Source organism: Pseudorca crassidens, chromosome 3 (genome assembly GCF_039906515.1).
Source record: "Pseudorca crassidens isolate mPseCra1 chromosome 3, mPseCra1.hap1, whole genome shotgun sequence".
NCBI lineage: Eukaryota > Metazoa > Chordata > Mammalia > Artiodactyla > Delphinidae > Pseudorca > Pseudorca crassidens.
In genome coordinates, this window is record NC_090298.1 from 147,014,317 (window position 1) to 147,085,495 (window position 71,179).

Consider the following 71,179-nt stretch of genomic DNA (forward strand, 5'->3'; position numbering starts at 1 on the left):
TATAGAGCTAACTGCTGGTCTCTGGGGAAGGACGAATGAATCATATATGTTCACTACAGTGAACAATGCCAGCAAGAACCACCATCTATGGTGTGCCAGGGGCTGTAGTCATTGCCTGAAATTTTATTTCATTGAATCCTCACAACCACTTAATGAGGTCGATGCTATTATTTAGCTTTTCCCATCCCCCTCTGGAAATTGTGGCACAGAGAAGTTAAGTAAGTTGGCCAAGGTCACACAGCTGGTGTGTAACAAAGCTGGAATTCAAACATGTTATTCTGACTCCAGAGTCTGAATCTCAATTCCTATAGATTCTGCCTTTAGAGAGAGAGAGAGTTAATGGATTTTTTTGTTGTACTATGGTCTGAATGTTTGTGTCCCCCCAAAGTTGATGTATTCAATTCCTAACCCCCAGTGTTATGGTATTAGGAGGTGGGGCCTTTAGGAGAGGCTTAGATCATGGGATGGAGCCCTTGTGAATGGGATTAGTGCCCTGATAAAGGAGACCTCAGAAATCTCCCTCGCCCCTTCTACCACATGAGGACACAGTGAGAAGGTGCTGGCTATGAGCCGGGAAGGTTCTGTTCACCAGAACACAACCATGCTGACGCCTTGATCTTGGACTTCCAGCCTCCAGAAGTGTGAGAGAAAATTTCTGTTGCTTTAAGCCACTCAGTCTGCAGTGTTTTGTTTTAGCAGCCTGAACTAAGACAGAGTACAAGCAACAGAGCCCAACCTTGTGCTACCTGAGCAACAGAGTACAGGGGAACTTACATTATTCAAAAGGATGGTTTAAGAACAAGACTTGAACACGAAGATGCCAGACAACTCCAGGGGTCTCCACAGCAGAGCGATGCAGACTTCTTCAGGGTCCCAGGATGAAATGAATGAGGGCCGGTCATTTCCCTCCCTTACTTTAATCTTCTCCTTGGCCACCCCCCTCTCCCATCCCCACACAGCCTGAGACAGCCAAGCCTGTCACCCCAAGTAAATGTCTCCTTACCTGCAGGGTACAGTCAGGGGATTCGATGAGCCTGCACCACACATTCACATTCTTAGCATTCACATTGCTAAGCCTGTTTTTTTTTTAATTAGAGAAAAATGTAGGCAAACCAAGAATCGTTATTTTAGAAGAACTCAAAGACAAAATACCCTTTCTTTCATCGCCTAATAAATATGGTTGGTACAAACTGTTCTAGGTAAACATTGGTTATTCACCTAGTAAAGTTTCCATCTATGGAAACGACATCTCTCAGTGGAAACAGTCTTAGCATCAGACAGGTTTGGTTTCAAATCCCTCCAGTTATCTGTGAGGCCTTGGACAAACATTTGTTCTTTCTCTGCAATCTGTAAAATGGGTGTATATGCCCCTATCTCCCTTTCACAAAGATATTATACATATAAGATTCTAGCATTTCTTTTCTCCAAACACTTGAGGTCTCACAGAAGGGCTAGGTAGACACACTACCAGTTTTCTAGATGCATCCTCTTTTCCCCAAACCCCTAACCCCCTCTTTCTAAGGGATCCATCCTCTGTTCCAGGAACATGCTCACAGGAAAGCTCTGACACTCACCCCCAGGAAGGTGTCAAGGACTGAAGAGGCCAAACAAGATGACTCTCCCAGGACAGAGTATTGGAAGATGCACTCTGTCTGCGTCAAAAATCTGGAAGGTCATATATAAACTGGTGGTCAGGGCACTGATATTGTTAAGACAGGTAATGCAGCCAACATCAGGGGCTCCAGAAGTAGTGTGGCAGCCACAAGCACCAGGGCCACAGTTGAGGCAGGAATGTCCAGACTCAAAGTCAACAGCTAAGTGACTTGCCAAGACTGAGGGAAAAGTGGTGAAAGCAGAACAGATGGAAACCCACCTGGCCCTGAGTTGGCATTCCTGCTCCATACTGACTCGCCATGGGAACTTGGGCAAGTGAATTCTGGTCTCTCAGCTTCTATAAAATTGCCATCTACTTACTCATACGTGTCTTGTGAGGGTGAAATGCACTGAGAGCTATAATGGATTTGAGCCATGCTGGGCTGCTGGCCTTGCTGGTCGCAAATTTTCTCTTCCTCTTAGGGACAGGTATGGGCTTCCTGGGCCCACAGCTCTCCCTGGGAGAGTGCAGCCAGAGTAGGCCACGGTCACCTTTGCTGGGCTAAGGGTAAAATTGCTTTTGCCTTTCTGGCACCCACTCTGCCCACTCCTCCACTGCCTTTCTCCAGCTTGCCCAAGGAAGAGGGGGAGGGGGGAGGGGGAGGGGAAGGGGGAGGGGGATGGGAGGGGAGGGGGAGGGGAGGGGGCAAGGTTTTTTCTCCTCTATCAAGCAGAGAAGCTTGTCTTCCCCCCTCTGGTCCCCTGCCCACAACCCACTCACCCTTGCGGGCACCTGGGGAGTGTCTCTTCGCAGCAGAGCTATCTGGGGATAGGCTGCCCGAGTGAAAAATAGGGCAGACAAGGAAGAGAGGCTTGACAGGAAGTCCAAATAAGCAGTTCCTCCCACCCACCTTCAAACTTCTGACGCACCTCAGCCCAAACGGCAGAGAAAGAGAGACACAGAGAGAGGATGAAAAAATTATATATATATTTTTGAATGAAGTTGTCAGGTCTGAGGAAGTGGAAAATATTGCTCTTCGTTGTCTCACATGCAGCAGCTGGTTCATGCTTTCCTCCTGCATATCCCAGGCTGCGTGTGTGTGGGGTTGGGGACCGTGTCCAGACTGGAGTGGCTCTCAGGACACAGAGTGCAGTGAGGTCTGGAGAAGGGTTGCCTGGGGCTTGCCTGAGCCCCTCCCCCTGTCCCTCCCCCCCTCCCCCAGCCTCCAGGAGTGATGGTGAGGACGACCCCTGCACATCTGGGACGGCTGTGTGGCAGACCAGTCCTTCCTGACACACGCACTCCCAGGCAGGGTCCCCAAATTCTGTCTTAGTGTATGGCTGCCAGGTGCATGGAGCTGTCCCCGCTCAGCCCAACGGTCAGGGCCCCTTCCTGGCTCTCCTGGCTGGACCCTCCTGTGTGGGTGGAGCCCTTGGTCACCCAGAAGGATTCCACACAGATGGTGCTTCTACTGCCAGCCTCTGAGAGTGGAGGGGAAAATAGTTCCCTTCCTGCGAAGATGACAGCTGCAGCTCTGGTCCCCACTATAGACAAACCCACAGAGGCCCTACGGGAAGTTCCAGTAGAGATTCATCTCGGCCTCAGGTGATATAAATTTGGTGGAGGTGAGACTGGAGTGAACCCACATGAGGACATTCTCTCCATGGTTCGCGGTGTCCCTAGATGCCACCTTCTCTGAGCCACATGCCGCCACCTTTGTCTCTCTCCCCCAGACAACACCCTCTGTCCAAATCACATCCAAATAAGCACATCCTCCCTTCCACCTTCTAGCTTTGTAGGTACCTCTCCTAAGAAGGTCAACACATTCTCTCCTCCAAAGTACCTACTTGCCATTCTCTCCTGGTCTCTAAGTGACAACTCCTTCCCATTCCCCCAGAGGCTGCAACCCACAAGACTCTTCTAATAAATTGCATATTTTTCTCACCTCTACGATTAGCTGTGAAGAAGAGCAGTTATCTCCTCATCTAATTCTTCTGCGGGTTAGCAGGGAAAAGAGAGAGCTTCAAGGCTGGACGGTATAGGGTGTGGCAGGGGGGATATTGGGGGATCCTCCCCCCAGCTCTGGGGTGCAGTGTGCTGTTCCCATAGCCATTCTTTGTCTCTAAGATCTAAAAATCTGACATGTTACTCCCTGCAAGATTTGCTCTCTTATCCACAGGCTCTGTGGGATCACATTTAAGATTCTCTACGCCATGAACCCCTGTCCCCGCGTACTGATACGACATTGTTCTTACTGTGCACAGACTGCCCCCTTCCTAACCTGCAGACAGAGATTACAAAGCCTGAGAAGACCTCCACTAAACCTTTTAATTTGCTTCTTCATGAGTTCTTGGTTTCCCCACCTGCCTGGGGGAGACAGAGATGGGAGAGGGTATCTGCCCCCGAGGCTATGGCTCTACGTCACTGTGCCTTACCTGCTCCCCACTCTCTGCTCTGCTTCGTGCTTGAGGCCAAGACCGATGCTCTCTGGAGGATCGTTGTGAGTTGGCCCCAGCCTTCCTCGCCATGGCATACCCTCTGCTGTGGGCCGTTCCCCGAGGCTGCTCTCATGACCGCCCATTTTACAGGTGTGGAGACTGAGGCTGGACCAAGTGAGCCAGCCTGTCGAGGGTCACTCTGGTGTCCTGAGCCTCTCTTGGGGGTCAATTAGCCCTGCCCCTGGAATTTCTGGAACCCTCTAGCTGGAGACTGGAGACGTGAAACTCGTGAGTGTTGGGAAATTACCGAGGACTGGGGAAACGTAAAGGTTCCAAGCTGAAGCGAGCCCCTTCCCCTTGTGCCACCTGGTCTCCCGGCTCAGCTGCCCTTTCTGGGGAAGGGGCCCACGACTCTGTGGGGAGGGTGCATGCATCAAAGTCCTGCCCTGCGGAAAGTGCTGCATCCTCTTCTTAACTGCTCCTAGTTGCCAGACTCACCTGCTCTTTGTGGAAGACAGACTGATAGAGAGGAAATTACACAGGCTGGAGACAGAGCTGGTTTTGAACCCCTGCTCCGCCTTGTGCAATTTACATAACATCTCAGAGCCCCAAGGTGGCAGAGAGGTGAAGGACAGGGGCTCTAGACTCAGAGTTCCAGACAAGACCTGGCCGCACGACCTAATTGCTGGGTGCAAGGGGGGCAAGGAGCTTCACCTCTCTGAGCCTCAGTTTTCTCTTCTGAAAAGTAGGAGAGATAATAGTGCCAACAATGAGATGTCAATTAGTGGAGAGTCCTTAGCCCACTCCTTGGCACACGTGAAGGATTCCACACATTGATTCGTGGTGATTCTTAGAGCCATCATCACTGTCATCCAGGTTTCTTAACTGCTGTGTCTGTCTTCCAAATGGGCTCTACAGATTGTCCATCGTGGCCACATTTATTGGATGATTCTTCCAAAAGAGCCTCATGTTTAGCTATACCTTCATTCCAACTTCTGCTTTTCTATAGATTTGCATTCTTTATTTTTATAGCAGTGTTTATTGTGTATGAAATTTGGAGTGAGTTTTATTAATTAATTTATTATTTTTGCTGTGTTAATTTATTATTTTTGCTGTGTTGGGTCTTCGTTTCTGTGCGAGGGCTTTCTCTAGTTGTGGTGAGCAGGGACCACCCTTCATCGCGGTGCACGGGCCTCTCACTATCGTGGCCTCTCTTGTCGCGGAGCACAGGCTCCAGACGCGCAGGCTCAGTAGTGGTGGCTCACGGGCCTAGTTGCTCCGCGGCATGTGGGATCCTGCCAGACCAGGGCTCGAACCCGTGTCCCCTGCATTAGCAGGCAGATTCTCAACCACTGCGCCACCAGGGAAGCCCCTAGATTTGCATTCTTGTGAGTGTGGGTGAACATCATTGAAAGAAATTGCTTCTCCTTCTAAGGATGATCTTGAATGTTCCTTTCCACAGGTGTGGTGTGGTTTTTTGCTCATGAAGTAGAACCCAACACACACACACACACACCCCCCCCACATATCACACACAGGTTCAGAATGCCCTCCCTTGGCTACATCTTCCAAGGTCCTGCTTAAATCCCAGCTAATTCCATGATATTTTCTTTGATTGCCCTACTTGGAGGCGAATCCTCTCTCTTCCTGTCTTTTCAAATGGTTTTTTATCATTTGCTTCTCTTCTGGGAATTTGAAAAGTGAAGTGACCTCTCCCACCAGCGGCGGAGTTTTGAACAGCAGGCCGTGCTTTCTAGAGCACAGTCCGTTGCTGAGAGCTCTTAGGTACCAGCCCTGTGAGGAGTGCTCGGCCTAGGCTGCCTCAGCCGATGCCCCTGGCACCCTCTGAGGTGAGGATGACATCAGCTCAGGTTCATGAACCACTTCCATAAAGGCGCTTGGCCTGGGACAACGTGCAGATCTCATTTACACAACGACCTTGCAAGGCTGGTACATTACAGTGAGGGTCCTTAGACTGTGCGTAAGATGGAAACTGCACGGCCAAAGCTATCCTTGAAGAAGCTTCAGGGAGGCATCACCTCAGGGGCCAACCTAACATCACTCGGTAAGTGCAACAGAGCTCTGTTCTTTCTTTAAGCGTCGGGACAGACGGTCATCTGTGTGTGCCTGTGCCTGCAGCACTAAATGAGTGGTGAACTTGTGTTTGGAGGCTGTGAAGTTGTACAAATAGGTTTGCTTTTGACACTGGACTCACCCCCAGTCAAGGAGATGCTCAGATATAGGAAGCGCACAGGGTCTAAGAAACCAACTGAGAGAACCCAGATTCCCATCTCCTGTCTCCAGGGATATGCTCTTTAGATAGAATATGTGGAGGCATAAATAGTAAGTAGCATATACGGTGGGAACGATAGTGACTAGAATATATGGCAGCATCGATAGCAATCGGTATTTTTTTCTTTTAACTTTTTCCCCTTAAGTTTGTCTAGTTAAATGCATCTAAGTTTTATGTACATATGAAGCAATCCTTCTGTTCCTGTATTTCAGATATGAAACTGAGTTTCCTAGAGTTTCAGCCCTTGCCTGAGGTTGCCCAGCATGGAAAGAGTCATAGCAGAAATTAAGCCCGGCCCTGCCCAGTGGATCCCCTTTCCCAGTCCTGGGTGCCCAGCTCACTGGCTCACAGAGTTTGTAATAACTATAAGCAAGCAGCGAAAGAAGCTCAAGTTTATCCATTTGAGAGAAACTGAGGGGTGGTTGGAAAGCATTAAAAGGTCACGCTCCTTCCCCTTCACTGATGTGGGAGATTGTCTATATTTTAGGTCAACCGTCAAATTAGATTTTCATCTGCAAAGACCCAGTCAAGAAGGAATGTGGTTTAGACATATGGTTGCCAGGGATTTTAATGGAAACATACTTGGACTCCCACTGGAGTCTAAGTTCTCTTCATCGCCCCTCCCACTGGGCTGGGGTAGATGGGGCCAGTGGGGAATTACCAGCCTGTAGCTCTCTCTGCCTCTCAAGCCCCCAGAGCTGGGCTTCCTTGTTTACTTATTTAGAGCCCAGTAGAGGAAGTGGTAAAGGAAACTTGCTGAGTCGTTTTCTGAGAAGAGACCATATATGTTCTCAGAGGAAGCCGTTGCTTTCTGGGATCTGGCTATAGCAGAAAGGACATCGGCTCCAGCAGAGCTTTTCCAGAGGGTACCTGGGAGTTGGAAGAGCCAAAGACGCCTCCACACTCTGGATTTGGGGTTCTCTGTCCATGGGTGCAACACCCATGCTCAGTTTGTGAGCTTCGTCCCAGGAGAGCAACCATGGCACTCAGGAACGTGCCCTTTCGCTCTGAGGTCCTGGCCTGGGACCCTGACACCCTTGCAGACTATTTCAAGAAGGTGAGCCTTGATGTTTTGGGGGTGGTAGGGCTGGGCAGAGGCTTGAAGATGGAGTGTGGGCAGAACATGAGAGGCGTGAAAGATAGCAGTGGAACTTCCAACTCCATGCAACCTCGCCAGTTGAGTGAGCACCACTGAGTACCCCGGCAATGCATTTTGGGGAGATGGGAGGCCCTCAGAGGGACAAATATCTACTGTGTGCCAGGGCTCGAGTTTGTGCTCTTCAGGCACAGTCCCATCTAACCCTCTCCAAGACTGCTGTCCTCCCAGCTCAGCTGCAACATAAGCTCAAGGAGGCTAACTGGCCCAAAGCTCCAGGGACTGCATGTGACAGAGGTGGGATTCTAGTCACACCTGTCTGGTTTCAAAGTCCTTGCTCTGAGACTCAGAACTGCTGTAACAACTAGTGAGATCAAGGCTACTTGTTAGAAAGGGGAGATATGGAGTCCTGGGGTAGGAGAGAAGAAAGGAAAGGTTGGAGGCTGTGATGAATGATGCTGGAGATGGCGTCAGGGCAAGTCATTGCTCATGACCTTGAAAGAGGGCTGTTGAAGCCTTTACCTGGACAGAGTGTCACTGGAGCTTTATGAGGGTCTTATGAGGCAGGCTAGGAAACTGACATGAGCCTCAGACTATAGCTGGGGAAACTGAGGCCCCTGAAGAGGAGAAGGTTGGCCAGGAAGGGTCAGGGGCCAAGCTGTAGCAGAGCTGAGTGTTGCTGTCCTGGCTCCCAGGCTTGGAGGTGCTCAAGGATCCCTGTGTTTGGTCATCTGCTGGTGGGACCACAGGTCACATGTCTGCTTGGGCAGATCCCAAGTCACATGACTCAGGGACCCTCTATCCCTGTCCGAGGGATACGATGTCTCGTGAGGGACAATTGAGCTTCTAACACTCCCACCTCTGGAGGCTGGCATCAGATTCACTTGTTACTCCAGATTATCACAAGCATAAGATTTTAGGTCAAGACCTTAGAGGTTGTCTAAGTCAACTTCTTGTTTTTCCTGGGATGGAGTAGGCTCCCAGGGACACATCGTCTAATTTGGGGTCCATATGGTACCAAGGTATTTCCTGTCACAACTGTTCTTCCCTAAGAAAAATGTGAAAATGTTGAATTGGGTGTGGCACGATAGAGGCACAGCCCACAGATCTTGTTACTTTCTGCTTTTTGTGCATCTCCTTTCTGTTATTTTTCCCTTATGAAAAGGTCATAATAAACTTAGCTTTCAGCACGGTGGGTGCAAAGATCACTGAGGTAACTGACTTTTGAAAGAGTTTTCTAAATACTTTTCTTAAATGTAGACCAAATAAATTAGGGCCACAAGTGAAATTTGCTAAGATGCTATAAAGCGGCATATTACCTCAATAAAGAAAGGAGAAAAGAATTGAGAATTAACAAGGCATACCTGAGGATGGGCTGAGAGGCACAGATAGGCCCCATCTCCAATGTGAGAAGGAGAATTACACAGATAGTACAGCAGCTGCAGAATCCAAAGGTAAAGTTCCCCTTAGTAGAGAGAGCTGGACTATAGGTCGGGGATGATTCGGGACAACTGCCTGAGTTGGAGGAAGGGAGAATGTTCTTCTTGGAGAGTCCAGACTCCAGGTCAAGTCCACAGAATCTGGACAGCTTTCCCCTCCCAGCATGAAGGGACTGAAGGCAGGAACGAGGAGACTGAGGGGCACCTGTGATCCAGGAACCCACAGACCCAGGTAGACATCCGTCAAACGTGAACATCTCAATTCCCCCAGAGGGAAAACGCAGAGGACTGACCGCGGAGTCATTTGGGGACGGATCTTGCAGCAAAAGTCCTGTTAGCAGGTGTAATTTCTAATGAAGCACTGGGGCCAGGTCCTCCTTGGAGACACTTCCCCGGCCAGCTCTGGAGTCAGACACACCTCTGTTTGAATCCTGGCTCTGCCACCTGCTAGCTTGGTGACCCTCCTTTTTTTTACTTCACCTCTGTGCCTTGGCTTCCTCGTCAGTAAACCAGAGATAGTAACAGTGACTAACCTCATGGGATTGTTGGGAGAAATAAAGGAAATACGTGTGTGAGGCCTCCAGCAGAGACAGGGGGCCAATTCATGTTCAGTCTTCCCTTTCTCCTGCTCTATTCGCTGGACCCTAGCTGGGGACTCCATGCAGAGCAGTGGGCCTTTGTGTCTTACTGTCTCAAATATGTGCAGCTCATCCTCTGTCTGGAACGTAAGACCCTGAGGACTGAGGTCATGTTTTCTATTTCTTTAACTCCTCCAATTCCTTTTGACTTGGCAGGAAGGCATCCCTGGGCCATGCAGTGGAGAAGACTCTGGCTCAGAGCCATAAATTCTAATCCTAGCTGTGTCCCCAACTCACTGTGTGACCTTAGGCCAGTCCCTTCCCCTCTCTGGGCCTCAGTGGTCCCATCTGCAACACCAGGTACCTGCTCTAGACCAGCACCAACCAAAGCTGGGCACTCCTAAGAATCGTCTAAGCGTATGCTAAAAGAACAGAGTCTCACCCTCCGGCCTAGACATTACTGGCTCAGAATCAAACTCCCAGGCAGGCCCCAGTCTGCAGGACAGTCTGTCTATCTAGAGTCCAAGTCAGCACTCTGCAAAATCAGAGATTCAGCTGATGATACGGACAGTTAAAATGATGAATTAAAGGCAGTCGAAAATTCCAAGAACCATGTCACCGCACGGCTTATGCATAAAAGGGGTGTTTGGGGCCCTGCAGAGACTGCTTGCTTTCTATATGACTGCTAAATCGCCTTTTCTGAGCTTTCTAATATTCATCCTACCCTGTCAGGCCATGAGGTTACAACAATTGCTCTCACTCTTTAGTTTTGTTGGCCATAAGAAAAGGTCATGATTTGAAGTTTGCCCCAAAAGAAGGCCGCCACAGACTGTGAGACCCATACTTGAGAGGAGAAGCTAGAATTCTCAAGGACAAATATTTTACCTTAAATACTCTATCTAGAAACATCAAATTTAGAGATATTTCAAGTAGAAATGCTTATGTTGTTGAGGGTGAGGTGAAACAGACACCTGCTTCAATTGTCCACTGATGTGACTCTAGGAAAGCAACCAGGCCCTAAAAATGATCATTCCTTTTGATTCTATAATTCTATTTTGAGAATCTAACTTCAACTACATAACATAGAAGAAAAAGCTGTATGTTAAAGAATATCCCTGATGTTTTTTGATCTGGTATGTTAAGCTGCACTTAAATCTGTTCACTTACTGTATGTAAGTTTTACTGTTATTAACTAAAAGGAGAACATTCCTGGCTCTGCAGCCCGGTTGTCACCTCTGTCACCTGCCTACCCATGGAACCTTATACGAGTTACTTGACTCTTTGTGCCTTTGACTCTCCATTTGAAAAACATAAGGCTTAAATGACTTAAAATTGGTTTAAATACTTAGAACAGTGCCTGCCATATAGCAAGTGTTCAGTAATTGCTAGAAGTTTCTATTATCATTATTGGAACAGCAGTTTGGGAAACAACTTAAATGTTCAGCAATAGGGAGCAAACTCAAATAATGTTCAAAATCAGTTTGTAATAACATGAAGCAGTGCCTATATGTTTCAGGAGGAAAAGTCAAGATAACCAGATTGAATACGAATGATAACCTCGATTATGTTTAGAAAGATGCTTAGGAAAAACCACTGAAGGAAAGACATCGCCGTTTTCACCGAGGTTGTCTTTGGGTAGCGAGATGAGAGATGCTATTTATTTTCTTCTTTCAGCTCTTTTCTGCTTGCTAGAGGAGCGTATGGCCATCCCTTTGAAGCTCTGAAGGCGCTCTTTCTGTACCCCAACCCTTAGGGGTTGGCCCCAAGGCCTTAGACAGGCAATTTCTCCATTTCAGGGAGTCCCAAGGGGTTAGTTAGTGAAAGCAGGGCTGAGGTAGGGATGGGGCCCCTCTGTTAGACAGGGGAGGGGAGTGGGGGACCTGGCTAGCCACAAGTACCACAAATTGCTAAGCTTCTAGGGCAGGCAAGGGATGGGAACCAATGGCACGAACTGCCCGCACTGACAGCACCTCCCCTCCTCTTTTTCAGCTGAACTACAGGGACTGTGAAAAGGCTGTGAAGAAATATCACATCGACGGGCTGCGGTTTTTGGTGAGCGCTGGCTAGTCTGACCCATTGAGAGCAAAGCTGTCCTGTACTTTAATCAATGGCTGCAGGGCCAACTGGGCTACCCTGTCCCTGGGGATGCCCAGGGGCAATGCCTGTCTTCAGGATCGCCACACAGCCCGTGGCCTTCTTCAGTTTTGTATGAACGTCTCTCTCATCACCTCTCAGGATCCTTCCTATTTAGGATACCTCCCAGATTTTTCACCCATACCAAGATACATTCTAAAGTCAAGGTATAAGGAGGAATCCAATTATAGTTAACACACACACGCCTCTTGAAAATCTATTCAAATACCACTCATACTTTGAGAAGGCCAAGGGGGAAAATGATCGTATGGGAGAATAGAAGATTCTCTTTCTCTATTTCTCACTCTGGGGTACATACTCACTGACTAGAATAAAGGATAGAATCACCCTCCTTATTTCAATATGTCCCTCTTTCTCTACTAAATTCACATAGTTGGTTTTGTGTCAGTTAAACACACACGGGGTATGGCTTTCTCCACTCCATTATATTGCAAAAAGCTTCAAGCGTAAGACTAAGATGCAGCTGTTATTGAGGACTAAGCCATTACATAGAAAGGGATGCAGCTCTAATTGGTGGAGTTAGAGGCACTGGGTAGTGGCTGGGGCGGTGGTCTGAGCATTTCCCCTAAAATGACACCTTTGCCAATGGGTAAGAGAGACCCTGGCTGCACCAATCTATCCCTTCTGGTCATGTTCCTTCATCATTTAAAAAAGAAGTAGGAAAAAGACTTCAAAGGTCTCATGGGGTAGATGTTCCCAAATTGGATTTGGAGTCTGGGGGCAAGTTAAGCTGTGTTTCCTTGTAAGACCTAGTCAGCAGCAGTGAGGGAACTGAACCATGAGACTTCAGGGTTGGAAGGGGCCAGAGAGGGCGCATGTTCTAGTTTTCCACCCAGCACACCCATCCATTTCCTGTATTGCATCTCTGCCACCACGAGCTTCTTGAATTCCTTCAGTGATAGTGAGCTCACTACCACCCATAGTCATATGTTCCTTTCTGATCAGTTCTTAAGTCTCATGCCAAGACCAAACCTGTGCCCCTTTTGGTCTGAGTTTCGTTTTCATGTGCCACGTAAGACATGTTTATTCACTGTCCCACCTAAACCATTCAGTCATTCACTGGACAAGCATGTTCCTGAACTCCTTTTACATACCAGACCATGCCGTGTGCTGGGAATATAGAGATGATTAAGATGTGTTTTCTGCCTTCCAGAAGCTTGTTTTATAGCAGGAAGTTATCTTCAGGAAGGCTCCAACCACCTCAGGTGCAATTGAAGAAACATGTACAGAGGTGTGATGTGACTTATTCTAAGTCACGCACCTAGTAATTGGACTAAAGCACACATTTAATTTAATCTAACCATGCATAAGTTTTTTAACAATGCTATTTCTTTATACTGAGCTTTGGGCCAATAGAGTTCTGGTAGTTTTATTGTCTTCCTTTTGCAAATTACTGCTCAATCTGAGTATTTCCTTCTGATGCCTTTAGCACTGAGAACAGAGACTTCTCAGGGCTGAGTCGAAAGAGAGTAAGACATCTTTCTTGAGGATGGTCCCAGTTGTGGTCCTGATGCCCTGGGTCACCTTGAATAAGCACTTGCCCTCTTGAGCTTCTCCTTGCTCCCTCCTCTGTTAACAGAGCACATTGGACTGGGTGGTAGTGGGTGACAGTCCCTCCCAGCTCTGGGAGTCCCCCCAGTGCTCCCCTTGTGAGCTTCAGGCCTGTTAGGACAGGAGCTTTGCCTCCTCTGCCCCAATATCTGGGACCTGTCAGGCCCTCAGAGAATATGCTGCATGCTCTAATCACTGTGCAAACAGGAAGAAGTGGAAAGAGGGGCTCGAGGAGCCAGGAGAGTGGGCAGCAGAACCCAGACCTGATCCGGCAGCTTCTGCTGAGACCACTCTCCGCCCCAGGTGCTCTGGGTACAACTTGGGCTCTGATCTGAGCTGTAATATCTCATCTATATGAGATGTTAGACTTCAGGTTGTATCTCACCCTTTCCAGCTTTATAATATCCAGGACCATTCTGCTATTCGAAGCAGAAGTGGAAGACCCCAGTCTGTATCCCTCTATCCCTCCCTTCCTCTTTCTTTCTTTGATTCCCTCCTTCCCTCCCTCCCCTTCCTTCCTTCCTTCCTTTGTTCCTTCCTCCTTTCTTCAGTGTAGGGTCTAGCAGGCCCTTTGAATCTGTTTTGCTGCCATTTCGTTTTCCATTGAGAAGTCTGGTGAGGGAATAGGGGTGCTGCGCTTCCAGAAGCTTGACGAAGAGGAGGCCATGTGCTTGGAAGCTGTGTCAGTTAGAAAGGTGTGCGGCTGCATGAAACAGAAACTGAACCACAGTGGCTTAACCAAATAGGGGCCTATCTTTCTCAAGTGATAAGAAATCTAGAGTTACGCACTCGAGGCTGGTGAGCTGCTAAAGGAAGTCATCAAGAACTCAGGCCCCACCCGGCCAATGGAAACCGTTGGTGGCTTCTGTCCTAATGGTTACAAGATGGCTACTCCATCTCCAGGCATCACATCTGCATTCCAGGCAGGAGGAAGGGGGGAAGGGCAAAGAATAAAAAATGCAGAAGTGCATGGGGAATGCATTCCCCCTTATTTTCAGGGAGACTTTCCCAAAAGCTTTATCCAGTTAGACTTCAGGTTATAGCTCACTGGCTGCAACGGAGTCCCGTGACCTTGGCCATACGCAAGGGAGTCTAGGGTGTTAAATATTTTGAACTGGGCACATTTACTGCCCTGAACAAAATCCGGGTCCCATCAGTAAGGGAGAAAGAGAGTGGATATTGGGTAGGCAAGCAGCAGCCCCTGGCCACATTGCCTCTCCAGGTGGGGTCCAATTCTCAGCTTTCCTTTCTCCCGTGTCTCTCTTGAGGACACACTCAGCGTATAAGTGTATTCCTGTGAAGCCACAAGTCTAACTCCAAGTCATTGTACAAGTAACCCAGAGTTTCCAGACTTTGCTAAAGGCCTTTCTCTTTCCTAATATCCTCTACCTCTATGTCTCCAGCCATGCTCACATGCTCACCTTCTCCTCCACATGCTTCCTGAAATCCCCTCAGCTTATGTCCTTGACTCAGCAGAACAGAAACTGCCCAGTTCTCAGCATTCATCCCTCTGGCAACTCCCAGGAAGCCCTCCACTCATCATGCCACACTCTGAACAAGAGTCTTGGTATCCTCGCTGAGGAGGTGGCTCTGGAGGGAGGGGATGCCATAGCTCAGTGATGCAAAAATAAATAAAAGAAGTTAAGAATTTTGACCAAAAACCTGATTGTCTCAGGACTCTTGGCAAACTCCCTCCCCAGCCCTGCCGCAGGGTCAGACACTGCTCCTAAGAAGTGGAGCAGATGAGGCCATAAGCACATTGCTAAGATGCCCCAGCCCCTGTGCTTAAAAGGAAGCTTGCCCAGCTCATCTCAGAAGGCAGCCAACAACCTGCCAGGCAGCTCCCAGCCCAGAGCGGAAGTAGAAGCAAAGACACTAACATCCAGGAGCCAGCCAGACCCCAGCTGCTCCCTCCCCCGGGACAGAAATTACTCACCTAACCTCCGTTTATCACTCACAAAAGGTATGTCAGGCACTGAGCCAAGCACAGGACATACGTCATCTCATTCAATCCTCACAACCCCTGAAACGGGGCTATTAATATTATTACGCTTCCCATTATACAGATAAGGAAACTGAGGCTTAGAGAGACTAAGCGTCTGTCTCAAGTCAGACAGCTGCTAAGTGAAGGAACCAAGATTCCAAACCAGCCTGTCTGACTCCAGAGCTCCCACTCTAACCACTGGGATTCTGACCTCAATTAGAACGTTAAGGAGGCCCCTTCCTTGCCTCGGCATTGGTTCTATGGAGAGCATGCCCACCCTCTTTTCTTCCTCCTCCCTTTCAGGTGCCTTCTTCTCTCACCACCTGCCCCCAGCACAGGTCACTGGGACCCTCAAAGGGCTTGGACATGATAAAAGTGAAGCTTGCAGGAAGAAAATAGACATTGGATGCCATAGAGCAGGGTCCCAGTGCCACCTCCATCACCTACAACCTGGAATCCCCTTACATCCCCGGGCCACAGTTTTCTCACTAAAATGGGAACGATGCTGGTAGTTTCTACACCACAGGGTTGATGTGAGGATTAATCAAGATGCTGTAAGGAGAGGCCCAAAGTCAGTTCTTCACAAATACGCGTTTCTTTCTCCTTTCCCCTCTTGGTTCCCTCTGGACAGCCTCTTTATTGCATCCTTACATCTAGAGAATTCTACTAATAACCCTGGTGAAAGAGGCAGTTGGGGTGTGATGATGTTATAAGGGCACAGATGCCTTCGCCAGGCTGGCTTCTCATAGCTGCTCCATACGGCTGCTGAGAGGGGCCCTGGAGTCTAAGAAAGATGTCATGACATGGCCAAGTTCAGCCCACAAAACAAGTCCTGTGCGGTCCCACAGATTTGGCTCTCATAGTATTTGCTGTTTGCTTCAGTTAAAATTATTTGTCAATATTTAGAACTCAGGACATTTCATATAAGATCCAGGTTTCGGGATTCCCTTTGAAAAAGATCTGGCAACACTAGGCCCACAGGCTTTTATGCACCATCTAGAAGCTGCCCGCTTTGGATGGGTGAGTGGGGTGTACTCTGCAGTTTGCTGCAGTCCCCACTGTTCCCTATTGTTTCATACCATACTCTACTCACCAGGCCCAGAACCCTTTCCTGTGGGTTGTAACCTACTGCTGTCTTCATTTCAGAACCTGGCAGAGAATGACATCCAGAAATTCCCTAAGCTCCGGGTGCCGTAAGTACACCCCCTCATTCCTTGGGTAGAATGGGGAGTAGTCCAGGGGGAGCTGAGTCAGTTATCTATCACTGTTGGTTTGAAATAAGAAAGTGAGGAGGAAGCATGAAGGCAAGGACAGGGTTTAGTGAAGAGAAGTTACAAGATGACTTGAGAAAAAGAAATAACAGATCTAGCCCAGCTGGTGTATTGGCTGCTCTTGCCAAAGATAAGCCTGACTCTGGACCACGTTTTCATTTCCTCTCTTCCCAGTGGGGTGGGTTGGCCTTTGAAAATAGTACTAGAATCAAAGATCTGAGATTTCCTCATGGTGTCATCACCAACTCTGTCATTGCTTTAGTTTTCTGGACCTCAGTAAAATGAGAGAGTTGGATCCGATGAAGGATGGCAATGAACTACTATATTGGAGAGTACAGATATAGAACATTTCTATAACTACAGAAATGTGATGCTCTAGAAAAAGACCATAGTTCCATGTAAAGGAGAGACCTTAACGTACAGGAGTGAGAATTAGTGGCTGGTGGGCCAGAGTCAGCCTGCAGACACGTTAAGTTTGGTCCACAGAGAGTTTTAAAATCAAGATACGGCATTAGGAAAGACTTTGGGGAAGAAGGGAACTTAACTTGGATCTTGAAATGCATTAGGAGTGATCAGATGAAAAATGGTTAAAGGACATTCTAGAAATGGGGACTGTATTGCGAAGGCATGGCACCAGCGCCTTTACTGGAACTGCAAGTAGGTCAGAGCAGCTGTGGCGTATACATGGGGAAGTAAAAAGTAAAGAGGCCACGGTGACGGGTCACAATTCTGAAGGATGCTTTGAGCCATTCTAAGGAGTCTGAGAGTGTTGGTGAAGTGAGTTCACCAGGGAGAACACTAGGTGAAGCCTGCATCTTGGCTCTTCCGGGGGCAGGTAAAGATGAGTCAGAGGAGGGCTCAGCTGGAGGCATGGAACCCAGTTAGGAGATGACGGCTATGATCCCACTATGAGATGGGAGCTTCTCCTAGGCTGTGGCTATGAAGATGCTGGAAGGAGGGGATTTCATCAGAGCAGTAGAAGAAAAGCGATGAGGCAGGCACTTTTAACTGGGAAGATGCTTTTTAACCTTAAGCCTGAGCTCAGCTGACATCTGTATGTTTGAGAGTCAGGAGAAGGAGGTGGCATGAGAAGCAACTGCTAGTTAATGCAGAAGAACGATTCTAAACCCTCATATGGGTGAGGTAGAGGTGTGGGATATTTCTTCAGTTATTTGAAAACTTAAACAACTTGGCCCGCAGTAAAATCTCACTCTGATGTCCTTGAATGTGTGCCCCAGACAAGCTATGGGGCCTGCCCATGGAACACGAAGGGTGAACGTGGGGAGTGATGGGGAAGGCACCTGGGGAAGGTCTGGGCTGCCCTGATTAGGTGAATCTGATAGTGACCGTCCCTGGCATAAATGTATAATAAATACCAATTCCATCTCTACTTCTGTGAGCTCTGTGCCCGGGATGAGTCCTAGACCACCCTCAGTTTCCAAGTCTATAAAATGAAGGAATGGGTTACATGAACTGCATGGGCTCATTCTTTTAAAGGATATTATTTAAGATCTGAACAGGCAGACAGGAGATCTTAGTGAGTAAAATGCAGGCTCTGAGGTCAGACAACTTGCGACTAATTCTTCCATTCACTAGCTGTGAGTCTGTGGACAAGTTATCTGAGTTCCCTGAGCCTCAGCTTCCTCATCTGTAAAATGGGGACAATAATAGGACATGTCTCCACGGGCCAGTGGGAAAGTTAGAGGAAATAATGGGGAAATAATCAAATGTACTGAAGATGTGTTAGCTATTCTAACCATTTTATGCAAAATCCCAATGAGCACAATTTCAGATGTTTACTCATTATTTTATCCTGCTAACTGGGGAGGATGAAAGAATAGAAAGGCATGGGCTTTGGAGCAAGGGAGATCCGGGTTCTAAGGTGGGCTCTGCTTCCTACCAGCTGTGGGACTCAGGCAAGCTGCTTCAACGCACTGAGCCTCAGTTTCCTCATCGATAGATGAGAAAGAAGGAACTCTCAGGGAACGGTGTATATGAAGGAGACAGCCCACATATAAGCTGCCTGGCGCCATCCTTGATGAGTAGAGGTAGTCAGTACTTATTTGTTCCATTCCCTTGTACACAGGTTCGTTTGCCCTGGATCATTACCCTAAAGGGTTATAGAAAAGAAATTGTGTTTAGGTACAGCAGACCAAAACAAGATGACACTCCTCTGCATACCTCAATTTCCTTCCCTGATGCTTAAAAAGTCAGTACTAAATAGATTTTGTAAGCAGGCAGATTCTGGCCAGGAAGCATTCTCTGTCTGAAGATATAGTCGCTCTCTCAGGACATAGTTTTTCCCACAGACATCAAGGAAAATGTAATGGAGGAGGGTTTTAAAATAAAACAATGTTAACCTCCTTTTAGAGGACCTAGCCTAACACCAATGGTATAGCTGAGCGTGCTCTGGTTAAATCGATAGAACACGTGATAAAATCTGTTGATGACCATTTGGAGTTTTTTGTTTTAATGCTATAAGTTTTATATTTAAAATAATATAGTGTAACTTAAAAAATAAGGAGAGGGCAGCAATGCGGTGGTGGCAGCACATAGGCATCGGATGATTCTGTTTATAACATTAATGCACACTGTACCCATTTACCGATAGTGAAGTTAGGCTGGGAAAAGCTAAGATCCCATCAGAGAGGTAATGCAGGCATGCCTGTTCATTTGTCTGTCTTCTGATAAGGCTGTCGGTCTCCTAACCTCAGAGACAGCCTCCTGTCTCATCTACTCAGTGCCTACCTAAGATAGAAAGAGAGCAGATGATGGGGGAGGAAGGATGGAGGAGGGCCCCAGGGCTGAACATGACATTCTTGTGCCCATGAAAGAACGTGCCCAGCCCCCCGCAGGATGGAGACAGGGACAAGGTCCCTCTCTCACACGCGCCTCCCCGCTCCCATTCACTGGCTAATCCCCGTCCAGCTGCCCTGTCCTCCCCGCATGAAAAGTGCGTCCTCTCCACCGACTGCCCCTCCTCTTCCCCGGTGCGAACCCAGGACACTTGACTTCTGGCTCAGCTCCATGTAAAAACCATCATGGGACCTTTGACAAACACTTCCCCAGCGCCTTGCTTTCCTTGTTGGTAAAAGTGGGGATAATTCTTCTTGGCTACTACCCAGACGACTGTGAAGTACAAGTAAAATAAAACTTGTAAAACTGTCAGGCGGAGGACATGCCTGAGAAGTGGGGAGACCCTGCTGTGCCCTTAAATTCTTGTTTCCCCCTCACGTGCCTGGTTCTACACGGAGGCCTGAGTCCTGAGACCCATGTCCTGGCGTCTCCCTGGCTTCTCAGGTGACAGGACAGAACTTTGGAAGGTTTGGTTCTTGGTTCAAGGAGGCTGACTTTTTTTTTTTAACATCTTTATTGGAGTATAATGCTTTACAATGGTGTGTTAGCTTCTGCTTTATAATAAAGTGAATCAGCTATACGTATACATATATCCCCATATCCCCTCCCTCTAGGGTCTCCCTCCACCCTCCCTATCCCACCCCTCTAGGTGGTCACAAAGCAACGAGCTGATCTCCTGTGCTATGCAGCTGCTTCCCACTAGCTATCTATTTTACGTTTGGTAGTGTATATATTACATGCCACTCTCTCACTTTGGCTGACTTTTAAAGGAGGAGTTTTGTTCCTTTAAAGAAGGGTGACACGCAGAGCAAGCACAAGTTTAGGACAGAGAATGTGGGCTGGGAGGCGGGCCAGGGGTCACAGAGGTGGTGTCAGAGGACAGAGAGGCTTTGAGGAGCCGGAGAGGGCAGCGTGGAGCAAATGCAGACTTCTGCCCAATTCTGGGCGTGGGAGAGACTAGCGTGCCCCTGAAACAGAGTCAGGGGAGCAACTCCCCGCCTCCCCCCCGAGCTCCCAGCCTCGTGGGAGACAGGGGAAGCTCATCTAAAGCTCAGGCTATGCAAGTTTTGGTAAGAAATACATTTAAGTTGTGTGCTGGTACATGTGACAACACAGGCAACAAGAATAGAGTGTTCACGAAATAATATCGACTCTTACTGTGTGCTGTGGGCTCTGATAGCTTCTATCTGCTCTGTTTCCTTCCTCTCTCCCTCCTTCCTCCCTGACTTCCTTTCTGCCTGCCTGTCTTTCTTTCATAGCTTCCTTCTTCTGTGTGATCAGCAAAGTTGACTTCAAGACGCACTTCAAGACCCTCTACCCACAGCTGCTGAAGTATAGGGACCATTGAAAGGGAGCCCCAGGTCTCCTGGGAGAATCCTACAGGGACCACGTCAAGACAGACTCAGATCCCGTATTCTGCTCCTGCTGCCCTACCTCGTTCGCCCTCCTCTTCCTCCATCTCCTTTTCCTTGTCCTCTTCCTCCATTTTTTTGTTTTTAAAAAACAATTTCAGGGGCTTCCCTGGTGGCGCAGTGGTTGAGAGTCCGCCTGCCGATGCAGGGGACACGGGTTCGTGCCCCGGTCCGGGAAGATCCCACATGCCGCGGAGCGGCTGGGCCCGTGAGCCATGGCCGCTGAGCCTGCGCGTTCGGAGCCTCTGCTCCGCAACGAGAGAGGCCACAACAATGAGAGGCCCGTGTACCGCAAAACAAAACAAAACAAACAAAAAAAAACAACAAAAAAAAACAATTCCAAGAATACCAGAATGACAGGAGTGATTTCACAATCTTTGCAGACGGTAGGAATCACCCATGTTACCAGGGTGCTTGTGTTACTGCCACACCCCACCCGCACCCCGAGGCATCTCTCCTGGAGGCTCCGATGGGTTATGTCACCAGTGGGCTCAGTGTCTGTAACATGTAATCTCTATGGTCAGGCCGATCACGGATTCTCTAAGTAGGGCCAACCCTCTTGTTTTGCTGATGAAGAGGAATCCAGGCCAAGGGGTGGGGGGCGGGCAAATGCCTTGCCTGAGGTCACACTGCCCTTGGGCAGGGTGCTGCAGTCAGACTCAACAAGGACCCACGGTCCCACCCTCCGTACCTTCTAACATCACCAGAAGAGGCCTTCAACTGAGAAGTCAAAGACCGGCCCCCATCACACAGCAAGCTAAGGGATGCAACAGGGCTGCAACCCAGGTCATGGCAGGATTCTGTCTCCTGCCATGGCCTGACTTCCTATGGAAAATTTCGCTCCTCTTCTGGGGCTACAACAGATGAAGCAGAGAGAACTGTGTCTACCAGCTGCCCAGCCCCCTCTGCCTTTCCCCCTGGTGCTGAGTATGGCCTGGGGTTTGTGGGGAAGAGGGGGAATGAGTCACCTCTGACCACTCACTGTCACTCGGTCCTCTGGGGAGGTGGGAGTCGGGGACAACCTTGAAGGTTTGAACACAGAGGTGGCAACAACCTGCTGCTCTGTCCACCAGCACCGCTACCCTCTGCACTCACCCCCAGCAGTGGTCCCAGCTGGCTGGGAAGGTTGCCCCGAGGCCCCCCAAAGCAGGAGGCCCTGGGCGCCCATGTTTGCTGCAGGCTGGGCTGCCAGCCCCTCTCTGGCTCTGCTTGCTCTCAGCTCTGTGCTGCTCCTCTGTGTGTTCTGTGGTTTGACATTTCCTTCCTTCACCAGTTAGGAGCCCAGCAGCTTCCAGCCTGGCTGCTGAAGATACCAGTAAGCAGAGGAGCTGCAGAGAGCAGGAGGTCTTTTCAGGATCAAAGCAGCTGTGCAAGCCCTTCAGGGTCTCCCCCTCCCCCCTCCCCCACCCCCTCCACCCCCCCCCCCCCCCGCTACATTCTGCAGGGATGTGCTGCCCAGCATCCCTCAGTTCAGGTCTTGCTGAAAAGTCACCTCCTCCCAGAGGCTTGCTCATTTTCGATTGCAACCGCACCCCACCTATGCACTCCTCCCCCCCTCACCCAGCTCGCACCTCTGCTGCATGCGTGTACATACAGCTCTCATCTAGAATTTCACTTCCTTAAATGTTCGTTGTTTATTTTCTGTCTCTCTCCGCTAGCAAGTAAGCTCCTGGAGGGCAGGGATCTCTGTTCTGTTCACTGAGGCACCCTGAGCCCCAGCAGAGCTCCTGGCACTTAGAAGCCCTTGAGTGCGCGCTGTTGAATGAAGGTGTGACTGAATGGGGATGAGTGCTGCGCCCATCACAGACGCACCTGGCCAGGGTGGGGGACACCGCACGTCAGAGGAGGGAGGAGAGGGACTCCCACCAGCTTCTCAAAACCATCGCTTAAAGGAAACAGAAGAACCAGGAATAAGCATTCTGGAGGTGTGATCAGGAGGCCACTGGGAAGCCCCATCCCCAAGCATCTCCCAGTGAAGTGTGAGATCCCAACAAGGACATTATGATGGAGGATTAAACACTGCCCTCCCTCCTCCTCTGTCCTCTAAAGTTCCCAGTGGATTTATTAACAATTCATTTACCCTGTCACTCTAATGAGTTGGAGGGTTCCGAGCAGCAGGTCCCGGGGAGCAAGGAGAAGTGGGGGGACGGGGGGCCTAGGGGATGATGGGGGAAGCAAGAAGTGGTAGATGCCAAGACTACTTCTGCTAACTGAGCAATTTTGTCTTAGGCCAAGCTTGTTACCTTGAGGTGGTCACTTCAGCAGAAGCAGTGTAGACCCCGGGCCATTTCCAGAAGGGCTGCAGGCTCGTTCACTCCCAGGGGGCTTCTGGCATCAGGGGCATGGACAGGGGATGTGGTGTGTTGAAAGTGTGCTGCTCTGGAAACCAGGGAGCCTGGCTTCCGGGGCTGGTGCGTGTGGTGGGGAGAGGGTGGCCTTCATCACTAACCCGCGGTGCAGGCTGGTCCCTTCCCCCGTCTGGGTCTCTGTGGTGCCGTCTGTAAAATGATGTTGGACTAGATCACCTCTGAGGCTCCTCCAGCTGCCCCAGATCTCTAGGGGACATGAGCCTGTTTACTGATGAGGGCCCTTGGTCACAGCAATGGTGCGAAGGGAGGCTGGAGCTGACTGCTAGGGCGTGCCAGAGGTGCCGTCCCACTCACAAAGGCCCTTCCTGTCCTGGGGTTTGGGGATTTGCTAGTTTACAACATCCAAGGAATAAGAGGGTCCTGGCCAAGGGTGGCCTCCGGGCGTGGGTGATTCAGGGAGTCTCCCACTCTGCAGGCTGGGCCTAGATCGGGAACACTTCACCAAGTGTTTATAAGAATCCATGTCAGGGCTTCCCTGGTGGCGCAGCGGTTGAGGGTCCGCCTGCCAATGCCGGGGACACGGGTTCGTGTCGCGGTCCGGGAGGATCCCGCATGCCGCAGAGCGGCTGGGCTCGTGAGCCGTGGCCGCTGAGTCTGCGCGTCCGGAGCCTGTGCTCCGCAATGGGAGAGGCCACAACGGTGAGAGGCCCGCGTACCACAAAAAAAAAACAAACAAACAAAGAAAAGAATCCATGTCATGAACATTTTTTTCCCCAAAATCTTCAGTTAGTTAAAAACTGACTGAGTTTCATGAGATTCCAATTCTCTCACATCCCTGGATATTTCCTGAATGTTTATAGTAATTTGGTTAATATTAAACTTTTGCCATTCTAAGATTGCTAAAGAAAGATGGAAAGATGTTATTTCTTAGTTCTTGCTTGGGTTTAAGAGAACTTTTTTTAAAAATAACTTTAAATCATTTCACAGAACTTCAATCCCATTTTGAAGGAAAAGAAATTGTTGTTGACAGAGCTTGAGAAATTAGGATTAAGCTGCCAGTAACCTTGCTGTCAGGCAGTGGAGCAAGCAATAAAATAATGACATGTGAGCCTTATCGTGGACAAGGTCAGTCCCAGACCTCCCCACCAGAATCCGTTACAAGAGCATTTCATTTATTGATTTATTTGTGTGCTTGTATAAAAGTAAAAATGGGTCTCTTTCATTCTAAATGTGACTTAGAAATTACATAATTTTGGTCTGTTGACACTGCCCTTGACTTAATTAGTTAAGAAGAGCTATAAAAAAAAAAAAAAAAAAAAGAATGCATGTCACCAAGAAGGAGTCAGGGAGCGGAGAATGGAAGGAGATTTCAGACCCAAGAAGCGCACGGGAGCTCTTGTCAAGAGTTATGCAGCAAGCAGCTGACTCCTCCCGGTCTCAGAGATGGTTTGAAGATTCTTAGAGGTTAGATATCACTACAGGGATGCCAAACCCAGAGTCAGGGGACCTCAGCCCCGGGGAATGCTAACGCAATAAAATACGCAGTGGTCATGTCCAGATCATAAGGCTGCAGGATTTCAGAGGAAGAGGAGCCAGGCGTGAGCTGACCAGTCTCCACAGAGGGGCTCTGAGCTAGACCGAGGCCCCAGCAGAGAGCTTCCTGAGCAGGGACTGGTAGGGGGATGGAGGTGACAAGCTCTTCAGGAAGTGAGGAGCAGAGGCCCCACGGGGAGGGGCCTGGCTGGAGGCCAAAGGAACAGAGGCTGGCCAATACTGGCCCAGGTTCCTGAGGTCACACAGATCAGGGAACTTCAGGGCGCCGTGGGAGGAAGTTTGGGCCAGCGGGGAGATGACTGTTTTGTCACCTCCCCTGTCCCTTTATCTTGCAGGATTCTCAGTAAGTTGAGTCAAGAAATCAACAAGAATGAAGAGAGAAGGAGCATTTTCACACGCAAGTGAGTGGGGCAGCTGAGGTCCTGGTGTCACTTTAATGAAATGCAAGGCATTTGCAAACCCAAGTCTAACTTTAAATGGGACTGGTTTGGCCCCCATTTCTGATCCGCAGTGATCCTTCAGTCCAGGGGTCCCCCCCCGCTCTGCCCTGCATCCTGCCCTGTGTCTGGGACATCAGGGGAACTTCCCCTAGAGAGTCAGACAGTCACAAGCTCCCAGTTGTGCCACCAGCATGGCTTTGGTGGTTTCCAGAATTTTCGGGTAGTCTGGCCCTGGTTTCAGAGCAACAGGGACCGCGGTCCTGGGTGGTGAGACATACCCTCCCCCGGGGGCTCCCCTTGCAGGGCTGGACTGAGGAAAGAGGGAGATCTCCCTAAGTCAGTAGGGCCATTAATGCAATGTGTTTGTCTTTACAGACCCCAAGTCCAGCGGTTTCCTGAGGAAACAGGTAAAGGTCTCAGGGGTGAGAGCAATGGCTTTAGGAGGTGACAGGTGCTTTGGTTCTTCTGTCTGCTGGTCCAGATTGAGGGGAGGAGAGATGTCACTATGCCGGGACACCTGGCTATGGCCCCTTCTCAGCTGGGACCCTCTGCAGAGACACAGTGAGGGACTCTGTGGGGTGCATGGAATGACCCGGGCCAGGCTTTGAACTGAGCACCTAAGCAGAGCCAGCCCTCCTGCTTCTGAGTCTTTAAGGCAATTATTCAGTTGTTAAATTGCACATCCTGTTAAAATGCAGATTCCTGGGTCCCACTCAGTCCTGCTGAATCAGAAGCTCTAGGGATAGGGCCCAGGGTATCTGCATATTTTAAAGCACTCTCAAGTGACTTTTATGCATGTGAAAGGTTAAGAACCACTGCCTCTGTCTGGCAGAATGAGCCCCTCAAGTAGAAATTCTAGAGCTGATACAGAATTGTTAACCCCCAGGTATGTAGCATGAAGGCCTGGCATGGGGCAGTGGTGGGGAAGGATCCCGGAGTGGGGAGCGGCTCTGACGTTCCTTCTTGCGGCTTCTTTTGGTACCGATGCTGGTGTTATCCTCTTCCACAGAAAGCCATGAAGAAGACAACGGAGGCTGGTCATCCTTTGTGAGTATGGGGTGGGCCGTTCTTCCACCTTACAGCTGTTTCCAGAGCGCCTTTGTCATAAGGAACCAGCATGATGCTGAAAGGAGCAAGGGCCTGATAGAGCCACCCAGGGCTCTGTGAAAGCCAGAGCCTTCTAGTAACTTTCTGGCTTTGCGATCCACGGGGTCTCTGGCCTCATCTACTCCCCTCTGCCCTTGTAGCACGAGAGCAGCTGTAGACGACACCTGAATCAATGGGCTTGGTTTTGTGCCACCAGCCCTTCACTTGACAAACAACAGACAGCGGGCTGGACTCGGCCATGGGCTGTGGGGTGCTGACCACGCCGTTATCCACCGTGCACACCTCCATAGCAGGGCCCTCCCCCAAACCCCTCCTCCACACGGTCTACGCTAAAGTAGATTTAAAATAGCCTTTCTCATAGGCTTACGTGCCCACCGGTGACCCAGAGGGAAAGGGAGCTCAGAATTAACTCTCAGCCCTGGAAAGACCTCAGGGATGGGCTGATCCAACTGGGTTTTATATTTGAGGGGTCATGATGACGCCTTTGAGAGTCAGATGAATTCTGCACACCTTGTCCCCAGGAAACTGCATATGTAGTCACCACGCTTGAAACCAGAGACTCAGGCTAAGAACTCCATTACGGCTCGTAGTCCAGTCTGCTCATTTTACAGATGAAGCAGCTGAGCCCGCTGGAGAACGTGACTTATGTCACACGTCTAGTTAGAGGCAGGCTGAGGACCCGGGTCGCCCACCCTCCGTCCAGGGGTCTTTCTGGTAAGCGGCTGCCTCTAGTGCCTTTAGGAAGCAGGCACTAAACCTCCCTTGTCCTGATGGGATTCTGGTAAAAGAAAGCATTGAATTTGGAAAAAAAAAAAAAAAAAATAGTGCTAGCTAAGTCTGTGCTTTCTACGTGAGAACAAAGGAATATGACAGATTAATTTTGTTCCAAAGGGAAAATAGGCCAGTTTCCCCCCAAATGTTTACATTTTTAGGCAGAAGCTGCATCTTTGCTGCTGCTTGCCATGCAGTCCCTCCCATGAGCTCAGCCTGAGGCTAGCCACCTCCATCTTCTCTGTAAACAGGGAGTCTCCACTAGCCACTGGCTACAACATTTGGGGTTCCATGAAGTGCCCAGCATTGCACAGGGCACTGGGGGGTGGGTGGAGATGAAGAACCCAATTCTATGAGCATTTTCTAGCTTAGATAACACAAACACAGGGCAGAATATGATTAGGAACAAAAACACACATAGAAATATTCAAGTCAAATCACTGGGAGAAAATAATTTTTCTAGAAGCAGAGAGGAAAAGTCTATTGTTGAGAAGGGCTTATGGGGTAAAGGCCTAGTGGAAAGTCAGGAGCCACAGGGCTGGGATGTGCAGGCTGAGAGATTGCAGGGAGCCCCTGTAGGTCTAGGGGGCAGTCGGCATGGGCTGCAGAGGCGCTGAGGCCGTGGTTCTGAAGTCCCTCCCATTCATCAGGGGTTCCATCCTCTGTTCTCAAGTTATAGGAACACTGATGGCAGGACGAAGTCTGTTTTGGAGTTCGGGAAGGTACTCAACCTCGTCTTCCAATATTAGAAATATACATATTCTGCAAGTCAAAACATCAACACATGCATCTTTCACTTGAGCACCTTAGACAGGCTTCCTTAAGCCACCTAGTAAGGTTGTCAGGATTTCTAGGCTCTCAGTGTGCACCTTTCCTCGTCAAGTTGCAACCTCCTGTCGCTTCTTTCCACGCTGCCCTCGACTTTAGAGAAATGCCCTGGGCTCATTTACGACCCACTTGATCTTGACCTGAGAGTGATAAGCTAGTCATTGCTTGGCAGTTGATGGTGCCACTCCTGCCTGGGAAATCATTACTGTAACTGTCCACTTTCATGGGTTGCTTCAAAGGCAATCACCCAGCCCCTAGGGCTTAACTTCCCTGAGACCCACAGAGAAGCCTATGTAAAACACGACAAGTCATTTAAAATTTAGGAAGAGTCTCTTCCAAGACAGCAGCTTCACACTCAGTGCCAGATGTCACGAATAATAAGCTGTCGTTTTTATACGCTCAGCTCTCAGCAAAGGGACTAGCCCAGCCCTGACTATCCCCTCTCAGGCACAACTTAACCTGCCTTCTAGTTAACAGGCTTTGGTTATCTGGTTTCCCCATTAGGGAAGAAAGTTTCAAGCACAGTCACCCTAAGAACAGAACTGACAATTAACTAGGGGCATCACAAACACTCCTGATGTTTAGTCTTCCTCTTGGCAATGTCTAGAGTAAAAAACGTGTTTACTCAAAACAGCGGGCTCTCCCATCCCTCTGTTCCTGTATTCTCCAAAAGCAGTTTGTTCTGCTTTTCTCTGTTATGCAAAAAAAAAAATGTAGAGAACAATGCACTTGCCTAGCGGTCTGAAGACCTTGACGGGGGTCCCACGTCTGCATCTTGCTGGTCCTGGGATTTTGTACTCCCTGAGCTCAGTATTCCTCATGTGTAGTGGGAGGGCCATGCTAGTGCTGACTGCCCCCAAGTGAGGACCCCTGTGAGGCTTGGCAGAGAGAGAGTAGATGCGGGCACGCCTACTGCCAAGGGACCTCTACACACCGCGTTGTCCCCATCACCGTGTTGGCAGGATGAAGATGACTATGAAAGTCCCGATGATGATCAGTATGGGGAGGATGACGGTGACTATGAGTCCCCCAATGAAGAGGAAGAGGCCCTCGTGGAAGATGACGCCGATTATGAGCCGCCACCCTCCAACAACGAGGAGGCTCTGCAGAACTCCATCCTGCCTGCCAAGCCTTTCTCCAACCCCGGCTCCATATACATAGGTAACGGCCCTGGCAGCCCAGCCCCCAGCCCCCACTGATGTATGGGAGGCCAACGCCCATGGAGCAGAAAGCTTGGCATGCTGATGCCTGCTAACCTGCTGTGTGGCTTTGGGCGAGTGACTCCACCTCTCTGGGCCTCAGTTTCCTCATCTTTGAAATAGGACAATAACAATACAGACCACATAGGTTCGCTGTGAGGATCAATAATATTTATGATTTGCGGACAAATATTTATGATTGCAGACAAATCATTGCTGATGGTGGATGATACTGATCTGCCAGTGAAGGGTATATGGAAGTAATAGCTTATTTTGAGTGTTACTTTGGTACTCAAGAGGACTTTCCTGTTCCTCCCCACCTTTGACCAATTCATGATTAGGGGGCACCACTACACACAGACTGTCAGAATAAATACAACAATATTGAATGTGGTTTGGCCATAACTTTAAAATCTTTAAACAGTATTCAAGATTTTCATTGTCTATCTGCTCCTGTCAGCCCTTTTCTCCCTCATTCATTTATTCATTCATCCATTCAACAAAAATTATTGGTCTTCTATTATGAGCCAGGCATCATTCTAAATGCTGAAATTTAAAATCATCCGGAAAGAAGACACAGCCCTTGCCTCACAGGGCTTACACTCTAGCAGTGGTGGTAACAGCAAGTAGGCACATACACACTCGCATATCAAGGAGTGAGCTAGAAAGTTGATGATCCGTATCACAAAAATTAATACCACTAATCCTTTAGGCTGTATAACACGTGGCAATTTTAAAGCCCTTTCACGCTTTGTCGGCATTTCATTTTGTGTTTTGAAGCACCCTGCGTGATACAGGCAACAATTATCAAGCCTGTTTCATATGTAGACCCTGAGAAGAAACAGGTAACTAAGTCGTTGAGTGCCTCATACATGCCAGTTATGAGCATACAGAATGAACGAGACGGTAGACAGGCCTCACCCTAAAGAATTCATAGTCCAGGCAACATCAAACAAATGAGTCGCAAAATGACTTAATTAAACCATGATACATACTCAGGAAGACAAGCGCAGGAGATGAGGCTGGGACATATGCCTGATCTGGACTTGCTTCCCTGAGGATATGATATTTAATCTGAAACTTAAAGGGTGAACAGGAGTTGGCTAAGTGAGCATAGATGTGGGAAGGAAAGAGCATTGTAAGCAGTAGAAATGGCCGTGCAAAAGCCCTGAGGCTGAAAGGAGCATGACAGGTCAGAGGAGCTGACAGATGGCCAGAGGGGGTGCATTGGTATGAGATTAGACCAGGCTTGCTGGGTTCTGAGCCCCATCCTCTGTGGAACAGTGTTGCTTCCCCAGGACTGGGGCTAGGGTGAGGCAAAACAGGCACCCAGGGCAAAACATGTAAGAATGCTGTCACTTCCTCACAGTCCTGGCCTGCTCTTTCCCTGGCAAAGGGATGGAACACTGCCAGCCTATCTATCTGGCCCGGGGATACTTCTGTGATGACCAGAAGAATGTGAGGTTTTGTTAAGAGTCTGTGGTTTGGTTACAGGAGTCGGTGACTGGCTCCTCCCTTTAAGAAAGGAGGAAGTGGGAGGGGGGAGGACAACCCAGAGCATTTGTGAGGGGAGGGAAGGAAGGGGACCTAGAACAGGATCTTCAAGAGCCATGACGGTGGATTTCACCTTGCCCAGGCAGCTGGGTGTGCCTGAGTGTATGTGTGTCTGCGTGTGCATGTGTGTACATATGCATGTGTGCATTTGTGTGTCTGTACACGTTTACTTCTTTACAATTTTGTCTGAAAACACTCCCTCATGGTACTGGCTGAGTTAATGACTAAGAGGCCTTTTTTCATGCTTTCATCGACAAAACCTCTGATGAATACCTGTTCCCCAGAGGTAAGGCGAGTGTTGCTCCGAAGTATAAGAGTAAGACAAACTGGACAGGTACAGAGAAGGCAAAGGGCCAAGGACTCCCCACCCTGTACGACCCAGGTGTGGACACATCCCTGCCATGCTGGCTGGGGCTGGCCTTGGTGCTGGGGGGAGTCCGTGGGATCCAGCGATATGGAGATGCCCCCAGCCGGCGCTGGATGGGTTCCCGGAGAGCCCTGGGTGTGGCCCACACTTGCCTAGATGTAGCATTTCTCCTTTCATTTTAATGTCTTTGCATTTCCACAGACCGGCCCCATTCCGGGAAAGTGCAGCAGCCGCCCGTGCCCCCGCAGAGGCCGATGGCCGCCATCCTTCCTTTGCCCTCCGGCAGCCGGGCTCACTCGGTAGGCTCCATACTTTCTGTTATGCCACTTTGTGTCCACTCGATGATTTCCTCTGCAGAGAGAAAAAACTATAGACATCGTTATCCAATTCTAGCCAGTAAGAAAAAGTTATATGTAGGTCGGGAAAATGCATTCCCAAGTACTCACAGTGGGCTTTTTGGAGGATGAAATACTAGTGATTTTTATACACATCATAATGCTTTTATCATCGGTATTTTCTCTTTACCATAAACAATATAAGCTATTTGTATAATAAAAAGTCGCCTTCTGGTATTCATTGTGCTATTTTTTCTGACTTTTGAAATAAGTGAAAAATAAACTAATGGCACCTACTAGTATTTGGGTCCCCAGCCTTCCCTTCTGCAAGAAGACTTGCGCCACCTGCTGGCCAACATTTGAAATTCCACGGACAAAAGGTTTGAGACCCAAACGTGCAATGCCATGAACCCAGGGAGAGAGAGGCAGCAAACTCCCTTTCCTCTTTCTTCAAGCTTACAGTCTCAGATCCCGTGGTTCTACTTAACTAACAGGCACACCTCGTTTTATTGCATTTTGCTTTATTGCGTTTCACAGATATTGCATTTATTTTTTACAAATTGAAGATTTGCGGCAACTCTGCCGTGTCAGATGATGGTTAGCATTTTTTAGCAATATTTTAAAAGTAAGATATGCACATTGTTTTATTAGACATAATGCTATCGCACACTTAATAGACTTCAGGATAGTGTAGATGTAACTTTTATATTCAGTGGGCAATAAAAAAATTTGTGTGACTAGTGTTAACGAAAATTCAATTAACAATCGAACTAAGAAGAAAAAAAGAATTTTATTTGAGCCAAACTGAGGATTATAACCTGGGAGACAGACTCTCAGAAGCTCTGAGAACTGCTCCACCGGTCAGGAGCTAGAGATTCCGTTTCATATATTTTTGAGACAAAGAATCATATATCATATTGACAGGTTAGTATTAAACACAAAGTTCATCAGGGATGTTTTGGTCAGGGGTGTACCTACAGAGTGAGCCTTTAGGTCAGTGTGACTCCCTGACAGGATGAGAAAGAAATACTAACCTTCAAAGTCACAATGGTGGTTTCAGAAGAAAGGTACCATTTTTCTCAAAGTTTCTTTATATCCTCCTGCCTTGAGGAGGTCTGGTTAATGTATAATACAAATGCACATTGCACATTAGGAAAGGCCCATCACCAACGGAGGCATATTATATGTGTTTCAGTTCTGACTTAGTTTGATTGTCCTGTCGTAGAGAAATTTATGATTTTTCCTCATCACTAGGCTTCTTTTGATTTTTGCTTTATGGCGGTGGTCTGGAACCGAACCCGCGATATCTCCGAGGTAGGCTTGTATCCAGAGAGGCCCGGAGAAGTTCGGGATCAGAAGTCAATAGTTGCAAATGTGCTCTCTTCACAAAGGACCAGAGCGCTTTGACAGCTGTGATGAATGCCGAGTGTCAGGGCTAGGAGGAGGGAGAGGACATATTTTCCCCAAAGTTCACAATCCAGATCACACCACAGTCGGGACACTTCATCTAAGAACAGATGGCTTCCTCCTGCTTTTGCAGTTTTATTACAGAGGGGGCTCATGGAGCTGAATTTATCTACACATGCATTTTGCCCTTGAAATCTGTAGCGCTTCACCTCACTCTTGGGGTGCAGAATTCATTCATTCAATCTACAGACATTTATTGAGCCGCAGTGCCCAGCAGTGTTCTAGCTGCTGGGAATAGAGTGTGAACAAGACAAATAAGATCCTTGCTTTCATAAAATTTTTATTTGGGTTAGGGGTAGATGGATGATAAACAAGTATAGAGATGTATAAACAAGGTAATTTGAGTAGTAACGTGTGGTTAGGGAGACAGAAGACCAGGGAACATGGTGGTAGGTGGAGAGGTGACATTGACCTGGACAGGATGAGCCAGTTGTGGCGAGAGCTGGAAAAACAACATCCCAGGCAGAGGAAAACACAAGTACAGAGATGCCAAAGAGTGCATAAGCCTGAGATTTTGCAGGAACCGCAGGAAGATACTTATGGTGAGAGTCCGGTGGGCACTGGAGAGAGGAGCGTACAAAGATGTTGGACGGGTGGAGAGGGGGCAGCTCAGGCAGAGCTTTGCAGGCCGTGGTGAGTTTTAGTTTTGTTCCTAATGTGATAGGAGCAACTAAAAAGCTTGACAGGGGAGTGACATGCAGAAAACACTCTCACAGTGTGTGGAACAGGAAGCTCAGTTCAGGTGAGAAATGGGCAGGTATACGTGTGAGTGGAACATGGGGATGGAGGAAAGTGAACAGCTTCACACCTATTTAGGGCAATAAAGCCCTCAGGGCTTGCTGATGGGTTGGAAATGCTTCCTAATACATGGATTTCTTTTAAAGCAGCCACTACCGCCACCCCAGCCCAACCACGAAGAGCCTAGCAGAAGTAGAAACCACAAAACAGCAAAGCGTAAGTATAGGGGCTGCCCTCTCTTGCCCACCAGTCCACCCACACCCCTGCCCCAGCCGACTGCTCTCTTCTTTGAACTGACTTCAGTGTTTCCCTTTCAGTCCCTGCCCCTTCCATAGACAGAAGCACGAAACCACCCCTAGATCGTTCCTTAGCTCCGTTTGACAGAGAGCCCTTCGCAATAGGTTGGTATCTTTTATATTTGCTGCATAGTAACAGTGGCCAACATTTATAGAGTGCTTACTGCATGCTTTTCACAGGGACCATCTCGTTTAACTATCCCCACAATCCTATGAAGTGGGGGCTATTAGAATCATCCTCATTGTACAGATGAGGAAACTGAGGCATGAAGAGGTAACTTACCAAGTTTACTCAGCTACCAAGTGATGCGGGGGGGAAACCCAGAGTCAGAGAAGCCTGATGCGGAGCTCCTGTCCTTAGCCCTGTGCTGGGCCTGCTTCTCCATGGGTGCCATCTGTGTACACACAACCATCCCATGTCCTCCTGAAGGAGGATGGGGAGGCACCTGGGCTAAGAGGCAAGAGGCCTGGGACAGCTGTTGTCGGCTGCCTTGGCTGCTAACTTAGCAGCTCACTGACCACAGGGATGTTGCTTTTTCAGAGCTGTCTCCTTATTTGTAAGGTGGGTGCTCTGTAATGAGAAAATAGTTTATAAAACTCTAAGGTGCTATTCAAATGTCAGAGTTGTCTTTTGTTGTATGGGTGGTTGACCAAACTGTAGGTATACTACAGTTCTTTCCTGCAGAATTGGCCCCGAGTATTCTTGGATTGCAGTTCCCTCTACATAAAGCTATCTTAATCCAATTCTAAACCTTAGCTACAATTTATTGAGCACCTACTATGGGTCAAGTGCTTTACTTACCACAAATAAGTTACAGTTGTCTCTCAGTATTCATAGGGGGGATCCCTGGATCCAGGATCCCTGTGGATATCAAAATCCAGGGATACTCAAGTCTCTTATATAAAATGGTGTAGTATTTGCATATAACTTATGTACATCCTCCCGTGGACTTTAGATCATCTCTAGAGTACTTATAATACCTAATACAATATAAATGCTAAGTAAATAGCTGTAAATGCAACATAAATACATGTACATAGTTGCCAGTGCATGGCACATTCAAGTGTTGCTTTTTTAGAACTTTCTGGAATTATTTTTCCAAATATTGTTGATCTGAGGTTGGTTGATTCATGGGTGTGGAACCCATGGATATGGAGAGTTACCTCTACATTATCTCTAGTCCTCACCCAAGCCCAACAAAGAGGGAGTATTCTCATCCTCACTTTGCAGATGATAAAGCTGAGATTCAGAGAGGTTGAGTAAATTTCTCAAACTTGCATAATTAGGGAATTGCAGGATTTGAACCCAAGTGTTTCTGACTTCACAGTGGGTGCCCTTTTCCACCACATAATGCTGAGTTGGATTAAAGACACCTTTTCCTGACAGTACCAGCTCTACCCTTGAATTACTCCCTTATCCGTGATGTTTTGGGAGAATTAACCTCTTACAATGCTGAGACTCTTATCGGGAGACTCCTAACATGCCCAGGGAATATGCATAAATCAGCAGATGTTTTTAAAAGAAAACCTATTCATTATAATGATACAATTTATATCATGATATCTAATGATATAAATTTAAGTTTTCTGGGTACCCCTCTGAAGTAGGGTTTCCACCTCAAACCAAAATTTTATAAATAAGGAACATTTTTTATACCACCCAACTATCTTCCACTAGTCAGTGAGCTCTTCAACAGTGGAACAAGAGTCTTAGGGCCTATCATGGACCAGGGATGTATTCAGTCTTTAAGGAATAAATCATGTTGCGAAAATGCAACTCCAGAAGGATGTATCACCATTCACCCTAGGGTGTTAACTGAGCTGGGGTTGGAGGGAGTGGAAGAAAGAGAAGCTGTCTAACAATTGTCAGCACCCATGGGTCATTGCCTGGCCCTGCATATAAATTGTCACCTGATCCTTAGAGCAAATCTATGCAGTTTTAAACTATAATTCTTATAGCAAACCTATAATTCCCATTTTACAGGTGAGGAAATTGAAACTCAAAGACTTTAACTTGCTCAACATCATACAGGATTTGCTTCTAAACCTGGTTGAATCCAATTAATTAATGCCTTTATTACATTGAAGGCATAGGGCATATCTACTCAAGGGAACTTCAGACAGAATAAAAAAAAATACATTGATTTGAATAACTTTGCAACGCAGAGTTCTCAGGTATGTCTAGTATTTCTTCAGGGAGCCTGCATGTCATCTGTTCCAAGAGAAAAGTAAAAGGAAAAAAGGAAGGAAGGGGAGAGGGGGAGAGAGAGAGAAAGAGAGAGAGGGGAAGAGAGAGGGAGAGGGAGAGAGGGGGAGACAAAGAGAGAGAGAGAGAGGAAAAGAAAAGAAAAGGAAGGGAAAGGAAGGAAGAAAGAAAGAAAAACAAAAACCAAAACAAAATGATTTGCAGCCCACCAGGAGAATCTCCTGAAACCCTGTACCCCAAGTTAAAAAATTTTCCAGAAACTAAGTGTAATACCTTACATAATGGCAAATGTACCAGAGGACTGAAGGCAAATTAACCCCTCCATGGCAAATGGGTTTATTTCAGATATGAAAATAAACTTCGGCTGTATAAAGAAGTTCTGGACAAATGAAAGAGACATAAAATCTCAAGAGGGCATTAATCCTTTTCATCATCAGTTATATTAAAAAAAAAATGGAAAGCAGCACAGAACCCACAATACTGTTCGTATGTACACAACACTGTGTGACCCTTGGGCAAAGTCATTTAATTTGTCTGAGCCTCTAAAATTAGGTGCTCTGTAAGGGACACCTCCAGGTCTAAAGTCTATGATTCCTCAATGCTAAAACCCAAGCAGCCCTCCAAGGGGCTTGGATTCAGGTTCATCAAACAATGTTTTAATGCTTAGTTTTTAAACTCAAGGCTTACCTGCTGTTTGTCACTTACAGGAAAGAAACCAGCGATTTCTGACAAGGTAAGCTTTCTCCTTGTTTTGTTTCGTTTGTTTTCGTTTTTGTTCTGTTTTGTACCTTGTCTTTATCCTGTGGAAAGTGCTGAGGACACTCACACATCTTCTTTCCTGCCTTGTAGCTCTCTGCCCCAGCGGGAAGGTGAGTGGTTCTGGGCACCTGCGTGAGGGTACGTGGCACGTGTTGTAAGACTCTTGTTTGTTTCCCACACATCCTTTCTCTCAACTCTGCAGGCCTCTCGGGGAGCATTTACCCAAGATACAAAAGCCCCCGTTGCCACCAGCCATGGAAAGGCATGACAGAAGCAGCCCCCTGCCAGGGAAGAAGCCACCTGTGCCAAAGTAATTGTCTTCTGTTGCTTGAGCTTGTCGTGCAGAGGGGGTGATGTGAACTCCTGCCTCGTAGAAATAGCTCTGCGTAGGGACCCAAGACTGTGGTGCTCCCGGGTGGGAGTGGGCTCATTTTGCTGCTGGGGCTTGAGGAGTGTTCAGGCTTCTCAGGTTGGATGTAGAGTGCCTGGGTCACTTGGAAGGACGTGGCAATCTAGCACAGAGAGACGTAGAGAGATGCTTCCTTAGGAGCACAAGAATGACTGCCATTTGTGGAGAACTTCTCCTCAACCAGTCAGATTTTTGGTTGCATTTTCCTTCCATCACAAGGTGTAGGAACTATACCTACCATTCTGTATTTCCATATAGGCAGTGGAGAGGAAATCACTGTGGGAAGTGTTAGGTCACTGTTAGTGTCTTCCTCACTGCTCAACCACGTTTTATGGTGACAGAATACCAAAGTCAGTTCTAATATTTCTAACTTTACAGTCTTTTGGGGCCTATTTAGCCAATGGCACAAACATATCTGGGGTCGGGCCCAACTCTGCTCCTTACTAAAGACAAAAGCAAAGCTTCCGTTGACCTCACCTGTGCAATCAGGATTCATAACTATGGCCCTTGCTTGGCCAGTGTGAGGACTAAATCAGGGCCAGGCTCAGGGTGCATCAATAAAACCTCAGTAACTGAGTTAATATTTTAATGGACTCTTCTAAAAACTCAAAATGAATGTCAAAAATATCATAATGAACAAAATATCAAAGTTTCAAAGAAACACAGGATGCGATGACGTGAGGCATCCGACAGGAGGCGTCCAACAAATCGTCCTCCTCGTGTCCCTCTCTCTAAGGAGAACATGAAGCGGGCCCAGGCAGCTGTGCCCACCACAGCTCTCAGGCCGCTGTCATCAAATCTGTTTGACCAGCTGGTGCATCGGGAAAAATCCCGAAGCAGCAGCATTTCCCAATTATCTTCACTTCACACGAAGGGTGAGCCCCACGATGGCTGTTTTAAAATATTGGCAAAGGAGAATGTTTCCTAAAATGTTTTTATTTGCTTGGAGAAACATCTACTCAGTGAAATTTAATAGCTACTAAGAGTTAGTTTGTTGATTAAACATTTTTTTCTTTAATGTAATGATTGACAGCAGTAGCTACACAGAATAAAGGTTGTCTAGCTCCGCTCACAGTGATGACAGAACATTGAGTCACCGAACCTCCCTCTCCCTTGCTTCCCTGCCGGGGATTTTGCTTCCCATTTTACCACGGCTCATGGCTTTGATTTCTCGTTATTAGATTAAGTGAAACTATCTATATTCTTTGAAAGTCTTTATACTCAGTTCTTTTCCTTTGCCCTGATTCATTTCAGGCATGGATGGGGATCAGACAGAAGAGAGAATGTAAGTACTCAATGTCACGTGGTGAATGCTTGGCACAGGGAAACCGCTCTAGGCTCTGAGGAGGTCAAGGCTACCTCTGCTCTGCCTTCATTGAAATCCAGCACTGGGAGCCAGGCCTGCACACAGTAGGCTCCTGAATACCGCTGCCCGGTGGGGCCTCCATCTTCCCCTCCTGCCCACCGTGCTGCATTGCTTAACTCCTATCCCTCTGAAGGTTCCTAGGGAGGATGCGTTAGTCTCAGCCCTATTACCAGGTGGTAATTAGCAAGATGAAGGGGCAGTAGGTAGAAGGGAGAGTCTGGGCCTCACAGCAAAGTTTCCTAGGCCTCTGTTTTCCCCTTTAATACCTCCATGGCCTAAGAAAGAGGGGAAGCAGCACTTATTGAGTGCCTACTATGTACATGTTACCAACCTAGCTACTTTTGACAAGCCGTTTGCCTGGGACTTGCCCAGTTTTAGCAATGAAAGTCTCACGTCCCAGGAACCCCATCACTTTCAGGCAAACAAGGACCAGGACAGTTGGTCATCCCAGCTTTACATATGCTTTGCATTTAATGTCCCTGTGAGGAGTCACTGTTTCTCTTTCACTAAGAGGAAATGGAAGCTTAGAGGAGTAAGATACTCACTGTAAGTTGCACAGCTAGTCAATAGCCAGGATCGAAATCCAGGTCTGTCTGATTTCCTCGATACTGTAAGCTGTCTGAAGGCCATCACACCCCTGCCATGTTCAAGGGCTCAGCCCACAGGTGCCTGGTGTTTCATAGCTCTGTGCTGGATGCTGTGCTAAGATATGATGGAGACAGGCAAACCCACGGACCACATGCTAAGGAGCATATGATCACAGAACGAGCTACAGAGGCGAAGGGAAGAAAGTGATATATGGGGGTTGAGGAGACAAGGGTGACGTTTAGAGATGTGGCCATTGAATGATGGGAAGGACACAGGATAGACACCCCAAGAGAAAGCTCAGTGCGTTCCAGCCTCAGGAATATCCTCAGCAAAGGCAGGTGAGTGGCAATGCCCGTGGAGCCTGTGGGGACGGTGAGGACAGCAGTCTGGCTGCAGAGCCATAGGGACAAAGAGGAGATAAGGTTGAAAATGAGGGTAACGTCACATTCCTGAGGTTCCCTGTCTCTGGAAGGACTGACACCTGTTGTCATGAGAATCCAGAAGTCTTATGTTTTGGACCAGAGGAAACATGGTTGCAGAAGTGTCAAAGACCAATTTCATTCTGGGGATTCCCTGAGTCCATGTGTATTTATCTACGCAGCCCTTTGCTGGGACTCCTTCCCAGTTGGCCAACTGGGATGAGTGATTCTGGCTCTGATCCTTCTTGCCTCATCTCAGTGGTAGGACTAGGGACAGCAAACTTTACTGAGCACTCCACATATACCAGGCACAAGTAGTAACTAATTTGATCCTCGCAACAACCCTTGAGGAAGGTGCTCTTTCACCACCACTGTGCTAGCCTAACAAAACAAGTCCAAGTTGGCAATTTTGGTCTACTAGTCAACGGCAAAATCATTCTTGCCTCTCTGAACATCATTTCCTATCTGAGGAGTAGAGCAAAGAGCCCCTCCCTTATCTATATCAGAAGGTTGTCCTAAAGATAAATGTGCTGAACCGAGCGTACACACCTTGGAAGCTATTTACGAATCAGTAAGGTTGCATTGCTTTTAAGAGGAGCGGCCATTGCAGAAGAAGGTTAAGCTTTGGGTCAGGCAGATTAGGTTTGAATCAATTTCTGTAACTCTTGGCGAGTTAGGAATCCCTCTTGGGTAGCATGTTTCCATTTGTAAAGTGAGAATGTTAAATTCTCGAAGGGTTGCTTGAAGAACGGGATGAAATATTGTATATGAGTCTTTGGGGCACATAGTAGATATCATCATTATTAGTGTATCTTTGGGTCCTTTTAGACACCTCAGAAGCTATTTTATGTTAACTATATAAAGAGTGTCTCAGATTGGAGTGTCTTTAAATGATCGTTTGTATTAAGAAATCATAAATTATTTAGCAAGTTTTACTGTTCTCCACAGTATCTTTATTATGGAGACACACAACTGCTAAAGAAAGAAAACAGAGACATTTCTATGATTGAGAAATACAGAAATATAGTTACTCTTTGAGAAATTGTGTTTTGATGATAGATTAATGTCTTTTTTTTTCTTCCCCTTACCAGGATGAAGATGATGGTATGTTCAGAAAGGCTTTCTTACAACTTATAACCCGTTCCTTCATTTTTCTGCTCAGGCATTCAGATGGAATTATTTAGTACAGAAACTCTATAGTATCCAGTATAATTGTAAAATTAGTATTAAGTAGATGTATGTCAGTTGGTATACTGCATAGTTATAATAAAATGGAGTTATTCAGCTGGGTTACCAAAGAGAACTGTTAAGTTCATGCATAACAGGGCAGATTACTAGTACAGCAAAATTGAAAATTGCATGTACAGTTTGATAGAAAACATTCTAGTATTTATGCTCTCTAACACATGTGGCTAAAGGATCACTAACTGCAGATGAATGACATAGCATAAAATTTGGCTTTCATAAAACAAAACTTGTGAATCTTTTCTGAAATTCATATGGTTTCCAACTGACAATTTTCTGCCAAGTTAACATTTCAAAAATGAAAAAAAACATAAAATAAATGTGTGTTATGGAGAATGATATAGAATGGCAGCATTTGAAACTGCATTCTAAGGCGATAAATCATCTAGAAAAACCTTGGGGGGTGGGCTTCCGACCTACCACTTCCTAATGACATTTGATCTTTTGGATTTTTGTATCTCCCTTTAGACTAGCTATTTCTAACTGGGGAGCAGTGCTGGGATGTTCCTGTGACACTTGGATCCTGACAATCTGCTTTCTTTTTTCTTTTCCCCCGAAGTACATCAGAGATCTCTGCCCCAGCCAGCACTGCTCCCCATGAGTTCCAACACCTTCCCTTCAAGATCTACTAAGCCATCGCCCAAGCACTCCGTCCCATCAGCTCACCTGCCCGGAGCCTTCTCAGAAAGGTTTGTGCTGACGTCATTCAGTTCTAACCTAGCATTACGTCTGGGGCCACTGATACTGAGCGAATGTCGGGTGGGTTGAGAAAGAAAGAAATGAGCCGCTGGTCATAGGGTCAGAACATCTTGGGTCTTAAGAAACAAAACCAAGCTGAGCATAAAGAATTGCATATGTTAACTCACTGCTGTCCTCTGAGTCTCTGTGCTTGGGAGTCAGAGGGATACAGAATTGACCGCCCTGTCATGGCCCCAGACAGAATGGACTCTTTGGTGGGAAATAGGGAATGTTTTCACTCTGTGAGCTAAAACAAAGAAACAAACACTCAAGAAACCCAATTGATTTAATTAGTTGGATTCACCCTGCACCTTGGATGGGAAGACTGAGAAAACGCACCTTGTACCTAGCAGGTGGGGAGAATTCACTGCACAGGCTCTGTCCCCAGCAGGTCTGTTTTCTCAGTTGCAAGAGTGTTTCTCAGGGTCCATGATTAGGCAGGCTGTCAGAGGCAGAGGCACGGACAGGAGGAAGACTCAGGTCGTGTCTCATAAATAAGCCGTCGGGCTGCCTTGTAGTGCCCTCGAGGGTTCATCCACCAGCACTTTGGGCTCATCTTCTCCTTCACTACCCAAAGGGAGAGGCTCAGTCCCCACCCTAATGATGGGAGAAAACTCACCCACCAGCAAGACCCCTCCACCCCTGCCAGATATCTGGAAGGATTCTCAATTTTTTTCGTTTTCCCTGGGTGCCTCTTGCTCTGATTTTCTGCTGCTTCCTCTCATTCTTCCAGCTGTTTTCCTTCTTCTGCCATGTCTCCCATTTTCTCATGCCACCTCATCCCACCTGGGGCCCCAGCCCTACCCTTCATTCTTACAAGATAACACTCACACGAGATTTCTGAGCAGAGCAGACTTTTACAGAAGGTTTGGGCTAAAGGCTAGGGAAATTGCCGCTCAGCGTGGAGCAGACAGCATTTCGGGGCCTCCCTCAGGCCCTCGTCAGCACCACCCCAGCCCCCAGAGATGCTGCTTCTGTCAGCTGCAGCACCACCGAGCCCTCTCTGTGTTTCTCACCTCCCTACCCTCTCCTTATAAACCCCTAGGCCCTGGGGATGCACCACTCCCAAACAACACGCCCATTTAATATATTTTCCTAACTGAAAGAGAAGTCCTCTCCCCAGAGGACTTCTGTCATGCTGCAAACTCAAAGTCCTCAAACTGCAGCTGACTTTTTAAAGTAGCTTTTAAAGCCCTTTACACAGTTCTTTGGTTGCTTTTGCTCTTTGGCTTGAGAAGCTTGTTAGACTTTGAGATGGTCCATCTTGGGACAGCAGTGAAGTATGTCCAACAAGTTCCTTCTCTTTGCCCTGCTTCCGTGGTTTCAGGGAGGGAGTGGGAAGTAATAGCAAAAGAAGCAGCATTTCCCCAGTCCAGGCTCCCCCTCTGGCCCCTTAAACCTAACCCAACATAAAATCCGTTCTTTTTCTGTCTCCACAGCAACAGTGGTTTTTCGCAGAGTGCCTCCCTGCCGCCATACTTCTCTCAAGGTTTGTACTCCGGGCTCTAGTGGTCTACTCCCGCCAATATGCCATCATGACTGGACGGCCAACCTGTCCCAAAGCCTTTTGGCAACGGTTTTGTTGTTTCCTAAAAGTATCTGACTTCCTCATTCAGCCCTTAACTCAGTTTCTGCAGTGTGCCAGAGGCTGTTGGAGTGATAGGATACTACACAGAACACCACAGACACACGTACACACACACACACACACACACACACACACACACACACACACACACACACTTCCTCAGGAAGGCAGCCTTGGCATTCATCTTCCCACACAGAGCTTTTCCTCCCTGCTGTTTTTATATGGTGCTTAGGACAGTGCTGGCTTTCTCTGTAGTTTTGGTTTCTATAATGAATCTAACCTGGAGTTGCTAGCTGAGGAACAACTTTAAAATACAGTTTAAGAGACCCCAGGCCCCAAGATTCTGATACAGTAAGTCTGGGTGAGGACCTGCATTTTCAGTAATACCTCCTCTGGGTGTCCATGATAAGTATTTGCTGAGAGTGTCCTCAGACTTTAAAATACATACAGATCACCTGGGAGTTGTGTTAAAATGCAGATTCTAGTTCAGTGGGTCTTGGATGGGACCCGAGGTTCTGCATTTCTAGCGAGTTCCTGTGCGATGCTGGTATTGCTGGTCCATGGACCGCTCTGAGTAGAAGCAAAGACCTAAAAGGTAGGACTAGACTGTGTTTATTTTTTATCCTTAAAGACTTGCAAGTAACTAGCACATGGTAGGCACTTTAAAAATATTTGTTGAATGACTGACAAATGACTATGGAAAGTCACCCAACTCTAGTAAACAGATTTTTTTCTCATGCTAGGAAACTCACCTCGTGTTACCAGGTTTTCTGATTTTTTTTCAAGAAAAACTGGAAATATGGCTTTTAATGTGAAATTACCCAATTTTTAAAGGTTGACTTAAGACTTTTAAAAGTCCTGTGAGGAAAAAACAAAACACTCTTCTTTTTTTTGGCACTCATGGCACACATACAGGAACACCAGTACCGTATGTGTTATAAATAGAAAACTACTTTAGTAAGTTTAAATGATAACTCAAGGGTAGAACTTTTTTCAGGAGCACATCTATTACGTTCAGTTGGGTACATCATCCCATGTATGTGTGAGACCCTACTGCTGACACCAATGAAATCCACTACGTTTTCAATGTTTCCTAAGCATTTGAGGATATAGTGTCCATATTCACTATATGGCTTCCACAGTTCCTCCACACACACCCCTCAATTTTCCAGTGTCCACAACTCATTATTTTGTGAACCTACGTTGTGTTCCTTGCCTGGCCCCTGCAGGCATCTGAGACACTTCACTTATAGCAGTATCTCACAAAGTGAATTCCACAGACTTCTATGAGTTGGTGATGGGCATTATTAATATAAACAGTTGGTTAATTTTTTTGGAATAGAGTCATCCCTCTAATATGGGAGGGGGATTGGTTTCAGGACCCCACAGATAACGAAATCCAAGGATGTTCAAGTCCTTTTGTAAAATGGTGTAGCACCATCAGACCTTCACATCCACAGGCTCCACATCCACAGATTCAACCAACCCACTGGCTGAAACAATCTGCAGTTGGTTGAATTCACAGATGTGGAACCTGTGGATGCAGAGGGCTTACTTTACTACCTTAATCAAAATTGAACCCTTTTCTCCTAAGAGTACCAGGACACCTGGTCCTCAGTCTAATCCTCCACTGGCTGTCCCAAGGTCAGGAAGATAAAGGATGTGCTGTATATTGGCCAAAACCCTTGAGGATCTAGATGTGAAGGGTGGTGGGTGACTGCAATGAAAAGCAGTATATTGTCTGTCATGAATAATGGCTTTGTAGTGCTAGCCTGCAGCTGCAGAAGCAGAGAGAGAAGAATTCCTCAACTCTAAAACAGCCATGCACTGTAAGCCTTGATTACACTGCTCTCCCATATAGCTAGATTTCATTCATTCAACAAACCTTATAAAAGTGCCTGCCGTGTTGGACTGCAAAGGTGGGCATGGGGAAAGTCTGGAGCCTTTAGAAGGAAGATCAGCAGCTCAGGCTAGCCTGATCTGCTTCTTTAGAAACAGGGAACCTCATCTCAAGTAATCCAGGTGACATGGCTGGGAAGACTCTGGTTCTTCCCAAGTAACTCTCCTCTCTCAGTGGCCCAGGGGCAGGCAGTTTGCCCCCCGTGGTGTATTGTAGATGGAGTAACAGCCCTGGTGCAGAACCACCTGGAGTGCTCGTTAAATGCATATTCCTGAGCCTGGGTGATACTGGGTCCCCCTGGACTTCTCATTTATGCACAGTAAAGTTCAAGTCCTGGCGCTGCCACTAAGAGCACATGCTTTATTTAGACTCGCTGAGCCTTTGTTTCCTGATATTCAAAAAAGAAGATAATACCCACCTTGTGGGGTTGCTGTGAGAATGAAAGGTAGCATACACAGGTGCCTTACTCAGGGCCTGGACAGAGTAGTGCTGACTAAATGTCTGTTGAATGAACAAATGAATGACGCATGAATTATTAAGAGAACACTCAACTCACAGAATTTCCCAGGCTTTAACAGCTGTTCTGGCACACAGGAGACAACCTTGGCGATTATAAATCAACAAAATCAAACCTTTCCTGAAACACATCCTCTTGGAAAGTTTCAGGGAACTGTCAACAAGAAAAAAAGGTGTTAGAAAAGGCAAAGCACAAGTGCTGGGTAATTTATAGAACCCAATACAGACTTCCTGATTGATCAGATAGTTGGCGGGGCTTTCTATGGAAGTTGAACCTTTCTACCTCTGTAGAAAATTGGGTAAAGAACAGCAGATAGTAAACTCTGGTTCTAAAAGCTAAAACTATTCTGAAGGTAACTTCACCTCCTCTTGGGTAACAAATTTCTTTTTGTGAAAACAATGAGAACATAATTATTTTATCACCGCATTGTCATCCCATGGGTGGTGTATATGTAACGTGCACAATGAAGCAATCACTCAAATGTGTGGTAGTGTCTCAGAATTTCACTGGCCTGGCTACAGAACAGCCCTGTGGTTTCGAACAAGTGACATTTTTTTTTTTTTTTTGCATTATGCAGGATCCCAACCAGGGATTGAACCCGTGCCCCCTGCATTGGGAGCACGGAGTCTTAACCACTGGACTGCCAGGGAAGTCCTGAAAATTATATTTGAAGCTGTGGTTTCTTGAAACGTTAACTGCTGGGAATAACTGCAAGGGCATTTTGGGGGGGGGGGGGAAATGTGCTATGACAAGTGAAAAATTGCTTAAAGTAAATGAACTTTCAGAATGCTCTACTTTTGAAGGCCCTAGCAACAGGCCACCTCCCAGAGGTGAAGGCAGGAGCTTTCCCTCGCCAGCCCCGACCAAACCTCAGCTGCCATCGCCTTCGGAAGGAGAGGTAAGATAAAGCATATGTTCCTACTTTCTTTCCACCCCAGGAAATGAATCATCAGAAACTCCCATTGAATACTCTCTTGTTCTTTTATCTCCTATTAGTCTTAATTTTTTTAGCGAAAAAAATCAAGAGGAGGACTCAGATGAAAAATAATATGTTCTTTTTCCCTTGGTGTTCCTCTTCCAATGGCAAATGCATGTTTTGCATTAAACAGTGAGAAAAATAATCCTGTTTTTCATCTGTTTCTTGGTTTATGACATTGCATAAGTCACTTAACTGCTCGTTAACCTAGTTTTTTTCATTAAATATATTATTATACTACACTGAAGAAATTATTACATTTATATCGTTCCTGATTAGAGGCTTCATTATATATGAAATGCTTATTCACTGCTACCTTTGCAACTAGTGTCATGAAAAAAAGCAGTTCACACAAAATATCTTCTGTTTATCCTCACCTGAATGATTCTATATTCAAATTAAAATAAATGCTTCAAACTTCATGGAACTGAGGTGGTGATTTACGGTAATGATTACTTGGAGGCCTTTCTTTTCACTTACATATGTAACTGCAAAATTTATACCATTTTTAAAAATTTACATTTTCAGAATTCATTAAATGAAGACTGGTATGTTTCGTATATTACCCGAATAGAGGCAGAAGCGGCTCTTAGAAAGATAAACCAGGTACTGTGCTAAAGTTTATTTTTTAAGTAGTTATAAATATTAATGGAAGAAAAGAAATGGAACTGACTTTTACCGAGTACCAATTATGGGCTAGGAATTCTGCTGGGTGCCATTCATGCTGTTATACCAAGGGGGCCAATTAGTGCCAGCTTTCCACCTACCCGTGTCCTACCAGACTCTTAGGACCCTGGGAAAAAAATCTAAATTAAGGTAGTCATTTGGCTGGCAGAATCTTAGGAGATTTTATTAACTAAAATGGTCCATCTTTTCACAGGAATCACACAGCATCAAAAGGAGACTCTCTTTCCCCCAAATTTCCAATGTCTTATCGGTTCCATCTTCCTCTTGATACACAGTTGCCATCCACATCAATGTGAAGGGACCCGTATTGAGAGAGACAACAGCAATTTTTTGTCCTTTCCCCTAGAAATTTCTAGCTGTCATTTAATATGAAAGATCTTAAACCAGATTTCCTGTCTTCCAGTGCTGAACATTAACCTTAAATCTATATATCAGAGACAGGAAAGCAAAGATCCTTCCTCTTTCACACCTTTCACATCTCAAGACTGCAACAGTAGTTCTCAAGCTTGGCTGCACATTGAAATCACCTGGGGAGCCTTAAAAAATTCTGATTCTGGTCTCACTTGGAGAGATTCTGATTTAATTAGTCAGGGGTGCTGTGTGGGCTCTGGAAGTCTCCAAAACTTGAAATTCTAAAGTGAAGCCAGGGCTATGAATCGCTGGTCCACACGTATATTTGTTCAACAGAGATGTTCCCACTAGAATTTACTCAATCAACCTGGAATAAAAAGAACAAAGGAAAGCCATTATTGCAGATGGATGGCTATTTAGAACCATCCTGATTCAATATACAGAGGAGGGAGTAATTTAAATGAGTCCTTCCTAATTCATTGTATTTTAATATTAGGTCTTTATAGTGTTAATATTATGTAGATAATTTATGGAATGAAATTTTAAAGTACAGGACAAATCACAATACTATTTTGGTAAATATCAGAAGAAAAAGGGAGATAAGAACACAGATGGTCCACACTGGATTTTGTTCAGGTGTTTGATGATGAAACACTGTTCCTGGATACCATGAGGTTTTAAAATGGGTAAATTTCTTAGGAATTTGGGTGTTTTCTGACTTTGACTGTGGAAAGAAAGAGTTAGGGAAATAGCTCTCAGCAGTAGGAAGATACATCTTTAGTTAACCAATAAAGTCCTTATTTTGCTGGCCCTTTATCCACTCAACCATCTGTCATTTGTTTTATTACTGAAAAAGAGATTCCTTTTTCATCAAGAGACTTCAAAGAGGTCTCTTTGAAATTTGGAAATTTCTCTAACATAATCTCTGCTGCCTCTTTCTTGACAACCAAGAAATCCATGCCACATGGGACTGCAGTTTGGGGAACTAAATGTTCACTGAATTGTCAACTGGTAGGTTCCCAGATCCCTAGAGGCTTGTCTACTGCTCTCACGGGCAACAGGAGTATTGACTTTTGCTGCTCCCATAATAACAAGAATTTATCCTTTTAGGATGGCACTTTCCTGGTTAGAGACAGCTCTAGAAAAACAATAACCAATCCATACGTCCTCATGGTGTTGTACAAAGAGAAAGTTTACAACATTCAGATCCGTTATCAGGAGGAAAGCCAAGTTTACTTGTTGGGAACTGGACTCCGAGGGAAAGAGGTAAGGACTTCTAGTTGTAAAATTTCCCCCAGTTCTCTATTTATGCCTCTCTGCATACCTACCTACATGGAACCTTGCTGTAGCATTCTTTTGGGGTCCATACTGCCTGGCAACTTTAGAGTTAAGTCACATTGGTGAAGCCCTTCATTTACTGGAAGGAAATAAAATGGTAACAGTATCTACCTCTGCTACTTATATCTTTTATTCCAAATAGTCTAAAATCACATGTGTAACTTAAAAAATATATGTATGTTAGCATTTAAATTTTTAAAAATCCAGTTAGATGGTGCCAAAGGCAAGTCCCTTCTGTGACACAGAGGTGAATTAAGTCACCCCTGTGACTTAATAATTTTAATGTAAGATTACAGTGTATTTATAGGGCTGTGTCTTAAATGGACATCTGGAAAAATGACTTGGGTCACTGCTTACGAAAAATGGAAGTAAGGCCAATGAAGGTGGCCAGATTGCCAAAGACATTTTCCTCTATTTTTCCAAGGTTTATGCTAGTCGCTTTTGGGGTAGTTATCACAACTGGTGTGAAGGAAACCTTTCCCGGCTGCTTTTTGCAAAGGAAACTATAGCTAAACTTAATGTCCCAAACATGTTCTTTAAGTTCAAATTTCCAGGAGGAGGATCAGCTGAATCAAACATTTCCAGAATGAGAAACAACATACCCATAACTTCCACTTCACTCCAAATATTTTTAAGTTATGGTAATGTAAACCAGTAGAAAAAAAACCCCACATGATTTTGGTCACATGTTTGAATCACTGGTTCAGCATGGGTAGAGCTGCATAGGTCCTATAGAAGCACAGATGTCTGCCTTCCAGGACTTCTATTGGTCTAGTGTGGAAACATACAAATACAAACCACTCATTGCAGTTGCCCTGGAGGGAGGCACCTAGCAGAGTAGTCTAGGAGGAAGTGCATAACTCTGTCTGGGGTACCAAGTGACCTCTGACCCATATCTAGATGGATGGATGGGGCTTTCCCAGTCTGACCATCAGGGATAGGGTGATCCAGGTAATGAATGCAAAGACTTGCTACAGAGCAAGTGAGTGTGGAGGTGGCAGTGGGGACACGGCAGAGATCACGAAGGAACTATTATGCATCTTCAGACACCGGCAATGCTGTCTGACTTCCTGATTCCTTATACCTCCTAACGTTGTTCGTGATTTAGAGTAAAGTAGGGATACAAAAACCAAAACCAAACCACAGATAGAATGATCCTAAGGTAAGGCTATCGTAATTAGACTCTCCCTGTCTCCCTCTCTCTATCTCTATAATATATATAATTTCCTATATGAGGTTAAAAATATATATACCTAAATACATATTTGTCTTTTATCCAAGGTTTGCTAGATACTGGTGAGGAATTATTTTTTTCAATGTTCTATAGCAGAAATCATTAAAATATTTGCCAAATTTTACATGTTTTTTTCCCATAATCCTCATACTTCAAGAGGTAGGATATTATGCAGATAAAAAAAACTGAGAGTGAAATTCACACTACCTATTCCAATGTTGATTTATCTCCCTATTTTGAATCTTTCAGGACTTTCTGTCTGTGTCAGATATTATCGACTACTTCAGGAAAATGCCACTTCTGCTCATTGATGGGAAGAACCGAGGTTCCAGATACCAGTGCACATTAACGTATTCTGCAGGTTATCCCTAGCAAGTTAGCCAAGCAAATGAACCTTCCTCCTGCCTCTGTCCCAGCCTGGGAAGATCAATCAATCTTGGTGAACCGTCAAACACTCAGGGATGATTTGAACCCCTCAACACGAACACAAAGTTTTTGTCCTTTCCCTTAAGAAAGTGTTTGAAATGAAGACTGTCAAAGATCCCATAATTTATTTATTCTTCTTCAATATTTGCAAAGTGCATGAGTAATAATGTTCACACTTGAAGTCTAGTAGTGCACTGTAATAATTCATTTTAAAAAGATGTGTATTTGAACACCCATTTCCACGTACAGTGGTTTACATACCTACAGAAACAATTTGGGGTAAGTTTCGAAACACTGAAATGGTAATAGTTTTTGGTAACACGTAAAACTGATTTTTTAAATAGCCAATCCTTTACCATTCAAAGCAATCATCAGTTTTATATGTATAATTTGAAAATTACTAAAATTTAATTTCTCAAGAGCAATAATTTAAGAGGCTTCAAAAGTGTTTCATACTTATTTGGTGTTTTTGCTGGGGGGATTTTTGTATACTTTTTTAATGAAAAAGATAAATGCAGTTGGGATAATTTCCTGGAATTAAAATTAATTTGCCTTTTGCTTCACTTTTCGGTTCCTAAAACAACTTTGTTGACTTTATTTCATTCACACTATCATTTTTCTGTTTTAAAGCGACAAATACCAAAAGAAAACATTTTAAATTTAGAGATGAGGCTTTGGTGTCATATACACCCGGATTTAATTTCATCACAACCGACACCCACACCCTACCTCCTCCACCCCTACCCAACTCCAAAAGCATCATCAAGTGATGTAGATTTTTACCAAAGTCTTCCTGGGAAGATGAAAAAGCCATGTATATATACATGGAAAAATTTGATCAGACTTTCCAATTAGATACTTTTTTTCTATTTTTATCCCCCTGACAACTGTCATAAAGCCCTCTCTTCACCCTTCCCCAAAAGGCTTTATAAATTCTTCAAAGCAATTCACTTCTTTCCTACAACCTACATATCTCATTTAACAAAAAGTAGTAGGCATTTCACAAAATGAAAACCTCGCATTTAGTTAAGTTTTCCCCTTTGAGGCCTTCGTTGTTATTCCAAAATTTTTTTAAAAATAATTAATTTATTTACTTATTTTTGGCTGCGTTGGGTCTTAGTTGCTGCGCGCGGGCTTCCTCTAGTTGCGGTGAGTGGAGGCTTCTCTTTGTTGCGGTATGCGGGCTTCTCATTGCAGTGGCTTCACTTGTTGTGAAGCATGGGCTCTAGGCATGCGGGCTTCAGTAGTTGTGTCACACAGGCTTCAGTAGTTGTGGCACGCGGGCTCAGTAGTTGTGGCCCGCAGGCTCTAGAGCACAGGCTCAGTAGTTATGGTGCACTGGCTTAGTTGCTCCGCGGCATGTGGGATCTTCCCGGACCAGGGCTTGAACCCGTGTCCTCTGCGTTGGCAGGTGGATTCTTAACCACTGCGCCACCAGGGAAGTCCCCAAAACTTTTATTAACAAAAATATTTGGCTTCTCTGTTTAACCTAGGAGTTTTCTGAGTCACAAAGAATATCTTGCATCTTCACTTTCATGAGCTAATAGAAAGACCACTGGCACGATTTGCTAAGATAATGAGCATATGGAGACTTTTAATCAATGATGATAAAAAGAATGCTTCACAAAACTTCATCCTTAGAAACTGGAAATTCTCAAATTAGGGTCCAGAACTCAGGAATTCTAGAGCTGAAAATCTTGCATTCATTTACCTGTTTATTCAATAGGATATTCAACAAGCGTTTATGTCATGCCTATTCTGTGCACTGAGCTAGGTGCTAGGTAACGAGGATAGAAAACGCTACAAGTTCTGCTGACCTTGTGTCTTGCTTCATGGTATTTTATACTTTATGTTCAAAATTATCTAAAATGAAGGACATGGTAGAATTCAAAGCAACTATATAGTAGTGAATTATGTTTACAAGGTAAACGCTTATTATTTTAAGTTTTCGTTGGTGGAAAGGGACAGAAATTAGGAAGTTTTAGAATAAAGGTATCCTAAAACTAAAGCCTATTCCACTTCAGTGACTGAAATGAGTGGTATCTGATGTTTTTATGACTAGCATTCTTTCTCCCCTTCTTCAGGCCATGGCAACTCTGTTCTTTTGGTGGGGTCTCTCCTTTGCTACAGACCCTGGCATATGATACGAGCCTCACCAAACACAGTTGCTCAGGACCCATCTTAATCAAAGCTGGGCCAATCAGGATCTTTCTCTGGAATGTTAAACACTGAGACAGAGAAGATCTCTTTCCTCTGGGATCCCCAAAAGATACTGCTGTACACCTGGAGTTGTCTACCATACCTCTACCCCCTTCTACCTGGCATATGGAGGAAATCAGCTTTTAATAGGAGAGGATGAGGCCAAGTACACAAACAGAACCAGGATAGAGACATCTGATGAATTAGTGGAGGCCCTGAAATCTATCCCAACCATGGACTTCCAAGTCACATGACCCAATAAATGCTTCAGCTAGCTTGAGTTGCTTTTGGCACTTGCTACCAGGAGAGATCTGATTAATATAAAGTCATACCATACATTTAGAATTTAGTAACTCTCTTTCAACCTAAGCCAAATTCAGGCATAGGGTAAAGGATAAGCAGTGCCTCATAGCCAATTTCCTATGTCATACTCTTGCCATTAATGAAATAAATTAGCCATTCCTTGAAACATTAAAACAAGAAAATAACAGCCTTCAAGAGCATGAAATGATTCTTTACAACTCAACATATTTTTATTTTGTTTTTTATTATATTAAATATATTAGTAAACTCAATTCTCCTAGGTATGTGTTAATTCAACAATAAAAAGTTATAAATTCACAACAAATAAATAAAATATCAGATTAAAAAACTGTTAGAAGCAAGAGATACATCTGACATTTTAGACTCTTCAAAGAGGGGGTTGTTTCTTTCTGTTTCCTTTAAATCATCCGTCTTCACAGGATGACTAAAACATAGGGTAAGGTCACAAAGCAGTAACTGGGAGAGCTCTGTGTAAAACAAAATAATAGAAGACATTATATTGTAGCACATATGTCATGGGCAACTATTATTACTTTAAGGAGCTTTTTCCTAATTCTTAATTTAGCTTTCTTTTAAGTGATTATTGCTCAAACCGCAATTTAGATGTGCCCAATTTTGACTTAGAGTCAAATTTATATACTACAAAATAAGCATGATATAGAAACTTACTAGAAGGGCTCTTTAGCTCAAATTGTCAGTTATCTTAACTAAATTGCAATTTGATTTATGCAAATTTATGTATTTTTAAAATTACTATTTTTATCTGTTATACATGCACATAGTATAAAGAATCAAATAAGGCATGTTGCAAAAAATAGCAGCTCCTATTCTCCCAGAGGCAACCACTTTTAACTTTTTTGGAGCCCATTTTGTTTTTGTCGCTTTTGTGGTTCTCTTCTGTGTTTGTTTGTTTGTTTGTTTTGGGAGGGGTGGTATTTAACCTCCATATCTCTAAATGGCATGCATATTTCTTTTTCAATTTTAGGTATTATCTATTTGCTTCTGATCACAGAAGATTAAGATATAGCTCTTTTCACTTATACCCATTCCCCCACTGTACTTGAGGGACAATTTTTCTTAGCTCAATATTTAATGTTTAAATTTTTCTTGATTATATAATCTTTACAGCTGAGTCTTACATGTTTCCCTTCCTGCAAGCTACCACTTAACCACAGTTAATAACTGTTTCCTTTTTTCATTGCTTAATTATCAAATTTCTGCAGTTGGGTAAATCTCCTCTCAGTATAGTCAAGTGCCTTGACTATTCTATTGTTGAAAGCCTCTCCTCTCCTAGAGCTGTCTGATCAGCTCTAGTCTGGACTGACAGCTCTCTAGGACTGCTGTACAGCTCACATCTTGGGAACTCCCTTCACCATTATCCTAGGGTCTCCTTTCACCCCTCCCTTATGTGGAATATCTTTTTTCCAGAATCTCAGGTCTCTCTTTTTTTGGTCTACTCCTTTGTTTGGTGGAATGCAACCTAGGTAACTTCCTGAGGTGGGGAAATTTATGTCTGAAAATTTCTCTCTCTACACCAGTGCTTACTTGACTGGCTACAGAAATCTAGGTTGGACATCATGTTTCTTCAGATTTCCAAAGGCAATGCTGCATTTTCTTTTAGCTTCCAGTGTTTCTATGGAGAAATTTCATACAATTCCAATTCTTAATCATTGTTTCTCTTTAGAAGATTTAAGAATCTTTTTTTCTTCCAGTGTTCTGAAATTTTGTACTATTGTTTTTTTAGTATGGGTCTATTTTCAATCTACTGTGATGGGCTCTTTCACTGTAAAAAATCATATCCTTCAGCTCTGGAAATTTTTCTCGGATTATTTCTTTAATGACTTCCTCTCCATCCATTGTCTATGTTCTTTCTTTCTAGAAATCCTATTTATTGGATGTTGGACTTCCTTGTCTGTGTTTTTGCTCTACACTCGAATTTTCTTCATTTTATCTTTAAACCCTTCTCCAGAGTTTATTTCTATGCCACACTTTTAACTTTGTTCTCTAAATATTTTTTATAGTACCCTGTTCCTTTTTCATGAACATAGCATCTTCTCCTACTTCTCTGTGGATATTAATGTAGTTTCTTGGAGTTTAATCTGTTTCTTCCCCGTTGATTGAATCTATTTATTGGTTTTGTCTCTGCTTTTCCTTCCATTAGATGCTTTCCTCAAATATCTGTTTTCCATACTTGTCTGCTCGTATTTAAGACTATGGTACTAAAAAGACAATTGGAAGTTCTTTGCCCATGGTGGTCTATATTGTGGGGTGATCTGGTTGGGTGTTTTGTTGGAGGAACCTCTGCTATCAGTATCTTTAGGTCTTTTCTCTTAGGCTGGTCTGATTCCTGAAAGAAAAATCTGCTTGAGGGTATAAATCTGGCTGCCAATGTCTTGTAGCCAAGTGGGTTTCCCCACTGTGGGTCTTGTAACTCAATATGTAAACTTTGTCTTAAGACCCTTGTTTTTAGTACTACTCTTTCCCTCAACTTGTAGGACTTTAAATTTAAATCTCAGGTCTACCAGTGACTAGTTGTGTAACTCTGGGAAAGTTAGTTAAACTCTCTATATCTGTTTCTGTATCTGTAAATGCCAATGGTATTATTTCCTACCTCATAAGGTTATGACAATTGAGTCCATTTATGTAGAGCTCTTGGAAGAGTATCTGGATTATGGTAAATGCTATAAGTGTTAGCTATTGATATTATTACTTTTGGGAGAAAGTGGGGATAACAGTGTTCGTTTAATCTTCCCTGTTTACCAGAAGTCTACCTTCCTAGTCTAGCTCTACAAGTCTTGTATCTTCACTGCCTGCCCTACCCCACAACTTTTCAAAAACATATTGATCATATTTATTTTATTTTACTTCATGAAAGAATAATTCCCAAACCAGAACAGTTAGATAATAAAGTCTGAGAAGAATCTAAAGCTTCTGTAATTGTTTTACATGAGTGCAAGCATCTGGAACCAATTATTCATTTAATCAATGTTTTTCAAGAGCCTATTATATAAAGGCACTGTGTTAAGTGCTAGGAATACCCTTAAGGAGCTTACAGATGAGCAGGGATAAGAAAAGTAAGTAGACATTCAATTATAATACAGTGTGATAGGTAATATGAAAATGTAGAAGAGATGATATACTGGCTTAAAAAAAAGTTTTCCACTGTAAGCAACCTTGACTAATAAGTAGTTAACCTGGTGCGGTAGAGGTAGGGGTGCAACAGTAGGCATTGCAGGAGGAGGTGTTAAGGCACAGGCACAAAAGAGAGCAAACGTGTAGATATGCAGATAGTTCAATGTGACTGGAACACAGAACGTGCAGGGAATAAAGAATGAGGTAACAGACTGGAGAGGTAGGCAGGGCCTGATCTCAAGGTCTTACAGTCCATTCTAGGAGGTCTGGACTTTATCCTGAGGACAATGGTGAGCCAACGAGCATTTTCAGCAGATTTACATTTTAGAAACATGATCCTTGCCGTAGTGTTTAGATTGGTTTTGAGAGATGATGAATTAAGCAGAGCTAACCCGATTCCTTTATATCAGACTCCTCACAGCCTCTCTTAATACGTACTGTGATACATATGAATTTGTGAGAGAATTATATAGCATAAAGCCCTTCCCAAACTTATCTGATCATCAGTTGATGGACTCCGTTTTTATTGCACAGCATCTACTAACATCTTCTGAGACAGCAGTGTTCCCAGATCAAAGTCTGGGAAATGCTTGGGAGAACACATAGGAAAAGCATAACAGGCACTCACTATTCGGTGCCTAAGTAACAGCCACTCCCCTCTTCTTCCTGGGGGCACAACTTGATTGCACTCGAGGTGATTCTTTCCCCAGCACCAGCAGTAAGTGCTGACTGGTCCAAATTGGTCTGTTCCCCTTGGTGGTGGCTGCTGTAGGATACACATGTGGCACAAATCTGGCCAATGAAAGGAAAGGGGAAATGCGCCGGAGGGATCTGGAGAAAGGCTTATATAAGAGACACAGGCAGGGCTTCCCTGGTGGCGCAGAGGTTGAGAGTCCGCCTGCCGATGCAGGGGACACGGGTTCGTGTCCCGGTCCAGGAGGATCCCACATGCCGCGGAGCGGCTGGGCCCGTGAGCCATGGCCGCTGAGCCTGCGCGTCCGGAGCCTGTGCTCCGCAACGGGAGAGGCCACAGCAGTGAGAGGCCCGCGTACCGCAAAAAAAAAAAAGAGACACAGGCAGAGACAGTGTCTGTATATGGTCATGTCTGCAGGTAATGACCATGAGAAGTGACAAACAGAGTGAACATAACAGAGCAGAAATATGGAAAGAACCTAGTACCTGATGAAGTCTTTAAAAATCTGAGTTAGCTTTAGGGCTGCCCAACCTTGGAATCTTCTTATTATCTTCCATATTGTATAAGCCATGTTAAATTGGTATTTTGTTACTTGTAGGAAGGTCTCATAACTGACACAGAGACTGTCTTCAAATACCAAAGGTTTTCATAAGAATAACCACTACATATTCAGTGGTTTTCATGGTTAGAAATAGGACCAATGGATGAAAGAAATAGGGAAAAAGATTTCAACTAGTCCATGAAGAGGAATTGTCTAAGATGGAATAGATTGACTGGTGATATAGAGAGTTTCCCAACATAGGAAATGTTTGGTCAAGAATAGGTGAAATATTCACTCACGGAAATTTTACATGCCTGGGATAAAATTACAGAATATGTCTCTAAGGTGAGTGACTAAACATCATAACCTATAAGATCTAATCCTACTAGAACCATTAATTCACACAATCAAGCAAACTTACAAGTTTTGACTTGGAGGGAACTTTAGGGGCTTAGTAATGATTAAGGGATTCAGGGATGACAATTCAAGTCTGCTAACGTCCAGGTCAATGCTCAAACATAATGCATCTTCAGAGATCTAGTTCATATTACAGTGTAAGCATTTCTTAAGAAATAGAAAAATCCTACTTAGTTGGCAAAATTCAGTTTTGCCCCAGCAGAAGCACAAATTGACTCTACTATTTATTTTATAACAATGACATGCAAACATTTTAATTCATGTTTAATTTAATCCATACTTACCTTTCATTTTCTTCAACTCCAAAGAAATTGTGTTAATATTTTTAATTATGGCTTCCACATTTAGCTTATGGTTGGTAACATTATTGTCAGACATCTGATTTTAAAAGAGAAACGAAAACAATGTATAAATCAGGAGTATTTGTGTATACTTTAAAAATACTTAAATTTTCAGCATTTCTGAAAGGAAAAATCTGTTACTTCAGAACTAAAATATTTGTGAAATTATAGTCTCTTTAGAGAGACTATAATGGCTAGAATTCTAACATACGAAGGAATCAACTTGATATTTTTCCAACTGAAAACACCTGTAACTGGAATTCTTAGGATGAGGTGTCTTCTTTAATCAAACCATATCCACAAGATGGGGCCCTTACAATGGAAATGCAGATGTCCCCGTTTCAGAAAGCCTCAGCACTTATAAACTACCTTACAATTTAGCAATCTCATATAAGATCTTCTCTAATTTTGTTTATGTAAGTCAGCATCTTTTTCTAGCTTATGCTTGAATGACAGGGTCCGTACATGGTTTCTTTAAGTACATAGTAAAGCTTAAAATAAGATTTGATTATAATTCCTTGACTACAAAGATGGCAACATGGCCACTTCTATTTTAGCTTTGGGATTTAGGGCAACACACATTTTAATTTAGCTGAAATGTGTAAATCAACGTGTTACTATGTTATATATAAAGTACATATATTTAGCCAATTGTGTCAGATATAAATATAGAGAGATGTTTCTAGGTGATTCACTAGAAACTAACCTTAGCCATTCAAATATCTCGAAATAACTTGAATAAACCACAATTAGTGCACACAGCTCCAGAAGGTGGGCAGTTACGCGTGAGGCTGCTTGTCCAAAAACTGAAAACAAACTAACCTTGAAATCAATTCCTTGCCTCTGCCTTTTCCTGAGTCAGGGGTATTTACCCTATTTCACTCACTTCAGAGCCACTGTAAAGGAAATACATTTTTTTCATCTCCAGACAATGAAAAAACTACACTTTGCATCCACCTACAAGCCCCTAGGCACTGAAAATGGAATGGCAGCTATCTTATTTGGGTAAAGACCCAGGTTTGAGGAGAAAGGAAAGATGATAAAAAAAATAAAGGAGGTAGGGTGGGGATTAAAGAACCTTAAAGATATGAAGGTAAAAATAAAACACAAGTAAAAACCAAGAGGTAAGTAGAAACTAAATGGATGGAGAAATGCCCAAGAAAGTTGACCCTCTCCACTCTGGGGTCAGGTTATCCAGGGCCCTCAGGTGCCCGTAGGTGGGGTGGGGTCAGAGGCCAGAGTGGCAAGGCGACCCTAGTGGACCAGAGCGAGGCGAGAGCTGGTCAAGCCTTCCCCAGGGAGCTCGGTCAGGATATCACTCAGAGAAAGGAGAGGCTGGTCAAGCAGTGCTTCCCCAGGAGGTGGGAAGTGGAGACCAGGCTCGGGGGGCCAAGGGAATAGGGGGTCGGAGGCCACAATACCACACTGAAGGCAGGAACGCAGCTTAGGCACTAACCCGGGGCCAGAGGCCAGGAGGCCAGGCCCTCCCCGTGAGGAGCGATTATTATCCCTTAAGTTTTCCTTCTAAAGGCCAAGTCCTCCTCCTCGGCGTGACACGCGTGAGGAGCCCCACGCCTTAGGGGGCCACAGGCTGGGGCCTGAAGATGGAGCCAGAGGCAACCTCGAAGTTTCCGCAGTCCTCGGGCTCCCAAACCTGTTCAGGACAACGCGAAACGTGCTCAGCAGCCTTGACCACCGGCCCTCCCTGGAGCCGCCCAGACAACCGCTCCTTCTCGACCCAACAGATGACGATGCCTTTGAGGAAACCGGGCTCTTAGCCACGGGCTAGGAGACCTGGCGACCCGCCCCGCTTGGCGGCTGAAGATGGAACCTGAGGCAGCCTGGACATGTCAACGGTCTTCACCTCCAGCCCACACGCCAAAACTGGATTAAGATTATTTAAAATCTCGTAACCCTGGGCAGCCCACAACACTGACCCCGTCGGTACCCACCGCGCCAGCCGTCACCAAAGTTCTAGCTGCTAAGTGGGGAGACCCGGCAGTGGAAATGAGACCGGGCTTCCTGATTGGCCAGTTTCTCCGCCTGGTGCATCCTGGGAGTTGTAGTCCCTGGCTAGGCCCCTGCAGAGAAGGTTCTGGATGCCAAGCAGGATGTGACTAGCACTACTGCATGGGCAGAGAGGGAGGGTTGAAAGGCATTTTGCCGTCTATGTGCCAGGCACCTGGTTAGGTGCTTTGCAGCCCTTGTTTATGTTTAATTTTCACAGAATAGGATTGTGGTTAAGGTCAGACTCTGGACTGAAACTGCTTGGGCTTGAATTCTACTCCGTTGCTGGTTTAGCTGTAGATGTCCTCAGCTATCTTACGAGGGTAATGATAGCTGCTTTCTGTCTTCTTTTGAAGGTTAAGGGAGATAATGCATCACGTTGGGCTTGGTAGATGATGTGCCCCATAAATGTTAGCTATTATCATTCCTATAAATCTGTACAGATGAGCTGAGAGGTGTATACTGGTCTCTTGCCAAGTAGAGAAGTTGGGATTCAAGCCATCTCTGCTGGATTCCGAGAGGAATCGCTGTCACGACACCCTCGGGAATTGCCTTAGACTTGATGCACTCCAGCATCAGGTTCTATACAAGTCTGCCTTCACTAAGTCTCCCTTATAACACTCATCAGCCTCTTCAAGCAGTCCCTTCCCAACAACCTTCAACACATAGTCTGTTTTTATTTTATATCCAATTATCTTCAGTTTAACACTAGAGTTTGTCTGATGCAGAGTTAGATAAATGAACAGTGGCACAGAAGGACTGAACCTCAGTCCTAAGGATAGCTAGCTATGTGATCTTGGAAAAGAGTAACTTCTTTTCTCTGAATCTCATTTTACTCATCCGTTTCCTTATGAGAGAGACGGGCCTGATCAGTGTTTTCTAAAGTTTGCTCATTATGGGGCCACTGTTATGATTGGTTGCCCTTGCTGTGTACCACCTACATTATTACCTTAATGCTTGAAATTTACTTCCCTTTAACATTTAAATCTACTTAAAATTTTTTATATCATCAATGTGAATGAAATAAAATTTAAGCAGAAGGGAATGGGAAAAATAAAGACAATGAAAATAAAACATTTTTAATCATTTAGATATTTCTTGCTTCTCAATGGCTGCAATACTGAAGCCTGAAATTCTTTGTTAAAATGGGTTATTAAGTATTAGAGAAATGTTAAAGATAGTCTAGTACAAACTGAGACTTTCTTCTTGATGTAGTCAGAAGAATTGAAAGAGTTGGATGGGGAATAACTCTAACAGTGTGACTAAACATTGTTTAATGCCTCTGTACCATATAAAACATCACTCATATCCTTAGTGAGATATATCCCACACGTTGGTGAACGTAGGATTAGCTGCTGTCCAATACACCATCCCTGTGTAAGATTTCTTTATGTTTGTGGAATCTAAAAAAAGAAAGCAAACAAATGTATAAAACAAAACAGAAAGAGACTCACAGAAACAGAGAACAAATTAGTGGTTACCAGGGGGGAAAGGGGAGGAGGGGTGGTGTAAGATAGGGGTAGGGGATTAAGAGATACAAACTACTATGCATAAAGTAAATAAGCAACAAGAATACGGCACAGAGAAATATAGCCATTACTTTGTAATAACTTAAGTTATTAATTGGAGTACAATCTATAACAAATCTGAATCACTACGTTGTATACCTGAAACTAATATAATATTGTAAATCAACTATACTTCAATTAAAAAAAAAGACTTCTTCATACTCAACGGGCTTCAAAACTCACCTCAATCCTGGAAAGAGTCTTCCAGAATTAACCCTACCCAACTCTGCAATTTCCAACTAGTCTCTCTGCCAATGCTTCCTTCACTCACTATTTTAACTGTAGACACTTGCTAGCGTCAGAGTCTTGCATTTTCTTTTTTTCTGATTTGTGTACTGAGCGTTTTTTAATCTATTTCTCCAAGTGCTGAGTAGGGGGGGACAAAAGGAGGCACAGAAGTCCAGGGAATCAACATTCTTTCAGCATTCACTATATTATACATTAAGTTAGAAGTGTTCATCTTCTGACAACTCTCTGAGGTAGCTGTTATCACCCTCGTTGTATGGAAAGTGAAGCTTGAGCTCAGAGAGCTTAGTGCCTGCTCAGGGGCCACAAGAACCAGATTCAGTTCCAAGCACAGACCCTGTCTGTGAGACTCCAGAACCTTCTGTGCTTTTCATTGTACCAAGTTGTCTGCCAGTCCAGGACACCATCTTTTGAAACATGATGGAAACAAGTACACCGTGGCTTTGAAATGATTTGAGCTTCACAGACTATTGAATTGGAACACACACACACTAATATACAAAGGAGCATATAAATATGTGACCAACATAGGGTGAGCAACATTTATTCTCTGAATTAAGGATATCATTAACAAAACAAAAATAACTGCCACTACTGTTTTATATGAGCAGAGATAATTTAACATCAAAAAGGAAGGAAGAAAGAAAAGGAAGGAAGACAGAAAAAGAAGGAAGATCATAATAATTTTGGAATAGGACTACCTTAACAAAAATCTTACTGGATGTGTCTCTTTGCCTCTCCTTCACTGATGCAGACTAGTGAAAACTTCACCTCAGATCTGCATGATTCTGGATGTGTGTTTGGAAACTCCCCATAGATAACAGCAGGAGAAAAGAAGGTGTTTAAGAGAAGTAGGGTGAAAAAGGTAGGTGGGCTAAGATAGCATTGAGGCTGAGAATTCTGAAAATCAAGTGACGATGGGGGCTGGGGCTGAGTAGGATGTGGTGTCTCTGGGGCCCCATTGTCCCCAAAACACTGAATCCATTCATCCGCAGGGTCCAGCAAGTGTTTGCAGGACCTGCTTCAGCTCAAATACTTGTGGACTAAGATTCTGTTCACAGGATTTTGTATTAAATCTGAAGACCTTCTACCCATCCATAGTTCCGATCACTTCTTATGAGTATGTTCAAACTACTGTACTTGGGAAAAAGTCATTAATGAGCCTTTAAAAATAAAGAATTAACTTTGTGTTTCTTCTAAATTAATGTTATAAGAAGGAAAAAGAGATCTGAAGTCAGAAAAAGATAGATTGTAATAATGTATTTTCCTCCATAAAAATGTCTTAGAACAATGATGACTACTTATTGTAGTGCTTTCCCTCTTCAAGTTACTATAGATTCCGTCTTTTTTCCCCTAAGAACATAAAACTTTAAAAGCATGATTTGCTAATTAAGGCTTGAGACTGTTATAGATGAGGCCCTAAAAAAATCTATCTTCTTACCAAATGTAAAATAGACAGCTAGTGGGAAGCAGCCACATAGCACAGGGAGATCAGCTCTGTGCTTTGTGACTGCCTAGACGGGTGGGATAGGGAGGGTGGGAGGGAGACACAAGGGGGAAGAGATATGGGAACATATGTATATGTATAGCTGATTCACTTTGTCATAAAGCAGAAACTAACACACGATTGTAAAGCAATTATACTCCAATAAAGATGTTTTAAAAAAATCTATCTTCCTTAATAAGTTTGCAAATACAACACTTTACTGAAACCCAACACTGGTTGCTATTGTTGATTCTAATGTTAATCAAATAAAGGAGATTAAAAAGCTGGTAAATTCTCCCATAAAGAAAAACGCTGTTAGAGAACAACAAGGTGATTAAGCATTTTATGGAGCTGAGTGTGAGTGCCTCAGTTAGTTTTATTACAAATTCTTGACATAAAGTCTTCATTTCCAGGAAAACAAATTGAGTAAATTATCTCACATCTTCCCCTTGTTCTCAGAGTTCCCATTCCCATCCTCCCACAGCTCATGGTAAATTACAAGAGCTGGTCTCTGTGCCTAGGGCTGGCTTCCTGCTGGAGCATCAACTCCCTTCTGAATATTGCTTTGTGCAACTCCTGTGTACACAGATTTGGGAGGTAATGAGCATGTGCTTGGATCATTCCCTGAGGAACATGACCTGTGTCCTCGCTCATTAGAACAGCCAATGGATTGGGAGATTGGGATTGACATATATACACTAATATTATAAAATAGATAACTAATAAGAACCTGCGGTATAAAAAATAAATAAAATAAAATTCAAAAATTAAAAAAAAAAAGAAAAGAACAGCCAGTGCTTTCGCCATAGCCAATCACATAAAGGAAGGAAGGAAGACAGTGCATGGCTTCTGCCTCTGGTCTGAAGTGGAAGTTGGATTAGCTGCCTTCTGTCTTCCATAGCAGCTGAGATTACATTTTGGACCGAGTCATTTTCTTTTTCTCTGAAACACTTCTGAACTTTAGAAAGAGGTTATTAACAGAAATCCACATGGATCACTGCATTAACTAAAATATTTTGATTTCTAATTAAGAACTTACTTTATGTAAAAATCCTGCCATTTGTGACAGCAGGAATGGACCTTGAGGATATTATGCTAAGTGAAATCAGCATAATTCACCTTTCAGACAGAGAAAGATGAATACCGTATGTTATCACTTATATGTGGAACCTAAAAACACTGAACTCACAGAAACAGAATGTAGAATGGTGGTACCAGAGGCTGAGTGGTGGGGAAAATGGGAAAATTTGGTCAGGCGGTACAAATTTTAAGTTATAAGATGAATAAGTTCCAGGGATGTAATGTATAGCATGGCACTCCAGTTAACAACACTGTATTGTATACTTGAAAGTTGCTAAGAGAGTAGAGCTTTACTGTTCTCCCCATCACAGCAACAACATGGTAATTGTGTGAACTGAAGGGTGGGTGAACTAACCTTATTGTGGTAAACATTTCACAATATATCCATGTATCAAATCATCACACTGTACACTTTAAACTTATGTTATATGTCAGTTACATCTCAATAAAACTGGGCAAAAGATAAAGTTCTGTGTCAACATTTCCCTCTGAAATAGGAAGCTACCCAAATAGAGTTGCCAATAAAATATGGGACATCCAGTTAAATCTGAATTGCAAGTAAGTGACAGATAATTTTGTTACTATAAATATGTCCTTACCATAAATGTCCTGTTACTATAAATATTGTACAGCACATAATTATATTAAAAATTTGTTTGTCTAAGAATCAAATTTAACTGGGAATTCTGTACTTTTATTTGCTAAATCTGGCAATCCTATGCCCCAAACACTACAACCATGAAAAGAAAAGCAGTCTGAGGCTTGTAGATTCAGTAGGTATGGAAGCCAAGAAAATATTGAGGTTTTCCAACTTGATGTCTAAAATAATAAAATGCAGACACTTACTGTGCCAGAATTTGTCTCCCTCCTTCCTTCAACATTCTTGTAACCCAAGAAAGAAGATGCGTCTTTGAGAAAGCAGATGGACAAAAGCCGACAGTATTCGACATGGTGCTGTTTTTGACAGTTGCTTGCTATGCCTGTTTGCCTGAAAACTCTTTGCACTTGGCTTTTCAGAAAATGCCTTCATCCAGCAAGGCATATTCATGACACAAGTTGGATTTATTTTCAGAGATCCATCAATCAGGGAAAATCTTCTCTGTCCCTAAATAAAATGTGTTTCTAATTCTATCATGTCAGCCCTCCATCTCCCAACAATACTTCCCAGGTTTATTAAAGACATAGATCCTGATCAGGTGTTTCTCCCTCTGGGCGTTGCCCCCAATGCCCACACCTCACTCTCATCAGCCAGCCATGTAATGAAAAATGAGTGCCTTTATGAAAAAAAAAAAGTATTATGTTCATGAGGTCAATTACAATAGACTCTAAGTGTGCACTCACTTTTTTTAAATGAAAAAAATGTATATGTGCATGAAAACAAGTTTGGAAGAATAAACACCAAAATGTTAATGATTATCCCTGCGTAGTGAGATTTATGGGTGATTTCACTTTTTTGCATTTATTTATTTAGCCTAGCTGTAACTTTAGTCCCAACCCATCTTCTCTATGGTTTAAACTCTCCAGGGCATTTCTCACCATGTTAAAATATCAGTCACTTTGAGGCAGAGCTTCTCAGACTTTACAGTGTAGAAAAACTACTTAGGGAGCTAGTGAAAATGCAGATTCCAAGGCTCTCCCCAATGACTCTGATTTAGTAAATCTAAGCTGGGGCTCCCTAAATCTGCATTTTAAATCCCTCCTCTTCCATTCTAACCTAGGGGAACTATGGACCATATTTTGAGGAACATTGACTTATGGCTTCATTGAGTATTTTCTACATAAATTAAATGTGTGACCATAGTTGAAATTTATTTTGGCTACTGATGCCAGAATTCAGTCATTTTTGAAAATTTTATGCGTATATATGTATATAAAATATATATAAATGTATATAAAATTATACACACACACACACACACACGCACACGCACACGCACACGCACACACACACACATTGGGCTGGCCAAAAAGTTCGTTCGAGTTTTTCCGTAAGATCTTATATGTATACATGTATGTATATAATTTTCAGGCATATATCAGGTCCACTTCATTTCTAATTAAGTGTTTGGGGCAGAAGCTCCCCCCCTCCCCGGGAAACAGAGACTCACAAGGTCTGCTTGATTCTGGGAGGGGGGAGGAAGGAGATGGATATTCCAGCTTCAGGTGCTTTCTAATTCAGGTCTTTATTTCTTCTATTTCCTAGCCTTTTTGTTTGTCTGCTTCCAGTTTCACTTGCCAACATAATGTAAATTCCAGTGCTAAGGTCTGAGATTTTACATGATTTTCTGTAATATTTACATTTCAATACGTAACTCTTTGTGCTAAAAAACTCCCTACTGCTAGCCCTGCTGCCATTCCCCTGGTCTTGGAAACCATCCCCCGCCCCCACCCCTCTACCCCGGCCTGTGCTGCTTGCTATAGCATCCCTACTGGCTTCCCACTGCTGCTTTTGCCCCCATGATCTGCTCGCTCTGCACACTACAGGTGGATGTGCTTTATAAAAGGTAAATTAGATCATGGTATCTCCTGCTCCAAATCCTCCAGCGGTTTCCTACAGTCCACTTTGGAAGAAGCACAGAGCTCCTGACTCTGGTCTATAAGGCCTTATGAGCTCCGGTTTCTGTTTGTCTCATACATCTTTCAGTCCTAGAACATGCTGACAACTGTTTTGCAGTTGTTTCCTTCTGACCCTCCCAAACTGGTTTCTTTTTATGCTTTAGGGTTCAGAGAGGCCATCCTCTAATATCACCCCATCCTCTCTCTCAGCCCCTTATTTGTTTCCATATAATACTTGATTTAAATTGTACTTTTTAAATTTATGTTTCTCTTTACTTTTCAGTTTTGTTTGGGTTGGTCTCTTTCACTATGACTACATATCTTTTATAAGGGCAAGAAACTATCACTGTGCTCACCCTTGTCTACTCATTGCCTATGATTGTCCTCTGTGCCTAGCACGATTCCTGGAACATAGTTAGTGCTCAATAAATCTTGGTCCAGTGACTGAATGAAGGGGTTGGCCTGCTACAGTAGCAACCTGTAGAGTCAGAGAAACCAGGGTGTGCATCAGCGTCCGTCACTCTGTTGGGCCCTCAGCAAAGTTCTGACGTGGAAGTCACACCTTCGTGGCTTCTAAAGCCCTCTGATGGAGGGACAGTTCCCATGGGGGCCAAGGAGAAAGTGGATGAACCACAGAATCCGAACACTGAATATTCTTAGTTTTTTTCTGCTGTCTGATTCATCCTGGCGCACAGACCAAACATCCAAGAGAGCAATGAAAAGCACACTCATGGCTGTCCTAGAAGGCAACAGCACGCCTGAGAGCTTCAGAGCAGCCTCGTGTGGTATGGGAAGGATTATGAAACTCTGATAAAAGAACCCTCTGGGCTGCGGACCATCATTTGAATAAAAATCAAATGACTTAGGATCTGTCCAAAATGAAGGATGTTTTAATACTTTGTGTGTAAAAACACTGATATTTTGCTTCTTTTTTATTAAACAGATTTTATTATTTTTCAGAATCTTGTCAGCATAATCATTTTATGGGTGGATGAAATATTCAGCCCTGCTGAGGCAGGAGTTCTTTCGTAGCAATTACCTTGTGGCACTTTCGCTGTAATGAGGTTTTCACCGAAGGTTTTTCCCCGGGTCTGTGTAATAAATGAAATATGACCAGAATTTAAATTCGTCAATTACAAGCAAGCACAGTGCATAAACACACAACAGAGCCATGAATTCCAAATCGCAGGCTGTTGCTGGGGGGCAGATGCTCTGAAAATTAAAATGGAAATAAAACTACTGACTGGCAAAGTGAAAAGTGGCCCCCATAGAAAGCAAATATCCCCTAACACTCATGCATGATTCTACCCAACAGGGCGAGCTCTTGATTACAAATTCTTTACCATGAAACTGACAAATCAAGCAGCGAGTAGTGAATTTGTGTTCGAATAATTTACATTGGCCTCTGATCTCTTGCCCTATGTCTTCCTATGTTTCTTGAGGCTAGATCAAAAGGATTTTGGACACGGTGGGTCAGAGCCCACAGCAGTGTGCAGCCTGCTGGTGGTGTTCTGTCTGAGTGGTTCAAGGAGAGACAGACTTGGGGACAGGGTCTGCTGTCTCCCAGCAGCTGCTATTTTCACTGACCTGACTTCAATAATTGCTCCTGTGGGGCCCTCTGCCGACCATCTCTTGTACAGGGAGAAATTCTAGGTGTCTGCAACTGTTGAGGACTCTTGACACATCGTTCATTTCATTAAACGAGCCACAAAACAAGAGCAACTTTTTTTGAACTGCATGTATAAGAAGCCCTAGGCAAGGGAAAAGAAACACATTTTTGTAAACTTATCGGAGTACTGTGCATGCATTCATGTGACAATTCTTTCTTGAGTATCTCTTGTGTGTCAGTCACCAAGTTTTAGGCATATAAGGGTGAGCCCAAACTGACAGGTCTCTTGCTGGTCTGCTGGTGGACATGGATAGCTCGTGGTCTGGAGGAAGAAACAGACTGGAATCCACAAACAGCTCGATTTAATTAGGGGCATGCCATGTGTTGGGGGCAGCTTTCAGGAAGAGTGTCCCTGAGGTAGGGACATTCAGGCTGAGATCAGAAGGAGAGAAGGACATTCCAGGCTGAGGAAACAGCCTGTTCATGGGCCCTGCATCAGAAGACAGCTTAGTGCATGAGAGGGCTTGAAAGAATGTCCAGCAAGGCTAGAGAGCAGGGAGCAAGGAGATGCCTAGGGCAAGAAGAGATGGGAGAAGGGGCAGAGGCCAGACCATGGAGGTTGTGTGGAGGAATGCAGTCGCTCCTGAAACCCATGGGAAGCTACTAAGGGCTCTTAGACAGGTAAAGACTGGGAATGGTGGTGGTTGATAAGATCATATTTGTGGTTTGGAAAGATGGCCCTGGCTTCATGATGGAGAACAGATTGAAAGAGGGAAAGAATAGGCTCAGGAAGTCCAGTTAAGAGTCTAGTTGATAGTCCGTGTGAAAGTTGGCAATACCTTGTTTAAAATGGTGTGCAGAGAGATGGAAATGAAATCAGAGAGTGTTTAGGGGATAGAATTAACATGGACTTGGTGATGAGTGATACACGGTGCTGGAAGGTCAGGAGCATTAAGCGTGGCCTGCATTATCTCCTTATTGTTAGAGCCTTGCAAAATAGCATTGTCCCCATTGTACACCTGAGGACAAAAATGGACTCAGAGAGGTTTAGTCTTGGGCTAGAGATCATTCAGCTGGGAAGTGGCAGGGCCATATGACTACTACTCCCCTGCAGTGTCTCTGAGATCCCATGGGGATATTTACCCAGGAATTCATCTCTCCCATGTACTCTCAATGTATCCCCTACTTCTTGAGAACACCCTAAAATGCTTACTGTATTTGTTTCCTTGTCTGTCTTTCCTGCTAGCTTGTTGAGGCCTGGGCCTTATTTGTCCCTGTATTGTCAGTAATTAGTCCAGTGCCTGGCTCAGAGTGGGGACCAGGAGGGTTTGTTGAGTGAATAAGAAACTTTCACCAGTCTCTCATGGAAGGGAGCCAGTTGGAGGTCACTGTGTGTTTTAAAACAACATTCGCACTGATCTAATTCTCTCTTGCATCAGGACCACAGTTTGGGGTTTTTTGCTGGGAGACTCGAAAAGGACTTTCAAGAAGGATCTAGAAGTTTCTAGTAGTCTAGTGTGGTTAAAAAAGCATAGGCTTTGGAATCGTGTGTCTTTGAATTTAAACCTTAGCTCCTCAGTTTATAAGCTGCACATCCTAGAGTTACTTATCCTTTCTGAGTATTCATGTCCTCATATGTAAAACGAGGATAATTTAAGTATTTACTTAATTGGGCTGTTATGAAGATTGCATCTGAACATCTTTACAAAGGGCTTGGCACATTAGTTTATAATTCCCTGTTTTTGTAGAAAACAAGGGGCAAGGTTTCATGGCTAGCCAAGAAGGCAGATGGGGCTGGGAATGTCTCTCCATTTGGCCTCGAAATTCCTGTCGCTTACACACTCCTCTTCCTGTGGTTTATTCTGGAATAAGGAAAGAGGAAGCTGGCTCTCTGGGAGTCCCTGACAAGCTGACAGATGTCCCCTAAGGCAGCTTTCAACAGAGAGCTCTTTTTTATTATTATTATTATTCTTTGTGATTTACAGTGTGTGCCTACAAGCCTCTGGGCATGATCATGGGGTAGGAATGGAATTAATAAATCGTATCTGGTTCCTGCTTAATTCACGGCTCTGACAAAATTAAAAATGGAGACAAGTAGGAGAACCTAAGCAAACAGTGTCCCATAGCCTGGATTCTGGGGCACAGGAGGCTGCGGGAAGAATGTTGCCTAGCCAGAACTGCAGCTGGAGCCAGACAGATATCCAGATGCAACAGAGGAGCCTGAGGACGTGCCAGAAAGCAACAAGTCTTTCCAATTGAAACCTTTTGATTTAAGAAACCCAGGACTCTGGGATCATATAGGCATGGGTTCAAATCCTGGCCATGTGGCTTTTTTCTGTTAGCTGAGCAAATGGCTAAAGTCACACAGCTGGTTATTTGCAGAACCAGATTAAGATGTAAATCTGAATCCAAACCTGTGGTTTTATACACTGTGGGAGAGGAAAAATAGTTTTCTCTCTACCCTTCTAAGTTCTTGGCTACAACTCCCTGTAATAAAAGACAGATTTTATTACAAGAGAAAAACAAACAGAAGTTTATTAAAATGGTTAAAAAACAAAATTCAACGGAGTAAATTTTAAAGATCTTACTGGCTTTATGCAA

At 44.8% G+C, this 71,179-nt stretch overlaps 2 protein-coding genes across 5 annotated transcripts; one reads left to right on the forward strand and one right to left on the reverse strand.

Moving 5' to 3' along the window:
* Positions 1 to 7,097: 7,097 nt before the first annotated feature.
* LCP2 (lymphocyte cytosolic protein 2) lies at positions 7,098 to 50,941 on the forward strand. The gene is made up of 21 exons (XM_067732883.1): positions 7,098 to 7,382; positions 11,428 to 11,490; positions 16,274 to 16,320; positions 24,865 to 24,930; positions 25,345 to 25,376; positions 25,979 to 26,016; positions 28,638 to 28,836; positions 30,997 to 31,094; positions 33,485 to 33,551; positions 33,653 to 33,736; positions 36,545 to 36,570; positions 36,687 to 36,706; positions 36,799 to 36,906; positions 38,260 to 38,290; positions 40,470 to 40,482; positions 41,183 to 41,312; positions 42,801 to 42,850; positions 46,170 to 46,264; positions 46,871 to 46,948; positions 48,491 to 48,646; positions 50,202 to 50,941. Exons 1-21 carry the CDS (start codon positions 7,305 to 7,307, stop codon positions 50,322 to 50,324), a joined length of 1,602 nt encoding a protein of 533 aa, XP_067588984.1. The 5' UTR covers positions 7,098 to 7,304; the 3' UTR covers positions 50,325 to 50,941.
* Positions 50,942 to 52,890: 1,949 nt separating this feature from the next.
* C3H5orf58 (chromosome 3 C5orf58 homolog) lies at positions 52,891 to 60,021 on the reverse strand. Of its 4 annotated transcripts, none has more exons than XM_067732881.1 (4): positions 59,964 to 59,997; positions 58,849 to 58,922; positions 57,970 to 58,063; positions 52,895 to 53,368 (listed from the first exon to the last, which is right to left on the reverse strand). In XM_067732881.1, exons 3-4 carry the CDS (start codon positions 58,061 to 58,063, stop codon positions 53,217 to 53,219), a joined length of 246 nt encoding a protein of 81 aa, XP_067588982.1. In that variant the 5' UTR covers positions 58,849 to 58,922; positions 59,964 to 59,997; the 3' UTR covers positions 52,895 to 53,216. The 4 variants fall into 4 exon arrangements, with proteins under 4 accessions (XP_067588980.1, XP_067588983.1, XP_067588982.1 ...); XM_067732880.1 differs by having other exon boundaries at positions 52,896 to 53,368; positions 59,979 to 60,021; XM_067732879.1 differs by lacking the exon at positions 59,964 to 59,997 and having other exon boundaries at positions 52,891 to 53,368; positions 58,733 to 58,891.
* Between the last annotated feature and the right edge of the window lie 11,158 nt (positions 60,022 to 71,179).

What these genes read in the sequence shown, in the direction of transcription:
- C3H5orf58 (XM_067732879.1), bottom strand. An exon ending in GGAGTTGAAGAAAATGAAAG is followed by an intron (nt 53,369 to 57,969) that starts GTAAGTATGGAT and finishes TGTTTTACACAG; the next exon opens with AGCTCTCCCAGTTACTGCTT.
- LCP2 (XM_067732883.1), top strand. Translation starts at nt 7,305, where the DNA reads ATGGCACTCAGGAACGTGCCCTTTCGCTCTGAGGTCCTGGCCTGGGAC. An exon ending in TCGACGGGCTGCGGTTTTTG is followed by an intron (nt 11,491 to 16,273) that starts GTGAGCGCTGGC and finishes TCTTCATTTCAG; the next exon opens with AACCTGGCAGAGAATGACAT. An exon ending in AAGAAGCCACCTGTGCCAAA is followed by an intron (nt 36,907 to 38,259) that starts GTAATTGTCTTC and finishes GATTCATTTCAG; the next exon opens with GCATGGATGGGGATCAGACA.